This window comes from Malania oleifera, chromosome 2 (assembly GCF_029873635.1).
Source record: "Malania oleifera isolate guangnan ecotype guangnan chromosome 2, ASM2987363v1, whole genome shotgun sequence".
NCBI classification, from domain to species: domain Eukaryota; kingdom Viridiplantae; phylum Streptophyta; class Magnoliopsida; order Santalales; family Ximeniaceae; genus Malania; species Malania oleifera.
The window spans coordinates 22,228,026-22,300,114 of NC_080418.1; the positions used below are offsets into that span (position 1 = coordinate 22,228,026).

A 72,089-nucleotide genomic window follows, 5' to 3' on the forward strand; every position below is an offset into this window, starting at 1 on the left:
TGTCGTTCATCAACCTCATCCCAATATAGAGGAGGCCGAAACCTCCTACCATGCAATGCCTCGAACGGTGTCATCCCGATACTAGCTTGGAAGTTGTTGTTACAAGCAAACTCCACTAATGGTAGAAACTGAATCCAACTACCACTGAAGTATAGTACACAAGCCCGTAACATATCCTCCAAGATCTATATCGTCCTATCTAATTGTCCATCAGTTTGGGGGTGGAGTGCTTCTTGTAAACTCTTCCAGAATCGAGAAGTAAATCTCAGGTCTTGATCTGAAAATATGAACATCGGTACCCTGTGCATTCTGACTATCTCCTGCACGTACAAATCTGCTAACCTACTCAAAGAATAGCTAACCTTCATCGGTATAAAATGAGCAGATTTAGTCAACCAATCCACAATTACCCAGATGACATTCTGCCCGTATAGTGTTGGTGGTAACCTGGTGACAAAGTCCATGGACATGTGCTCCCATTTCCACTCCGAAATACTATATGGATGCAACAGCCCTGCCAGCCTCTGATGTTCAGCCTTTACCTACTAACACGTCAGACATTGTTCCATAAATCGTGCAATCTCCCGTTTCATGCCACTCCACCAGAATGACTCATGCAAATCCCAATACATCTTCATACTACTCAGATTTACCGTATACAAAGAACGATGCGCCTCCTTCAGGATCATCCTCTTTATACCTTCATCATTCAGAACACACAATTTGGTCCCAAACCTCAGCACACCTCCTTTGGAGGTGTTAAAATCTGCAACCAACCCTTGCTGCACTTTCTCTATAACCTCGACTAACTCTGCATCACTAGCCTGCGCGGCTTTAATCCTATCAAATAATGTCGGCTGGATCACCAAGCTAGCAATGAAATCCTGATGATTACCATCCACCAACTCCACGCCAAAACTTTCAAGATCCCTTCTGATATGATGCTGACCTACTACAGTAGATACTGATGCATGATTTGACTTTTGACTCAACGCATCAGCTACCACGATAGTTTTCCCCAGATGATAGCTAATGGTACAATCGTAGTCCTTGATCAGTTCCAGCCACCTTCTTTGCCTCATGTTTAACTCCTTTTGTGTGAACAAGTATTTAAGGCTCTTGTGGTCCGTGAAGATCTCACAATGTTCACTGTACAAGTAGTGTCTCCAAATCTTAAACACATATACTACCGCCGCCAACTCCAAATCGTGTGCGGGGTAATTCTTCTCGTATTCCTCGAGTTGTCGAGAAGCATAAGTAATTACTTTTCCCGGTTGCATTAGCACACACCCCAAACCCTTCAGCGATGCGTCGCTATAAATCACAAAACCACCGTCCCCAAATGGGTTGGTTAAAATCAGAGCAGTGACCAGTCGGTATTTCAACTCCTGGAAACTTTGGTCGCACTCATCATTCCAATCAAATCTTATACCCTTCCTCGTCAACCATGTTAGAGGGCCAGATAACTTAGAGAATCCCTCCACGAACCGCCGGTAATACCCAACCAATACAAGGAAACTCTGAACATCCTGTACACTCTTTGGTTTTACCCAGTCAACCACTACTTCAATTTTACCAAGATCAACTGAGATACCACCATTCGACACTACATGGCCTAGAAATGTAGCCTGATTCAGTTAAAACTCACATTTCTTCAACTTAGCATACAACTTCTTATCCCGCAGAACCTGAAGTACCAACCTCAGATGGTTTCCGTGCTCTTCCGAACTTTTAGAATATACCAGAATATCATCGATGAATACCACTACAAACTGATCCAAGTACTCCTGAAAAACCCTGTTCATTAGGTCCATAAATACTGTCGGCGTGTTAGTCAACTCAAAAGGCATGACCAGAAACTCGTAGTGACGGAAGAGGATGATGCCCCAAGGGTACGGGTGTACAAAAATTACTGAAAAACCAAAAATCGAACTGAAACCAAACTGAAACCATAAACGGTTCGATTTTTCAGTTTTCGGTTTGGTGCGGTTTTCAAAAATAAAAAGGTTCAGTTTTGGTTTTATGTTGGAACCGAACTGAAAAAAACCGAAAAACCAATTTATATCAAAGAGATATATATATATATATATATATATATATATATATATATATATATATATATAGCTAGTAAAAATATAGCATGCAATATAGTCATATAGCCACTATAGAAAAAAAAAATCTTCAATAAATTTTTAAGAACTTTATGAAAAATAAAGGTTATTTTTGTTAAAAGTGTCTAACATATTTTATTCTGTTAAAATTATGATTCCTTATAAAAAATTAAAATGCTCAATAAATTTTCAACAACTTTATGAAAAATAAAAGTGTTTTTTTTGTAAAAAAAAATTGGTTCACAACCAAAAAACCGCAACCGAACGGCCAAATTTTTGGTTTTCAATTAAAGCATAATTTCAGTTCGGTTTCGGTTTCGATTTGAAAATCCCAAAATCGAAAATTTCGGTTCGATTTTCGGTTCTGGCTAAAACCGAACCGAATCGAACCGTGTACACCCCTACCCAAGGGTGGGTTCAGTGAACGCATTGGAAAAGTAGGCAAAAACATCGAAAGTTACACGAGAAAAAGGGTTAATGTTTGTGGACTTGAGGATAAATGGGAAGAGTACTCGCGCTATGGTGGATACAGGAGCTACTCATAATTTTGTTTCGCAGTTGGAAGCAGGGAGACTCAACTTTTCCTTAGAGAAGGATACAGGACACATGAAAGCAGTTAACTCTATAGCCCAGCCTACTCAGGGAGTAGCCAAGCAAGTCATGCGAATTTCATAGCGGTGCCATTGGATGACTTTCTAGTCATTCTAGGAATGGAGTTCCTAAGGGGGACGAGGGCAGTGCTGATGCCTTCGGCTGGTTCCCTGTGTTTGATAGGAAATCACTCGTGCATGGTGTAAGTCGTTGCAATGAAAGGAGACAGCAGGAAGTCCCTTTCAGCCATACAACTCAATGAAGGATTGGGTAAGGGTAAGCAGACACGTCTAGCCACAGTGTTGGTAGACAAAGAAGTAGGCCAAGAGCTGGAGCCTACGACCATCCAAGCGGTGTTGGATGAGTATAAAAAGGTGTTGCCAGATAAGCTGCCTCACAATTTGCCTTCACGACGAACTGTGGAGCATGAGATCGAGTTGTTATCAGGAGTGAAACCACCTGCTAAAGGGCCATGTCAGATTGTGCCTCGAGAGATAGTAGAGTTGGGGAAGCAACTTGATGAATTGGAAGCGAGATTTGTTCGCCCTTCCAAAACACCATTGGGAGTATTGGTGTTGTTTCGGAGAAAACATGAAGAGCATCTACGTTTGACAGACTGAGGGGAAACAATCTGAATGTGAAGAAGGAGAATTTCTCTTTCGCTCGGCGAAGCAACAAATTCCTTGGTCAAGTGGTTGAACAAGGTCATATCTGGAGGGGTATGGAGAAGGTAATGATGATTCAAGAACGGAAGATCCCCCCGACAGTGAAGGAGTTGCGTTCCTTTCTTAGCCTTACTAGATACTACAGGAAGTTCGTTGAGGGGTATTTGTGGAGAATGACTCCAATGACAGGACTACCAAGGAGGTATTATTGGCCACACATGCGGGATGATATGGTTGATTATACCAAAACTTGTCTCATTTGCCAACAAGACAAGGGGGAGCGGAAGAAGTATGGTACTTTCATGGCCGCACCAAAGTACTGTTAGGCAGAGGGGACGACATAATTGTTCCTTGTGACTATTATGAAACGTTGGGGTGTCCCCCAAGTTATTATTTGTGACCAAGATTTAATGTTCACTGACAACTTCTTAACAGAGTTTTTTAGGATATTTAGGCCACACATTAACATCTCTTCGAGTTCTCACCGACAAAAAAATGGATAGATGAAGAGATTCAAAGAGCTGCTAGATGAGTACTTGTGCCATTTTGTCAATGACAACCAGAAGAATGGCGTGCAACTACTTGAAGTGGCTCCGTTCTGTGGCAAAGCCCAAAGGAGCTCAACAGCCAACAAGAGCCCTTTTGAGCTTGTTACAGGCCAGCTACCGTTGTTACCTCACACAGTGGATGAGCCGTACAGACGAAAAAGTCCCTCAAGGTGTGCATCTTCACTAGAAAATGGAAACTGAATGCAGAGTTTTCCCAAGCCTATCTAGAGAAAACTTCTAAGCAGATGAAGAAGTGGGCAAATCATGAGAGAAGACCGCAGTTTCATGTCAACTGCCTCAAGCCATTCAATGCCAACACCAACGACCTGAGCAAAAGTCAGTCAAACAGCGCAGAGTTGAAGACAGTGTAACTTGATAGACATGAAGTTGAAGATCCTTGCAGATAGAAAGTTCATATCCTCAAGGAAGAAGCGGTAGAAGTTCCTAGTGAAGTGGAAGTGCCTTGATGACAAAGAAATCAACTGGATTTCTTCGGAAGATTTGAAACAATTCGTGGACAAAGTCGAAGTGTACCTATCACCAAAAGTCTACGAGGACGTCGACTGCATAAGTGGGGGAGAATATCACGAGCTAAGCTTGTTCAGGGCATTATGCTTGCCTGTGACCGCTTATCTCGTGTGTTTAGGATGGGTTTCCATCATGTAAATACTAGTGTAGGGTTATTTTCTGCTAGTAGAGTCTTTATAAGCCAAATAAGGTAGTATGACTCCTCGGTCACTTTGATGTTTCCTAGTGCCAAGATGATAATTACATAAAAACCTCTTTAGGGGAGGGTGAGTGTTCATCAGTCATTGTAAAACTCTCTAGCAATTGTCAACGTGCTTAGCCTACTTGCCTCCCTCGCTAAGTACAACATGTCAACGGAGGATTTGTTAATGAATTACGTTTGCTTTGATGTTTACTGCTTGCTTGCCATAGCTTTCATGAATTGATTACTATTTCCACTGCTATCTGAATGAATGTTAATGAAAGTGCTTCGTGGATGAATGTTGGTAAACGATAGGCTGACTAGTTAAGTAAGAGTGCTTTAGCTAGTGCCGCACGACCCTTCACAATGGTATGAAAATATTCGGACCGTGACACTCATCGACGAAGTCCACAGTATAAATATTACTAATCTCGGATATTTACGCAGAAAATGGCAAAAATTCTCTCTCTCTCTCTCTCTCTCTCTCTCTCTCTCTCTCTCTCTCTCTCTCTCCTCCCTATGGTTCCTCTCCCTTCTCTCTTCAATTTTGGCCCCACCGTTCACTAGATTGACGATCTGATGCCACCACGACACTCCTGGGAAGGTTCTCCCTAAGTCTGCTGGAGCGGATTGTCGGTGGGACAAAGTTGGATTTCATCTCAGATTTAGGGTAAGACCTTCTTGTTAAAATTAGACTTTTTAGCAGTTGTAGGGAATGTAGTAGACGTAGAAATAATGATATTTTGTTTTGGGATATTTGGTTTTTAGAGTGTTGAGTGGAGAACCCTGCGGGTGCAGGACCCGTCTCTATAGGGGATTTTTAGCAGGAATCAAGTAAGGGAAATATGTTATGCTACACAAACCTATTATAAATCGGTATAAATTATATGTTTTCAGCAAATTATTATTCAGATTATCTAGGCAAGTTCATAGCCTGATAATTTTGATATTTAATTGTGTGGCATGAGTTAGTATTAGCTCAGTACAAGGTTTCTATAATTTTCAGAATACCATGATTTTCAGCATATGCACAAAAACTTGTATTTTGCAGTATTTTCAGAATATTATGATATACCTATTTTAAGACCATAACATTTAGTTCATACAGTAAATCAAATATTTTAGTTATTCAGTGAAGCAGATATCTCAGAAACTCAGTTATTACAGTTTACTCAACAATTTATATGATGTTATGGTTATTTCAGATGTTATAGAATCAAGGTAAAAATAGTATTTTTTTTTTCAGAAATATTAGTTATGTATATAACATCAGACCCTGATGGACCATATTCAGCTGTAGAGCACGGTACCGTAGCTATATTTAGTTTAGAGTGCAACCCCTATTCATATAATAGGTGGTATTTAGAAGTCGATCGTGTCTAGTTGTGGACAGGCTCCCCATCAGATATGGGTTGAGGGGGCTGATTTGACTATCAGAGTTCAGTTGACTTATCCTGGTCAGCCAGCCAGGTTAGGTCCTGTCTTTGGGCCGCACAACCCTGTCATGAGGGGTTAATTCATAACTTCAGTTATCCATCCAGGGAATTTTCATAGTTATTATTTATACATATTATGATCAGATTTACAAACAACAGTTATACTTATAAGTATTATCAGTATTATGAATAAAACATTCTGAATAATCAGTTTATGTTAAGCTACGTAAGCTTGTTTTATGTGATAACAGGTATATGGGTTTTCTCAGTTTTGTTATATATAGTATTTTTGTTTAGATCAGATTTTCCAAGTATATGACTCACTTGCTACACCCTAGTAATAGCATGTTTCTTCTTACTGAGCATCACCTCATCCCATTTAATTGATATTTTTTAGGTGATCTAATTAGGCGAGTAGATCAACCTTGCAGGCAGAGGGGCTACAGTGCTACCTTGCCAGTAGGGTGAGTGTATTTGGGAAAGAAGGGTATTTTTGTGTAGCCCTAGTTCAGTTATGTATGTATATCATTTGGGGGTATTTAACACTCTGGTATTGCATTATATATGTATATGGTTGTAAATACTTGACTTCAGCTTCTCGCTGCTTAGGTTGATGTTTTTTTTTTTTTTTTTTCATCTGGAGTTATCAACGTAGTTTAACTTAATATATAAATATATAGAATTTGAGTAGGTCGTTACACCTACGACGTCCCAACAACGAATCCACTCCAATTAATGTGTTTAGAAGCGAAGTTGGGACCCGGATATGGTGTTCGTTTTTCGATTTGACTTATAGATGGAAAAAAATCTTAGAGAGGAGGAGAGAGACTGACTGGTGAGAGAGAGAGAGAGTGGTATGAGAGGGGGGGCTCTGGAGATTCAATTTCATTTAGCTTCAGGATTCCTTTATATATATATGTGTGTGTGTGTGTGTGTGTGTGTGTGTGTGTGTGGGTGTCTGTGTATAATATTATATTATTTAATTAATAATTATTTATTTATTTATTTATTTATTTATTTTTATTTTTTATAGAATCATACTTACTCACATATTATTTTTGGGATCGTTACATTCTTCCCTCCTTATAAAAATTCCGTCCTTGAAATTTACTAAACATATTTCTGACTCAACAAACAGTCTCATTTATATAAATTTACATAATAAATAGTAAAATGATTTCCTCATTTCATAAGTCATGTTTATGTATCAAACAATATAACGACCTCCTCATTTCCTACCAATGCTATATTGCAATATACAATATAGACAATATAACGACCTCCTCATTTCCTGACAACGTTATATTGCAACCCTTTTCAACACTTCCACGAAACCAGTATATCATCATAATTTTCACAATCTCTACATTATTCACATTATCTCGAGTACCCAATATAAAATCCATACTCAGTATATAATCACATCTCTGATTACAATCATAACTCAATATAAAAATCAGAACTCTGTATGTATATTCATAACTTAGTATAAAATCACAATTTCACTGTAATATCATACAAGAGATTGCAACCGATTTATTTCTACAATCATAACAAATTATTCTCATTTATAGTTTCCCCAAAGATCTAACACCGACATAATCTTACTTTCTCAATAGATAATATATTCTGAGTCTTTCTTTAAAAACAAAAATGGTACCTACAAAGTTTAGTAACCAAATTACAATACGGTTAGGATCCCTAGTAACCACTCCCTTATCATCTTCTAGCTCCAAAATAAAATTCCTTTTGACTAACGAGGTATTTAAGGCTTTAAATGTCATGATCCATAGGCAACCACTTTTTCCTTTTTTATCAATACACATCCCAATCCATTCAGGGAAGCATCTATAAATACAACATAACGATCCTCACTGTCTAGAAGAGTTACGTTGGAACTATTGTTAATTGGTGTTTTAATTACTAAAACTCTCATTCACATTCTTCACTCCGTACAAATTTCTTTCATTTCCTTGTCAAAGAGATCTTCTAGTTGCACCCTAGGTTGCCTTAGTTTAGCTAATGTCATTCTATATGAAGCAACCGACATAGGCTCCGTTCTTAGTACCAAATCAATATTAAATTCAGTCTCCCTTTGGAGGCAGCCCTGGTAAATCATCTAAAAAAATATCTAAAAATTCATCACCTATAGGTAAAGAAGTTTGGGTTTCAGTAACTTGTGTATTTTCTTTCGTTGCTGTTACAAACCTCAGACATGTGCCCAAATTCCATCCTTCCACAAGCATTAAAGATATCAAACATAAGAGCTTGTTAGTTGGAAAGAAACCGTCACTCCATTGGGATCTCTGAGTACTACTTTCTTTTGGAAACAATCAACTAAGTGTATGATAAATAGATAACCACTCCATTTATAAGATTACCTCATAATCCACAATATCCATGTTAATAAATCAACTAGGAAGTCATTTCCACTGATATCTAAAATGCATGTCTGCATATTCTGTCCACATGTATAGTCTTCCCCATGGGTGAAGCAACTCACAAGACAATACTCTAAATGTTCAAATTATAAACAAAACATATTAGCAAGGGATGCAACAATTTAGGAGTGGGTAGAACCAAAATCGAATAAATCTCTTGCCTAAGTGTTGTGTAAAAGAATCATACTTCAATTCCTTAGTGTTGACTAGTTCTTGGCAAAACCGTGATACTTCAACAAATTTGTTTTTATATTATTAGCTAAGAAACAAATTCCTGTGACTCAACTACATTAATTTCTGTAATTTGGCTTCTTGGAGTGCTTTGCAAAAATATTTCCCATTGAAAATGTTGACCTTATGGGTCATTCCCAGTTTTGATAATGACAAATACTAAGATATTTTATGGCTTAAGTGTATGTGCAGGTATATATTAGCAGATACACTAATGACACATTAAGTAAAACTTGAAGACCCTGAAGATCATTTTTATTGTATTTCATTATTATTTAATTTGGGTCTGTAATATTTAAGTAGGAAAGGTCTGTAATATTTAATGCACATCATGCATATAAGAACTACAAAGCTCAAAAACCTTAGAACGACTCTAAGTCCCTACACAAAATCATGACCTTAAAAAGACCTTAGAAAAAACCCTTCAGTCAACCAACGCCGGATTTTTTCGGTGTCCTCAAACGAAAAAGACCTAGAATGACCCTAGGACACTCATTCATGCATAAACATAATGTGTTTATAAGAATAAGGTGATTGCATAAGTAAATAGAACCGAAATGCACTCAAAATGCATGTTCGGTCGACCGTACTTCACAAGTACAAATATGTCGATCAACTGAACCGGTAACCAGGTCAACTATTTGACCACTGCCCAGTCAACCGAGCCATGCCCAGTTCATTCTACCTGGTCGACCGAACTACTTAGTTTAAATTCACTTGGTTGACCGAACCACGCAGAAAGGAAAAATCGCCTTGGAACCCTATTGATCGGTCGACTAAACTTTTAGCTCAAATCTTGCCCGGTTGACCGAACTTGCACACTTGGTCAACCGAACCTTGCCTTCGATCGACCGGTGCTCTCGGGTTGCCCTATTATTTTTACCGCGGTTGAAATATTTAAACAGGGTTAATTGTGTTAAAATGTTTTAAAATAATAATAATAATACCTTATATGTCCCTAACGACTATAATTCTTCCCATTTCTATATATAGCCTTTCATTTGCAAAATTAAGGTGTGATTAGGGTTTTAGACTAGCAAAAAATTCTCTGAACATTTTTATTGGCCAAAATCTTCCCTACTTCCATATTCTTCACACTCAAAGTCATATACTCTTCCATTGATCATTCTGTTGCAAAACCCTTTTGAGAGAGAGTATTTTGAGTTGTTTTATATAATTCCTACATGCTTATACTCTCATATAAGTGCATTGATTTTTGATTTTAGTGAGAGTAAGCCTAGAGGTGTTCCTAGTGATTTAATTCATAAATTCATTTGTGGGAAACCTTCTTAAGCTTGTGAGTCTTTGCATTCTCATTGCAAGACTCAAAAGCTTATTTTGTAATGTGAAGAAAAATATTTTTGACAAAGCTTGTTTTTCAAAAATATCTCTTGTGCTTGAGCTTTTGAAATTCTTGTTTGAGATATTTGATTTTTATAGTGAAGGTTAAGCAAGGATTTCTCTAACGATTTAATTTGATAAATCTTGTGTGGGAAAAAATCCTATAGTTAAGTGGGTCTTTGCATTGTTATTGCAAAACTCATTTAGGCTTGTATTTTGTGTGTGCAAAAATCTTTTTACTAGATTATTTTTAAATATCTCCTTGTGCTTGAATATTGAGAAAGTATTGTTTAGAGATATTTAGAATACCTTTGGTAGTAGTCTTTGAAACCCTAAGCTTGCGATTGAGATATAGCGATACATAGTTTCAAAGATAGTTCTAGAATACACCCTTGTGCTTGATTAGATAAAGTCATTATTCTGAGTGTTGATTGCACACATAAAGAACCAAGCTTGCAGTTCATACATCATTGAGGTGCATTGATAAAATTGCGCTTATTGGTACATATCAGCTTAGTGTAAGAAGCATTTCCTTGTACACAAATTTTTATATACATTGGTTGTATTCCAGGCACAGGCCTGAAGAGGGAGGCTAGACCTGGTAAATAGTCCAAGACTGGCTTATACCCGGTTAGGAAAACTAAGTGCGTCATCCTGGTAAGGTGTGTTAGTTGAGGACAGCCCCTTTAATTGACTTGATTGTAACCGGTGCCGCTCCACCCGTAAAGTGAGCCATTAGTGGAATCCTGAGGCTTGCGAGTTAGAGGCGAAGACGTAGGCACAGTTGGCCGAACCCCAATAACATATCGTGTGTGCATTTTATTTTTCCGTAATTTATTTATTATACATGTATGTTATATTGTGAATGTTGCGCATGATTTAATTTCCGAACGTTATATTTATTTGCGCATTTGAAAATGTATAGACAGACCCTAGGTTGCGAATATACTGCTGTTAGATTAGCTAAATTTAGGAATAAATTTTAAAATTCCAATTCACCCCCCCTCTTGGGAATACCCCAAAGTTAATAGAAAACTATTTTAAAGTCAGTCCTAACTCATAGCTTCAATCCTCAACATCTCTTACCCATTGCATAGATTCCCACCAACGGTCATCCTCTCCTTTAAACAAAAAACTTACAATGATGACTTTATACTCATCAAGCACCATACCTGCTGGGATATCTCAAACTAGGATACGTAATCATTTGTCTGCAGATCAAATGTATAGAAGGCACTTAAAAACTCTCATCATAGCATTGTAATTCGTTTGAGCAAAAATTATATGGGTTTCTAAGCATTCCCTGGAATTTTAATCACCAAATTCCTTTTCAATGCCAAATTGATGCACAGGCTTACACTTTTCAATCAATATTTTTGGAATCTTACTATCGTATAAAGGACAAGCATGAACATGTCCAACAACTTTAGAATACAAAATGTCTTTGTTTTAAATGCCACATAATAGAACAGAATGTCTAAAGAATTTTAGGTGGCACTGCTTCAACACTGTCCCTCGAAAAAGCTACAACAATACACTAGATCAAATTTCAAAGACTTGGCAAAAGGTACTCACAAGACATTTTACAATGTGACTGATCACACCTGCGAACACGTTTCCTAGTTTCTTTTTAACCATTAAACCATGTCATGTAGAGACCCGAAAAATAGAAATGATAATAAAAATAGAAGAAATGAGGAAAATGAGTTGGTGAGGAGAAAACTGACGACAATTTTTTGGAGTACTAAGAAAATCGTTGACGGTTATATACTTACCACAGCTGGGTAAAAGGGTAAACGGTGAAACCGGTAAGGTTAAAGACAAAATCGACGATGATTTTCTAGCAGGCTAAGAAAATCGTCGACGGTTTTTGCCTAGGACATAATGGTATATAAAGGTTGCATGTCATTTTCTTGTTTAAAAATTCAAATACTCCCTCTCTCTCCTCTGGAAGCTGCGAGCTCTCTCTCTCTCTCTCTCTCTCTCTCTCCCTCTCCTCATATTCTCACTCTAAACTCGCCCCATCGACGATCAGACTCCATATTTTAGGCCTAATGGCGATCCTCGTCAATTTGACCGGAGCAGAATTATGTTTTGAGGATCCTAGGCATCGCTCCAAAGTTGAGGTAAGGGTGTTAAATGTTAGTATTTGATTTATTAAATGAAGAATATGAGTTTAGAGATATTTAAATGATTATAATTGTGGTTTTGAATTTGATTGAGTTGGGAAAAATGTAAATTTCAAGATTTTGTTGCGAACGCCGCAGACATGGGTTTAAGGTCCCTGTGGGCGTTACCTGAAGGAATGAGGTAAGAGTAATAAATAGTTGGTTGTTTGATGTTTCATTGATTAAATGGAGTATGTGGGTTTGGGAAAATGTGAATGTGATATTATTTTTGGGAAATACATAATTTCAGGGTTTTTGAATTCTAAACGTCGCGGCCGTGGTTATAGAATTTTAACAGACCTCTCAATAATTAGGTAATGGGAATAAATTAAGCTAGTTAATTTTGGGAATTTTATCAATTAAATTATAACATGTATTTATGGGATTTGAATTTTACATCTAATATATGCTTGTGAAAATTCAAGAATTTGGGTTACAGGAAAGTTTTGCAAATGATCAGATATAGTACAAAAATTTAATACAAAGTTTTATACAACTGTTATCGAACCATGATTATATATAACTTTTACAGAACCATGAGTACATACAACTTATTACAGAACCATGATTATATACAACTTTTTACATAACCATAATATACAGTTATTACAGAGTTATGATTTACAGTTATTATAGAATCATGGTATCACAATTATTATATAGATTCATGGTTATTTCAGTTTATACATAATCATGGTAAAATAGTTATATACATACATAGTATTATAAAGTATCAGAACCCTGATGGACCAGAGCATATCACAGAGCACGATACTGTAGCTATACTGTATAGATAGTGCAACCACACATCTTAAATAGAGCGGGATTATTCAATTGGTTGTGCCTAAAGGAGAGACGAGGGCTCCCTGGCAGTCAGGTCCAGGTTGAGGAGGTCAATCGTACTACAGAGGTTATAATTTGGCTTAGCCTGGTAGGCCAGCTAGAGTTAAGTCCTGCCCATGGGCTACACAACCCGAGCATGCAGGGTTAATTCATGCATACAGTTATCCATCTAGGGAAGCTTTCACAGTTATATAAATAAATGTATATAGTTTTACAGAGAATATGAACTATCTACTATAGTTAAAAGTATGTTCAAATATAAAGTTTATTTTAAAAGGCATAGGCTTGAGTTATGATATGTTTTACAATGGAATGTTATCACAGTTATAGTTGATTTAATAATTATGTTATTCAAGTAAAACTCATTTGCCACACACTGGTTGTAATTTATTTTGTTTTACTAAGAGGTGTCTCACCCCAGAATTCCAAATATTTCAGGTGATCCAAATAGACGTGCAGAGCAAGTTCCGAGATAGAGGGGACTGTAGTACTACCCTAGCTACAGGGTAAGTTTTTGAGTTGGGAGTTGTATTTTTGGGTATGCCCCTAGGGCATTGTGCTTCTTTTGGGAGATGTATATGTCTATTTTGGGAAATACTGAAACTCTGGTATTGTAAATAAGGTTAAAGTGTTTTTATGTTTTTCCGCTGTATAGGTGATATGTTTTGTGAATAGGTATCCTCGGTACCACTTGAGGTCCGAGACATTATAGTGGATATTGTTACAGGTATCAGAGTAATATTATATTGTTGCAACTATATATATACATAAAAGGAAAAAAATGGCAATAGATTTGGGGTCATTACATGTCATGTCTGTCCTAGTAAGCCAACATGCAGTCTTCATATACATTCATTGGAGATAAATTTTCAATCATATTTTAAAAAATAGAAGAACAATATCCCTTTTTGAATATCCACAAAAGTTCGAATGCAACTTTCAACTTGTTCACTTCTCTCACCATGCCTTGGCTAAATAGGCCAAGTCCATAATCAGATGCTTGTGTTGCTAAACATTCCACTAGAAAGCACTAAAAATATCAGTTATGTGAAACATCCAAACACCGTAATGCCTATGTTCCTAGCTGTTATGGATAAGCGATTAGACTTTCTCAGAATATATACATCTTAGTGCTGCTAGGATGGATCATGTATCTAGAACAAAGTGCTTTCAGCATGACTTCCTTTTCCAAATCACGCGGAACACAAAACCTCCCCCAAATCACAAAGTCCCCCCATAAAGATTTTGTCCACCCTTCAAAGTGTGCACCTACTTCAATACCTCTCAACAAAACTAGGGGTCCTACTCTTGTCCTTGGTAATTCACTCTAATAAAGTTGGTTGTACCTTTAAGTTATATATACAAACTTTATCTCCTTTATGGGTCATCTGAAAGTTAAAAGAATCTATTATCTCCAACATTTTCTACCTATTTAATTTAAATTTATTCCATTATCGTTGCCTCATTTTCTTTAACCACTTTAAAAAGATCCTTATTTCAAAATCCCATAAGTTATGTGAAAATCAGCTTAATATCCAAACCTATAGCAGGTCAGGCGACTAACCTCAAAGAGGTCGGTCGACTGCCCTTTGACGATTCTCGATAGTTTGCTTGAAATCTCAGTCAGTTGACTGACCGTGCATTGACACCCCAAAATCCCGAGTTATAATTCATCAGGTGACTGAGAACTCTGTCTCAATCGATTGACAAGCCACTGTCCCTCTGAAATGCTGTTCTTAAGACTCATGGTTGACTTACAAGAATATGAAAGATTTAATACTTTCTTTAAGCACAAGAAATACGAGGGAAAATAACATACACCAAAGAACCATAACTTTTCATAAAACCTTAGGATAATCAATATTCATAAGGACTTCACCATTAACGAACCCCTGTGATTTCTAAGTATCTAAATCCAAGGATAGCTATTAACATTCTTTCAGTTGCTCTCAGATCCACACACACTAAATCATAAGGGAACCATAGAGGGCTAGCAGTGTACTTTAATGTGCAAAGGTGCGCACATTTCAAAAGTGCACAAAATTCTATTTCATATATTCCAGTATTGCAAATGGTAGCTCATTCCTTACAGTGACTATTTACACAAGACCAGATCATAGTGCAACATTCTGGAAGAAAAATGTTAATGGTTTGCAGTGACTTATTTGGAACCATCGATTGTCCCAGAAAAATCATCGTAAAACCTCGATGAATTTCTGCTTTCGGCAGCGAGACAAAACTCCAAAATTCCAATTTGCTTGTTGTACTTTACTCCGCTACGCATCCTATATCCGATCGCTCTTACCACACCTAGCCTACCCATTCCTATCTTTGTCCTACTTCATACTTATACTCTGGTAATAATCATTTCTAAAGTCTATAGAATATATTTTCGAGGCTCTGATACCAACTGCAGCGGCCCGAAAAATTTCATTCAATTTCTCTGATACCACCTGCAATAAACTACTAGAGTACTAAACTATCTCTTTATGACAACAATATTTTCAGATGGCACAATTAATCCACAAAAAATTCAATTTATAAAAATCAATGATACAGACAGTGGAAGATCTTCAATACAAATTACCAGAGTATTAAACTATCTATTTATGACAACAATAATTTCAGACGACACAATTAACATTCCTAAAATTCTAAGCTCATTACAGCATAATCAAATGAATAACAATTCTAAATAAAACCTTTTATCTCACCCGCGCTTCCACTGCGCTACTCTGATTACTGTTATGCTCCTTATGGCATCTGAAAAATATTAGATAATGATGGGGTGAGACACCTTTCAGTAAGACGGGATACATTATTATCAGTGTGTGACATATGAGTTTTATTATACAATCATTTATATATATTTCTTATATTGCCCTTAAATAAATATGTCATCAGTATAAATAATATGATGCAATTCAGATAAATCTGCTAACATAAGTTTTCATCATATCACTGATAATTTAATTTACACTTTTATAACACTTCTATATACACACAATGCCACATGGGTCATCTGCTTCGATTTATATGTCACACAAGCTATTTGCTTCTATTTATATGCAACACAGACTATTTGCTTCTATTTATACTCCACACAGGCTATTTATATGCCACACAGGTTATTTATGTCACATATGCTATTTGCTTCTATTTATATGCCACAATGACTATTTATATTCAGTCACTTCATATTTTTCAATTCGATGCAAGGTCCAACTTAACATAAAAAAAATTAAACTATCATATCATATTTCTGTATAAAATCATCATTCCATAACTAATCATGATATTAAGCTGGTTAAACTATCATATCATAATTCGTAAAATATGTTTTTGTTGAAAACAAGGGTATGCTTAATTTTACCTATTTAATTTAATTTCATTATATTCCACGAAAACCAAATTTAATCAAATCCCTGCAGTTTAATTTAATTCTAAAATATTTCCAAAAATCTAATTTAATCAAATCTCTGTAGTTTAATTTAACTTCAAAATATTCCCAAAAATCTAATTTAATCAAATCCATATAATTTAATCAAATTCTTGCAGTTTAATTTAATTCTGGCATATTTTTAAAATAAAATCTGAACATAGATATAATTAATTTCACATACACAATTTAAATCGGACATATTTTAATTAACATAAAGCTAATTAAATTCACGTACTCAAATTTAATCGAAAATATTTTTTAAATAAACATCACATAATCTATTTCCCTTACCTTAGCATTGGAATGGTGCCTACGACGTCCCAACAATGAATCCACTCTGGTTAATGTGTTTAGGAGCGAAACTAGGACCTGGATATGGTGTTCATTTTTCAATTTATCTTACAAACGGAGAAAAATCTTAGAGAGAGGGAGAGAGAGTTTGAGGAGAGAGAGAGAGAGAGAGAGAGAGAGAGAGTGGCATCAGAGGGGGGCTCTGGAGATTCAATTTCAATTGAATCCTGAAGTTAGAAGCTTATGGATTCCTTTTTATATATATATAGATATATATACATATATATATTATAATATAATATAATATTATTTATTTATTAATTAATTTACTATTATTATTATTATCATTATTATTATTATTATTTAAGATTACACTTACTCAAATATTATTTTTAAGTTCGTTACACTTGGAATATCCAAAAACGAGATCCCTTGGTGTTAATTGTTTGTAAATGATATCATGTTAATTGAAGATGAAAATATCTATTTCCTTTCTTATTATGTTTTGAATGAATAATTAGGAATATACATACATTAACTATTTTCTAAGTTATGTTTAGTTTGCGGAATTCCTATTCAAAGGAATAGATTAGTTTTAATAGATTAGTTGCAATTAATTGCAGAACAAATTATGTTGTTATTATAAAATAAATAATTATGTGAAACTTTTTATCAGTTTATAATTAGAAATAAATAAAAAATAATTATTTTTAAAATTTTATTATGAGGATACCTATTTTTTTATTATATTTTAAATAAAATAATTAAAAATATATAAAAATAACTTTTTTTTGATTTTCAAATTTTAAAATAGCAATGTGCATGCTTACTGATTATTTATTACATACAAATATAATGTAAATAAATAAATAAATAAATATTTTAAAAATAATATATTTTAAAAATGATTAATTTAAATAAAAAAAAATATTATTTTAGAGTAATTAAGGGCAGTTATGAAGTATTTTAAAAATATTTATAAGTAATTATAGGAGTATTTTAAAAACATTTATTCATAGTTATTAGAATTTTAAAAATATATTTACGTGGTGATGGAAATATTTTGATATATTTAAAATCAGGCCAGAAAAAGAGGAAATCCCATTAGACTTCACAGGCACTCAGCTCAGCACTTCTCAAGACTCACGGTGGAGTAGCCTTTGATCCAGCTCACATTGGGGCTATGGATTGAGAAATTCATTCTCAGCAGCAATCCATCGGCAAATCACGGTACACATTCTCTTTTATCTCAATCTCAATCTCAATCTCAATCTTCATTTGGTTTCCTTCTCTACTTGATTTTGTTTTGTTCTATGCGTCGAGCAGTTCTTGGTGATTAACAGAAGGAGCGTTTTACTCTTTCCATATTAGAATTTTTAATGCGAAGGAAAACCTGAGAAATGAAGTTATGCATAGATTGATGTTTTTCGTTGATTTGGTTCTTTAATTTCTTGACATATTAATTTGAAACTCCGTGTGTTTTTAATATTTCTTTTGGATTAGGTTTAGTGTGCGATCTTTTAACATATTTGTGATCGTTAAACTAAGGAAGTTCGTTATCTGTTAGTGCCGATTAATTTCACTATACATAGGTTGCGTGCTTCAAGTTCTCTATGTTGATGCTTCTAATTCCAAAGATAGCGTCAAATTAAAACTCCCATGGTTATGGAATGGGCAAGCAAGAACGGTTAATGGAGAGACGGCTGCTGGATAATAGATATCTTGAAATGTTAACGGCGCAATGTAGCAGGTAGTGTTGTAATAGGCCAGGAGGCTTGGGTAAAAACTTGAAGAAAATCTGTGACGGGGTTTGCAAAGTATTATATTTTTGGCAGTGAAGATGTTTTATAGAATGAAGGTATTAAGTAGATTTTCTACTCAGGAGAGTATGTTATAAAATACCCAACCCTGTAGACAAGGTCATCCATTCGCATGCTATATGTGTTGACATTCTGTAGCAGCTTTTTCCGCATTTTGGCTCGCTGAAGTCATTTATTCTGTGTGTTTTAGGTGGACCCTGAAAAAAACTCAATTACTAGGACACGATTACTGATAAAATTAATAATTGTATGATAGAATTGCTTGAATTTTGATGTCAAGTATATAACCCATTGACATTTTAGCTTTAAATGTTACAAAATAGGATTTGTTGTGGGATAGAGGAATAGAGTGTTCTTTCTCGCTTCTTTTTGGTAGCACTCTTTTGAGATTTTTTTTGGGGAATTTCGCTGCTGATCTTCAAAAATATTGGAGGGCAGCATTATTGTAGTTGTTTTAGTTGAAATGTGGGTAAGCATGAACATTTTGCACGGTTTTTTTAATAACTTTAGTGACAATATACATTGTGAAAACATTGATGATCATATATTATTGGACCATCGCCTTTATCAATAAAATTTTTATTGAGGGAAAAAATGTTAAGGCCATAGAATGTTTTTCATGGTGGTTTGGCGTGTTGTTTGTGGCTTTATGTTGATGACACAAACCTCATGGTCTTGTGAACCATAATGTTGTAGTAAAAAAATTTGCTTATACATTGTGAATGTATCTGAGCATTATATAAACTGGTTATCAAAAGAGGTTCCTTGCCTCGTGCCTTTTGGACATTGGAAAGTTTAGGCAGTTTTAGGATCAAGCATAACATTTACAAGATAAGTGTTGTGCTGGGCACCCACTTGTGCCAAACACCAATACTACAACTATTGCTATTGAATATATAACCAAATTAAAGCATTGTAGAAACTAATAATCAAAGACAACAATAAAGAACAACACAAGAATTTACGAGGTTCGGTAAAGAATTACTTACGTCCTTGGGTGCCGACGATCAATCCAATATTTCCAGAAAATTACAACTTGGGCAAATTTCAAATTACCAATAGTAACTAGAAATACCCTAGAGTACAAATACTATTTGTTACTCTACAAAATGGGAGGTGTATTTACAAATGGTGAGGGAAGCTCCTTATATATCTTCAAATTAAAGGCTTAAGAAAAAACCTTTCATCGATGTGGGACTAAAAAACCAACAAATCTCTACCTTGGCGATAAATTCAACAAATTTTTTAGTCACAAACATTTTCTGGAGTTCCACATCATCGGTGCTTTTTAAAAGTATTCAAACTTGCAGGATATTGATTCAGTCCAAACAATGTTTGAACTTGATTGTTGTCACAACCTTGGTCAACATATTTGCAGAATTCTCAGTTGTAGCAATCTTCTAAAGAAGTATTTTGCCATCATCAATTATGTCCCGCATAAAGTGAAATCGAACGTTGATGTGCTTCGTTCGTGCATGGTAGACTTATTTCTTTGTCAAATGAATAACACTTTAGCTATCAAAGAACACAATAATGTGCTTCTAAACAACTCTCAAATTTCCAAGTAAACCCTACAACCATCTGAAGCTTCTATGTACTCTGCTTCTGTCGTAGACAAAACAATAGTAGACTGTGAGGTAGACCTCCAACTCATTGGACCATTAGCAAATGTAAATACATATCCAGTAGTTGATCGACGTTTATCCATATCACCTACCAAATCAGAATCCACATATCCAACAACATGTTGATCAATAGCAATGTTTTAAAAAGCGAAGGCATAAGGCGAGGCGTTTTACCCTCCGTGAGGCAGGGTGTATGCCTCAAGGTGTTGAGGCGTAAGCATTTTGGGACTGTATTTTTAAAAATAATTAATAAATAAAATTTTTTATATATAGTATAAAAATGAGAAAAAATTTAGAATAATGGAGAAAAAATAAAACATAATTCTTAAGTATCATATAAGCCAATTTTAGCTAACAAACTCAAATAATGTATGTTAAAAATCAGCCATAAGTTTACAAAAAAAAAAATTAAAAGTCAAATTACAGCATCACAATCCAAGATTCTAATTTTTAAGGATCGTCAGAGGCAGAACAAAGCTTGGAAGGGACCCTCGATCCGTCGGACAGAGACGACAAGCTTGAAGGAATTGTCAGAAGCAATCATGGAGTTGTCGGAGATGGACGTGAAGCTTAGACGAATCGTTGGAGGCAGTTGTCGAGTTGTCGAAGAGGAAGAAGAAGCTTCGCCAAGAGAGTAGAAGCTATAATCGAGGAGAAGACTCGCTGGAGCTTCGTCGAGAGCAGAAGCTTCGTTGAGAGAGTAGAAGCTATCGTCGAGGAGAAGACTAGCTAGAGGCTTCGTTGAGAGAAGAAGCTTCACCGAGAGAAGAAGCTTCGTCGAAGAGAGGGAGGAAAGGGTTTTAGATTCATTCTGGGTTCTTTCTTTTTTTAATTTATGTATTAAATCAAACATTCCAACATGCATACGCCTTTACATTTGAGGCATAAAAGGCAAGCATTTAGACCTGAGGCGTACGCCTTCTCCCCTGAGGCGTATGCCTTTCTGGAGTTGCGCATTTCCACTTACGCCTTAGGGCATTTTAGGCCCAAATCGCTTGAGGCGCGCCTTTTAAAACACTGATCAAGAGTATTATTTTTCTCAAATACTATATCAACATCAATAGTATTCATAATGTATTGCAAAATCCATTTCACAGCTTGCCAATGTCCTTTATCCGGATCATGCATATACTTGCTCACTATACTAATAGCTTGTGAAATATCAGGTCTTGTACAAATCATTGCATACATCAAACTACCAATTGCACTGGCATAAGGAACTTGCGACATATACTTACATTCCTCATCTGAATTAGGAGATAAAAATGCACTAAGTTTGAAGTGAGGAGCAAGTGGAGTGCTAACTGGTTTTGACTGCTCAAACATGCCAAAACTTTGTACTACCTTCTTCAAATATTGTTTTTGAGTTAAACTAACTCTTCCTCTCACTCCGTCTCTGCATATCTCCATGCCAAGTATCTTCTTTGCTTCACCAAGATCTTTCATCTCGAACTCTTGATTTAATTGACCTTTCAGTTTGTTGATTTCTTCCCTACTCTTTGAAGCTATTAACATATCATTAGCATACAAGAGTAAATATATAAAAGATCCATTTTGTAGTCTACTAAAATAAACACAATGATCATGTTTATTTCTAATGTACTTATGACCAATCATAAACTGATGAAATCGTTTGTACCACTGTCTTGAAGACTGTTTTAAACCATACAACAATTTTCCCAGTTTGCATACCCAATTTTCTTTTCCAGCAACCTTAAATCCATTTGGCCGAGTCATATAGATTTTCTCTTCCAAATTATCATATAAAAATGTAGTTTTTACATTGAGCTGAACTAGTTCAAGATCAAATTGTGCAACCAAAGCCAACAAAATTCAAATGGAAGAATGTTTAACAACTGGAAAAAATACCTCATTATAATTAATACCTTCTTTCTGTGCGTAGCCCTTAGCTATCATTCTAGCTTTGAAGTGAACATTATTTGCATAAGAAAATCCTTCTTTTTTTGTATAATCCCATTTGCAACAATTACTTTCTTACCTTTGGGCAGTTGGGTTAGCTCCCAAGTTTGATTCTGATGAAGAGTCGGCATTTCTTCATTCATCGCTCTTTCCCATTTTTCTGATTTAGAGTTCCTCACCGCTTCCTTGAAAGTGCAAGGAACATCATTATTTAGAACTGAAAGCAATTGATTCTTGTTGCTGTGGAGATTCTTGGATTGAAATCTCCTCTTCTTGTACACTGTTCCCCACTGTAACTGAAAAGTTACATTGTGTAGCCTCATTTCTCACTGGGTCTTCCAAAATTGTCTCAACTTCCATCTGTTGTTGAGTATCACTGGTCTTTTCTTCAATTGGTGACTCCTTACATATTGTTTTCTTTATCATTGCAAGTTCATCAAAAGTCACGTCCTTGCTTAGAATCATTCTTTTCATCCCTAGACACCAAAGAAGGTATCCTTTGACTCCTGCACTAATCCCCAAGAATATTGCTTTCTTGACTCTTGGATCCAACTTAGATTCTTTAACATAATAATAAGCAACAACACCAAATACATATAAAGAATCATAATCATTAGCAGGATTTTCAGACCATACCTCATAGGGTGTTTTTCCCCCAATCGCAGATGACGGTAGATGGTTGATGAGATGACACGCATATCTAACAGCCTCAGCCCAAAACCTTTCGTCCAACCCAGCATTAGACAACATACATCGAACTTTTTCTAGCAAAGTCTGATTCATGCGCTTTGCTACCCCATTTTGTTGTGGTGTATTTCTAACTGTAAAGTGTCGAGTAATACCTTCATCTTTACATACCTTCATAAACGTATTACTTGTGTATTTACCACCATTATTTGATTTGAGCGTTTGATCTCTTTTGGAAAAATCATCAACAAAAGTGACAAAATAATGCATACCACCCAATGAAGCAGTTTTGTTAGGCCCCCATACATCTGTGTGGATGTAGTGTAAAATACCTTCAGTCTAGTGGGTTGCAATGCTAAATTTCACTTTTGTTTGTTTTCCTAGAATACAATGTTCACAAAATTCAAGCTAACATACCTTTGCACCCTTAAACAAGCCCTGCTTAACCATTTGTTGCAAAGATTTTTCACTTGCATGTACCAATTGCATATGTCATAACCTGATTATATTTGAACCAGCATCTTTCTCCGAAACAACAGCTACTGAGCCAATAACTGTATTACCTTGAAAATAATACAAATTGTTTTTCCTAATACCTTTCATCACCACAAGCACACCTAATTTAACCTTTAAGGTTCCATCTTTCAAAGTAACAGTGAACCTTTTAGATTCTAAGACACCCAATGAGATCAGATTTTTCTTTAGTCTTGGAACAAATCTAACATCAGTCAAGGTTTTAACAGTTTCATCTTGACATTTCAACTATATTGAACCTATTCTGGTTGTTTTATAGATATTTTCATTTCCTATAAAAATAACCCACCATCTAATTTTTCAAAATTAGAAAACCATTCCTTATTGGGATACATGTGATAGGAACAACCAGAATCCAAAATCCACTCATCACAGTAATGTGTTGAAGATATTCCAATAAGAGAAAAATCTGACTCACTTCCATCACATTTGGCTTTATAGGCATTAGAAGGTGCTTTGCCCTTATTTTTTTGCTGCAATTTAGGACAATCTTTCTTCCAATGTCCTTTCTCATGACAAAAGGCACATTCATCTTTAACAGGTCTCCCTCAAGATTTACTGCTCCTTCCAGGTTTACGACTCTGAAGACTTCCCCTTATTGTCTATGCTTTTGCTACTGTTTCCTTATGGACCCTCTGATCCTTCTTTCTGCAGTCCGTTTAAATCAGTGCAGTACATAACATCAAAAGTACTTTTATCCTTCCTATACAATAAATTGCTGGTGAGATGTTCATAATCATTAGGGAGAAATTATCACTAAGAGCAACATCTAATTCCTGATGGTATTGGATGTCCATCACCTCACATTGCCACATACCAAAATTATTGGTACCATCAAATTTCTCCACCTCAAACCAAGCATTAGCTATTTCGTTTGAAGATGACGATGAAGCTATTGGGGTTTGAGTTCGTGTGGATAGAGTTTATTCTACTGCAGCAGGCGTAATTTTTGCCATCTTTCAAAACTATATATCCAATAGCAAACCAACATAACAGAAGACTTAGGATGAATAGTACTGCACTTATCCCAATCGTGTCTACTCTAAATATCCTATGAAATTCCACTTTGACCAGGCCGACCTCTAGGGAGTGATTGAGCCGCAATGGTCTTTAAGCACTCACTTAGATGAGGTCTTTCTAGGCATCAAAAATTGGAATCAAGGATCTTAACAGAGAAACACTTTCGTATCGACACTATTCAACCTGGCTCTAATACCAATTGTTGTGCTGGACACCCCTCTTGTGCCAAACACCAATACTACAATTATTGTTATTGAATATATAACCAAACTAAAGCAATGCAGAAACTAATAATCAAAGACGGCAATGAAAAACAACACAAGAATTTACGAGGTTTGGTAAAGAATAACCTATGTCCTCGGGTGTCAACAATCAATCCATTATTTTCCGAAAATTACAACTTGGACAAATTTCTAGTTGCCAATAGTAATTGGAAATAACCTAGAGTACAAATACTATTTGTAACTCTACAAAATGGGAGGAATATTTACAAATGGCGAGGGAAGCGCCTTATATACCTTCAAACTAAAGGCTTAAAAAAAAGCCTTCCCATTAATGTGGGACTAAAAAACCAGCAAGAAGGTCTTAGAATATTCAAGTAGACAAGCTTTTGATTGTAATTGATTAGTGTGCCTACTTCCATCATTGTTTGAAGTTATGTGTTTTGAAGAGAATGTTATTGAAATAGTTACAAAATACGAATAGTGCATGTTTGATTACTAGGCTTGATATTGCATACAATGACTATGGTGGACCTTGGTAAGTGAATATTCTCTTCAAAACACATAACTTCAAACAATGATGGAAGTAGGCACACTCATCAATTACAATCAAAAGCTTGTCTACTTGAATATCCTATGACCTTCTTGTTGGTTTTTTAGTCCCACATCGGTGGGAAGGCTTTTTTTTTTAAGCCTTTAGTTTGAAGGTATGTAAAGAGCTTCCCTCACCATTTGTAAATACACCTCCCATTTTGTAGAGTTACAAATAGTATTTGTACTCTAAGGTATTTCTAAATACTATTGGTAATTTGAAATTTGCCCAAGTTGTAATTTTTTGGAAATAGTGGATTGATCATTGGCGTCCGACGACGTAGTTTGGTTATATATTCAATAGCAATAATTGTAGTATTGATGTTTGACACAAGTGGGGTGCCCAACACAACAATTGATATCAGAGTTAGGTTGAATAGTGCCGATACAAAGGTGTTTCTCTGTTAGGATCCTTGATTCCAATTTTTAATACCTAGAAAGACCTTATCTAAGCGAGTGCTCATAGACTATTGCGGCTCAGTCACTCCCTGGAGGTCGGCTTGGTCAAAGTGAAATTTCATAGGATATATAGAGTAGACACGGTTGGGATAAGTGCAGTACTATTCATCTTAGGCCTTTTGTTATGTTGGTTTGCTTATTGGATATATAGTTTTGAAAGATGACAGAAATTACGCCAGCAGCAGTAAAATAGACTCTGTCTGCACGAACTCCAACCCCAACAGTTTCGTCGTCATCTTCAAAGGCGATAGCTAATGCTCGGTTTGAGGTGGAGAAATTTGATGGTACCAATAATTTTGGTATGTGGCAATGTGAGATGATGGACATCCAATACCAGCAGGAATTAGATGTTGCACTTAGTGATAAACCTGAGGACATGGGCGACAAATATTGGGAAAAGATCAATCGTCAGGCATGTGGTACAATTCGTTTGCATCTCGCTTAAAATTAGAAATATTGTGTTATGAGGGAGATATCTGCGGAGAAATTGTGGAAGACATTGGAAGGTACATTTATGATCAAGAGTTTGGAAAATCGGTTCTATTTGAAAACGAAATTGTTTCGCTTCCAGTATCAACTAGGTATTTCTATAAATGATCACATAAATGATTTCAATAAAATTTTAACTGATTTGTTGAATTTGGATGAAAAGGTCAAAGATGAGGATAAGGCCTTGTTGTTACTGAATTCTCTCCCTGATGATTATGAACATCTTACCACCACTTTATTGTATGGGAAACATAAAATTACTTTTGATGTTGTTTGTACTGCATTAATTAATATTGAATGCTTGAGGGTCCATAAGGAAACAGTAGCAGAAGCACTGATAATAAGGGGACGTCCTCAGAGTCGTAAACCTGGAAGGAGCAGTAAAACTCAAGGGAGACTTGCTAAAGATGAATGCGCCTTTTGTCATGATAAAAGACATTGAAAGAAAGATTGTCCTAAATTGCAGCAAAAGAATAAGGGCAAAGCACCTTCTAATGCTTATATAGCCAAGCGTGATGTAAGTGAGTCATATTTTTCTCTTATTGGAACATCTTCGACACATTACTGTGATGAGCGGATTTTGGATTTTGGTTGTTCCTATCACATGTGTCCCAATAGGGAATGATTTTCTAATTTTGAAAAATTAGATGGTGGGATTATTTTTATAGGAAATGATAATACGTGTAAAACAACTGGAATAGGTTCAATACAGCTAAAATGTCAAGATGGAACTGTTAAAACCTTGACTGATGTTAGATATGTTCTAAGACTAAAGAAAAATCAGATCTTATTGGGTGCCTTAGAATCTAAAGGGTTCACTATTACTTGGAAAGATGGAACCTTAAAGGTTAAATTAAGTGCGCTTGTGGTGATGAAAGGTATTAGGAAAAATAATTTGTATTATTTTCAAGGTAGTACAGTTATTGGCTCAGCAACTGTTGTTTCTGAGAAAGATGCAGGTTCAGATATAACTAGGTAATGGCATATGCGATTGGCACATGCTGGTGAAAAATCTTTGCAACAATTGGTTAAGCGAGGTTTATTGAAGGGTGCAAAGGTATGTAAGCTTGAATTTTGTGAACATTGTATTCTAGGAAAACAAACAAGAGTGAATTTGACACTACAACCCATTGGACTGAAGGTATTTTAGACTACATCCACACAAATGTATGGGGCTTACCAAAACTGCTTCATTGGGTGGTATGCATTATTTTCTCACTTTTGTTGATGATTTTTCCAGAAGAGTTTGGGTGTATGCTATGAAAAATAAAAATGAAGTGTGTGATATTTTCCTTAAGTGGAAAAAATTAGTTGAAACTCAAACTAGCAGAAAGATCAAACGACTTAGATCAGATAATGGTGGTGAATATACGAGTGATCCGTTTATGAAGGTATGTCAAGATGAAGGTATTGCTCGAAACTTTACAGTTAGAACTACACCACAACAGAATGGGGTGGTAGAGCGCATAAATCAGACTTTGCTGGAGAAAGTTCGATGTATGTTGTCTAATGCTGGGTTGGACAAAAGTTTTTGGGCTGAGGCTGTTAGATATGCATGTCATCTCATCAATCATCTATCGTCATCTGCGATTGGGGCAAAAACACCCTATGAGGTATGGTATGAAAATCCTGCTAATGATTATGATTTTTTACATGTATTTGGTGTTGTTGCTTATTATTATGTTAAGGAATCTAAGTTAGATCCAAGAGCCGAGAAAAAAATGTTCTTGGGAATTAGTGTAGGAGTTAAAGGATACCGTCTTAGGTGTCTAGAGGCAAAAAGATTGATTTTAAGCAGGGATATGACTTTTAATGAACTTGCGATGATAAAGAAAACAATACATAAGGAGTCACCAACTAAAGAAAGGACCAGTGGTACTCAACAACAGGTGGAGGTTCAGACAATTTTGGGAGACCCATTGAGAAATGAGGCTACACGATGTAACCCTGCAGTTTCAGTGAAGAATAATATACAAGAAGAGGAGATTTCAATCCAAGAATTTCCACAGCAACAAAAATCAATTGCTTCTCAGAGGCCAAGAAGAGAAGTTCAAAAACCTGCTCGGTATGCTGACATGGTGGCCTATGCACTTCCATTTGTAGATGATGATGTTCCTTGCACTTTCAAGGAAGCAGTGTGAGGAATTCTGAATTAGAAAAATGAAAAAGAGCGATGAATGAAAAAATGCAGTCTTTTCATCAGAATCAAACTTGGGAGCTAGCCCAGCTGCCCAAAGGTAAGAAAACAATTGGTTGCAAATGGATTTATGCAAATAAAGAAGGATTTTAAGATGTAAATAATGTTCACTTCAAAGTTAGATTGGTAGCTAAGGGCTACACACAGAAGGAAGGTATTGTGATTATAATGAGATATTTTCTCTAGTTGTTGAACATTTTTTCATTCGAATTTTGTTGGCTTTGGTAGTACAATTTGATCTTGAACTAGTTCAGTTCGATGTAAAAACTGCATTTTTACATGGTAATTTGGAAGATAAAATCTATATGACTCAGCCAGATGGATTTAAGGTTGTTGGAAAAGAAAATTGGGTATGCAAATTGGGAAAATCGTTGTATGGTTTAAAACCTTCTCCAAGACAGTGATACAAATGATTTCATCAGTTAATGATTGGTCACAAGTACATTAGAAATAAATATGATCATTGTGTTTATTTTCGCAGACTACAAAATGGATCTTTTATATATTTAGTCTCGTATGTTAATGATATGTTGATAGCTTCAAAGAACAGGGAAGAAATCAACAAACTGAAAGGTCAATTAAATCAAGAGTTCGAGATGAAAGATCTTAGTGAAGCAAATAAGATACTTGACATGGAGATATGCAGAGACAGAGTGAGAGGGAGAGTTAGTTTGTCTTAGAAATAGTATTTGAAGAAGGTAGTACAAAGTTTTGGCATGTCTGAGCAGTCAAAACCAATTAGCAGTCCGCTTGCTCCTCACTTCAAACTTAGTGCATCTTTATCTCCTAATTCAGATGAGGAACATAAGTATATGTCGCAAGTTCCTTATGCAAGTGCAATTAGTAGTTTGATGTATGCAATGGTTTGTACAAGACTTGATATTTCACTAGTTGTTAATACGATGAGCACGTATATACATGATCTGGGTAAAGGACATTGACAAGCTATGAAATAGATTTTGCAATACATTATGAATACTATTGATGTTGGTATAGTATTTGAGAAAAAAATAGTATTGATCAACATGTTGTTGGATATGTGGATTCTTATTTTGTAGGTGATATGGATAAACGTCGATCGATTACTAGATATGTATTTACATTTGCTAATGGTCCAGTGAGTTAGAGGTCTACCTTACAGCCCACTATTGTAGTCTACGATAGAAGCAGAGTACATGGGAGCTTCATAGGTTGTTAAGGAAGCTATTTGGTTGCAGGGTTTACTTGAAAATTTGTGAGTTGTTTAGAAGCACATTACTGTGTTCTGTGATTGCTAGAGTGCTATTAATTTGGCAAAGAACCAAGTTTACCATGCACGAACAAAGCACATCGACGTTTGATTTCACTTTATGCGGGAAATAATTGATGAAGACAAAATACTTCTTCAAAAGATTGCTAAATATGTTGACTAAGGTTGTGACAAAAATCAAGTTCAAACATTATTTCGACTTAATCAATATCGTACTAGTCTGAATACTTTTGGAAGGCACCGATGAGGTGGAACTCTAGAGAATGTTTGTGACTGAAAAATTTGTTGAATTTATCGTCAAGGTGGAGATTTGTTGGTTTTTTAGTCCCACATTGGTGGGAAAATTTTTTTTAAGCCTTTAGTTTGTAGTTATATAAGGAGCTTCCCTCATCATTTGTAAATACACCTCCCATTTTGTAGTGTTACAAATATAATTTGTACTTTAGGGTATTTCTAGTTACTATTAGTAATTTGAAATTGGCCAAGTTGTAATTATCTAGAAATAGTGGATTGATCGTTGGCGCTCGAGGACATAGTTTAGTATGTATTCAATAGCAATAGTTGTAGTATTGGCGCTTGGCACAAGTGGGGTGCCCAGCACAACATTTGTCTCTTTGCTTATTGGAGATCATTGATGCTGCCGTACTGTTGTAGCATGTGATCTTATTTCTTGTGTTTTTGTCTCCTTTGTTATCCAAAGAGCAAAAAGGGTATGTGATTCTGACATCTTGCTACTTGATATGAATATATGAAAGAAATGGGTTTATGTACCCATAGGGCTGCAAACGAGCCGAGCCGACCTTCAGTATGCTCAGGCTTGGCTTGGTAGCGCCAAAGCTTGGCTCAAGCTTGAGCTAGGCTCAGTTTGAGCTCAGAACGTTGGACTCGAGCTCGGCTTGAGATTAAAATATTGGCTTGGGTTCGAGCTTAGGCTCAGCTCATTTGTAGGTTTGGTTTGAGTTCGGGCTCAAGGTCGAGCTGAAATTTTATAATTGACCTAATAATAATAGTTTCATCCACCTATTTTGTTTGGACTAAAATTTGTGTCTTTCTCCTTGGGCCATTGGACTAGTATTGGACTCTTGGGATTGGGCCAACTTAACGAGCCTATTAATGAGTTCATTACAGAGCTCTTTAACGAGTATAATGAACAAACCCATTCGTGCCAGTTATTGAGCCGCTCACGATCCGAAATGAGCCGAGCCCGGTTGTACTCACGCTCAGCTCATTTATAGATCGAGCCTAAAAATTGGATTGAGACATGCTTATTTAGATAATAAACAAGCCTGAACGAGCTTTTATCGAGCCGAGATCTCGAGCCACTTGTGAGTGGCTTGGTTCCTTTGCTGCCCTATGTACCTATAATCCAAATGGGTGGAGATGAGACCGTGTGAACTAAATGGTTTTCTCTCATTTGAGTGAATAATAATATTCAAAGGTTTGAAATTGCTTGAAAGTAAAGTTAGAATGCAATACTATATAGTTGTAATTTGTGGGTGATGTTCTGTAAAATGTGAGTATATTATGTTCAAGTTTATTCACAAAGGTTATTGGAGGTGTTCTCAACTACAATAGGTAGGCAGTCTGAAGATGATCAATGGCATAATTGAACATAAATGGGGCAGAATGTGTTTCTTGCACAAAGTAATAATGAAGCTGCTCTATTGTAAAATAAGAATGAGAATTTGGAAATCTATATTCATCTACCTGAGTGGTTTGGCGCATGGAACAGTGATCATATTAGGTTTTTGTTAGTGATGCATGGTAGCAACTATATAGATGGTAGGGGGTAAAAATGAATATAAGAATGGTAATGAGGTTTTTGAGTGTGTTATATCACTTCATTGTTGAAGCACTAAATGGTTAGATGTGGCACTATAATCTGAGCAACATCATTCTTAATAAAATTATTTTTCAATCTAAAAAAGCTATAACTTGAACAAGAATAGAAATAATTATTACTGTATGTTCCATTGGCTGGACCTATTTCGTAGTTATCAAATCAATAACGGAAGGACCAAAGCTTTGAGTTCGTGAGTCTGTCTATTGTAGCATGAGAGACATGGCTGCCAGCTCAATTTCAAGATATTTGTAATTTTTGACATTTTTAGTTATTATTGTAATTTTTTTCTATTTTTGTGACATTTTAGTATTTATTGGGTCAGAATTATGCTAAGGGGGATGAATGGTTTAACACTAAATGACTATTAAGAAATGAACATGTTTAAGAGTGATAAACATGGTTTGGGCACTTGTAATGAGGCCAAACAACACACCAGGGTGGGGTAGATGATAGACCTAGAATAACTCAGATTGAGATTTAAGTATTTAATCCAACTTTTGGAGGATATTGCTTTAGATTGTGTGGACTGGTGGAATAGGATTCATGTAGCTTGATTGACCAAGTGGGACTTGTTGAAATCCCGAATATCCTTGGGTATATTGAGTAAATTAGGAAAGTAGTAAATGTAGAAGATTGTATATTATTCTGTAGGGAGATTATTTACTTATTTAGAATCCTTGATTGTATTATATATTGTAAGATTGGGATGTACAAAATATTCAATCGAAGAAATACAGAAATTCATTCTGTTTTCATGGTATTAGAGCTAGGGTGTCTAAACCTTACTTAGCAATGGCCGACGGCGCTGTCAACAACAGAGGGTCATGCTCCTCTGAAACTCTCGACGGTGACTCTGACGCCACCTCCATCGTGGGGTCTCTTGGATCGGGTCCAATAGTGGCTTCGCGGCGACTCGTAGAACTCCAATCGCAGCCGGTGAACAAGATCTGCGTTGATTGCTCGCAGAAGAACCCACAATGGGTGTCGGTATCGTACAGCTTCTTCATGTGTCTCGAGTGCTTTGGCAAGCACTGTGGCCTCGTTGCTCACAACAGCTTCGTCCAATCGGTGACAATGGACTCCTGGTCGGAGATCCATCTCAATAAGATGGGCACGAACAGCAAAGCCGAAGCGGCAAGAGCTCGAAAGAGCGCCACTGAGACCGACTGCAAGAACCGCGAGGCTCGCGAGAAGAAAGAGCAGTATTGGCGCGACGCTGAGGGCACCAAGTCTTGCGCCACCAAGAAACGCAAGGAGGATGTCGAGAAGCGCGCTGAGGCTGCCGTACGCAAGGCCAAGGCTCTCCACCTGGCCAGGTAGGAAGAGAAAAGTCTCGAGAAGTCGTTGAAGAAGCTAGATAAGAAGGCTAGCCGCATCTCCATCCCCGTTCCCAAAGTCACCAAGGCAGAGCCTTTTATTGATTGGAAAATGTTGAGGCAGGGCCTACCTAGTTTGGTGGACCAAATCTCATTTAGTTATTATACTACTTCGTCTTCCACAAACATTTTTTTGGGTTCTTTTGCCCAAAGAGGTAATTTTTTGCAAGCCTTGAATATAACCTCTAAATCCAAAACTCCTTGGATTATTGATTATGGTGCTTTTGACCACATTACCGATGCCTATCATCTTTTCTCATCATATTCACCCTGTGCTGGAAATTTGAAAGTTAAAATTGCAGATGGATCACTCTCGTCTGTCGCAGGCAAAGGGAATATCCGACTCTCTGACTCCATCACACTAGAGTTCGTTCTTCATGTTCCTAATTTATCTTGCAACTTACTATCCATTAGCTAGTTAACTGAAAACTCCAATTATTCTGTTAAATTTCTTCCATCTCATTGTGTTTTTTAGGACCTATCATCGGGAAAGATGATTGACAGTGCTAAGGAATGTGAGGGACTCTAATACTTTGAGGAGGCAAATGTGAGTGAACAATGTAAAACTGCTATTTGTGATTCTGCATCTACTTCTAGGGATAGTGAAATTTTGTTATGGCATTCTAGTATGGGTCATCCAAATTTTCAATATCTAAGACATTTATTTCCTTCCTTTTTTTTCAAATAAAACATATTCTGAACTTCAGTGTGAGATTTGTGAACTTGCAAAACACCAATGTAATTCCTTCCCAAAATCCACATACAAACCATCCAAACCCTTTACTATGATTCACAGTGATTTATGGGGCCCTCACGCTCTCTTAATCGTACTCACACGAGATGGTTTGTTGCTTTTATTGATGATCATACTCGTATTCGTTGGGTTTACTTGTTGAAAGATAAAACTGAAGTTCGTTCTATTTTCGTCAGTTTCCACTCCATGATCCAAACACAATTCCAAACTCACATTCAAATTTTACGTACTGATAATGGTACGGAATATTTCAATGATATCTTGGGACATTATCTTCAAGAAAATGGAATTGTTCATCAAAGTTCCTGTGTGGATACCCCTCAACAAAATGGGGTTGCTGAACGTAAAAATAGGCATATTCTTGACGAAATTTGGGCATTGATGTTCACTACAAATATGACAAAATATTTTTGGGGCGATGCCATTTTAACAGCTACACATCTCATTAATCGAATGCCTAGTCGAGTTCTTTCTTCTGCCACTCCTCTCCGGGAACTCCAGGAATGGTTTCCCAACACTTGGCTCCACTCCAATCTTTTTCTGAAAATCTTTGGATGTACTGCTTTTGTTCATGTTCATGCTCACAATCGGGATAAATTAGAACTCGTGCTATTAAGTGCGTTTTCATTGGTTACTCTCCTACTCAGAAAGGCTACAAATGTTATGATCCTATCACAAAAAAATTGTTTGTTAGCCTTGATGTTACGTTCTTTGAAACCACTCCTTACTTCCTAAAGCCCTCTCTTCAGGGGGAGAAATGGAGTGAAGATCGGTTCTTTGATTTCTCTGTTGATGAATCCATGCCATACACCGAGTCTACCATTGCATCATTTCCTGAGTCTACCATTGCATCATTTCTTGACTTGCCATGTACAAAAGATCACTTAACCTCAAGGGGAGATGTAGAAAAGCAAAACAACACAGAAATACTTGTTACTCCAGAAAGCCAAGCACAAAGAACAGGGAGAATCTCATACCTGAGGCACCAAAAGAGTTGGAACTAGTGATAGCTCTGAGCAACCATGAGTCCATGCCCAATCCCAATCAAGTAATAGATGGTCATGAGCTCCCTTTTGATAAGCCTGTACCTGATGACATCAATTCACCCATTGCAGTCAGAAAACAAACCAGGTCATGTACTCAATATCCCTGGTCAAAATACATGTCTTACAAAAGCCTGTCTACGGAATATCGTGCTTTTACTTCTAACCTTGACCGGATAAAAATTCCAAAGAATATCCAGGATGCCTTGGAGATTCCTACATGGAGGGAAGCTGTCATGGAGGAAATGTGGGCTCTGGAAAAGAATGGAACTTGGGACGTTATGAAATTGCTGAGAGGGAAGAAGCCAGTTGGTTGTAAATGGATCTTTACAGTGAAATATAGAGCTGATGGGACAGTTGAACGATATAAAGCCAGACTCGTTGCAAAAGGGTTTACACAAACTTATGACATTGACTACACGGAGACATTTGCACCAGTGGCAAAATTGAACACAGTTCAGGTACTCTTGTCCTTGGCAGCGAACTTAGATTGGCCACTACAGCAACTCGACATTAAGAATGCATTTCTAAATGGTGAGCTAGAAGAAGTCTACATGACTATACCACCAGGATTCAGTAAGAAAGGTGAAGAAAACAGAGTATGCAAACTCAAGAAGTCCTCGTATGGACTCAAATAATCTCCTTTAGCATGGTTCAATAGGTTCGCAAAAGTGATTAAAAATCAGGGATATCGACAAAGGCAATCAGATCACACTATGTTCTTCCAATAGTTTGAAAGTGGCAAGAAAACAATTCTGATAGTATATGTTGATGATATAATGCTAACTGGAGATGATAGAGTGGAGATGGAAAGATTAACAAAAGCCCTAGCTACTGAGTTTGAAGTTAAAGACCTAGGACAAATGCGGTACTTCTTGGGAATGGAGATTGCTAGATCAAAAAAAGGTATCGGTGTCTCTCAGCGAAAGTATATTGGTGATCTCCTAACTGAAACTGGCATGCTTGGTTGCAAACCTATTGAAACTCCGATTGAAGCTGTGAAGAGGGTCGAAGAATGTGGAATAACAATTGAAAAAGAAAGGTATCAGAGATTGGTTGATAAACTAATTTACCTATCGCATACCAGACCCGACATTGCAGTTGCGGTAAGTGTGGTAAGCCAACACATGCATTCACCGAAAAAGACTCACCTAGATGCTGTGTATAAGATCCTCAGGTACCTCAAGGGTTCTCCAAGAAAATGACTTTTCTTCAAAAAATGTGAAAGCAAGGAAGTAGAAATCTTCACAGATGCGGATTGGGTAGGATCAGCGGAAGACAAAAGTTTTACCACTGGATATTACAAATTTGCACCTTTGTATGGGGAAATTTGGTAACTTGGAGGAGCAAAAAACAAAATGTAGTGGCCCGAAGCAGCGCTGAAGCCAAATTCAGAGCAGTTGCACAAGGAATATGTGAAGGACTGTGGTTACGGAAACTCTTGGAAGAGTTACAAATTCCGGTGAAATTCCCTATCAAACTCTATTGTGACAACAAAACAGTAATCAATATCTCTCTTAATCTAGTTCAACATGACAGGACTAAATATGTGGAAGTGGACTGACATTTTATCAAAGAGAAGGTTGAAGAAGGAACCATCTGTATGACTTATGCACCTACCAAGGAACAAACTGCAGACATATTTACTAAAGGATTAGCACAACAAAACTTTGATGATTTCATTGGCAAGTTGGATATGATTAATATCTATGATCCAACTTGAGGGGGAGTGTTGAAATCCCGAGTATCCTTGGGTATATTGAGTAAATTAGGAAAGTAGTAAATGTAGAAGATTGTATATTATTCTGTAGGGAGATTATTTACTTATTTAGAATCCTTGATTGTATTATATATTGTAAGATTGGGATGTACAAAATATTCAATCGAAGAAATACAGAAATTCCATTATGTTTTCAGGACTTAAGCTGAGTTATTGAAGAATTTTCTAGTTCATTTTTTTGTAACTTTATTCTTCAATTTCCTCTTTATTGACTGGAATCAAATTGGTGTTAGAGGACCATTGCTTCCTTGCTATTCACTCATCATAGCACCCTTAATGTAGTAGAGTATTCTATTTTTTTTTTTTTTTTGACAGAAAAAATGTAGTAGATTAATTGCCTCTCAAAATTTGAGATGCAATTAAGACCAGAGGCCCTATGGAGGTCAAAGTCAAAAAGTCTAGCAAGCATCCATGGTTTGTGTGCCATCATCGTCACTAGTGGCACTCATCACCCGATATTCACCCTCTTGATAGTTCACGCCCAACCAACAATGCAACAACTTTCAAGTAGGGGTGGACTCGGTTTTAGGCCTAAACCGACAACCGAGCTGAATTACTCATTTTATAAAATTTTCAAACCCAAATCGAGCCGTTAATCGTCAGTTCGAGAAAAACCTAAACCACCGTTTAAGAAGTTTGGTTTGGTTATTTTCAGTTTTTGAAATTGTTAATTACAAAAATTAACTCCACAAAGGCCTAGACTTGCTATATCTTTAACCTTGACCAATGTCAGTCTAGGCACAACTTGGTAGAAGGTCTGTGATTTTAGGATGCGGGACAAGCACTGCAGGGACATTTATAGGAAGCGGAAGAAGATCCCTTCTTCTAAACGGCTGATGTTGAACGAAAAAAAATGGAAAATAAAGGAGAAGCAAAGAACAGAGAGCTGAGGTTGAGCAGTTACCAGCTGCTGTTGGCATCAAATGAGATTAATTACAATATACAAGGACCTCTACCCATCTCTCTCTCTCTCTAAGAGGAAAATATGGAGGATGGACCTCCGACTACAAGAGTCGGAGCTGATGACGCGATGATCAGACTGCAACAAAGGTTGAAATTGTTTCATTTTTTTTTTTTTCATTTATGTTAATAAAAATGAGACCAAGTACAAAGATAAAAAGATGGAAAAGGGATTTACTGGATACTATGTAATATATACAAAATATTATATTTTATTGATGATTTCAGTTTTTCAGTTATTCCTTTCGGTTTTGTCTTCAAAACCAAAACTGAAACCTAAACCGAAAATTTCTGTTTTTGAGAACCGAAACCAAAATGGAAGATTGAAATACCTAACCAAAATTGATTTCAGTCTGGTTTTGGTTTGGTTTTCGGTCTTTCAGTAAATTTTGTACATCCCTACTTTCAAGAAATTTACTTGAGAATTTGTTAGGCCATTGCCTCTTGATTTCCATTGTAGACCTGACTATAATTGAAGTTCCACCGCTGGAGACGATTTACCACCTATGCAGGCCTAATGATGCCATTTGCTTCAACCACTAACAATTCTTTTTGTTTTGGTGCGTTGTGAGTGTGGAGAGGGAGGAGATAGAAAAGGAAAGATAAGAAAGCCTCCTATAATAAAGAAAAAGGCAGAAGAATAAAAAAAAAAAAAAAAACGAATTAGGTCCTCCCATCTTATTGAACATCTGAAAAACAAAGCAAAAGCCCATAGAGACTCTATATAATGTATCCTGTCTTATTTTTTTTTTTTGATAACAAAAGAAGATTTCATTAATAGATAAAGATTTGCAAGAGGGATAATGAGACATCTCTGAGAAAAACTGGGACAAACCAGAAAAACAATTAAAAACTATGAAGAGAGAAGAGATCAACATGTCAGCATGTTCCTCCAATCTCTTTGAAACTCCTGAAAACTTGCCCCAATGTAATGTATCCTGTTTCAAATCAAAGATACATTCACCTCCCTTTCCAGTAAAAATATTCTGTTTTAACCCAATCCTCCAAAAAATAGCAAACTTCACACAACACCATAACTGAGAAGCATCTTTACTCCTAGCAAACCTCTAAAAGACATTTTGCCCAAAGATCTTCCGTAATCTTTAGACGAACCCAGTCTTCTCAAGAAAGTCTGAACAACTTGCTCCTCATGTCGTAGATAAACAAATGTTGTAAGAATAGATGAGATCCAGTCTCCAAACTATTAAAGAACAACATACAAACATTTAGGTACAACGCCTTTGAAAGCCTTCTACTCTAGAACAGATTGTTGGTGTTCACTCTATTAAGAATCACCAACCCAAATGAATGATTTTAATCTTAGAAGGAACTTCAAAAATGGACCGGAAAAAAAACATTAGATTTACTCTAATGATCAAAGAAATATTCTTAACCGTTCAAAAAAAAAAAAAAGAAAGAAAGAAAGAAAGAAAGAAAGATTGTTATGAGAGAAAATACTCGAATCCAAATTCCAAACCTGAATATCCCTTGCTTGTTAGAAGGGTGAACAATCCTCCTAGAGAGAAAGCAAAGAAGAGAGCTCCCCTACCCAGTGGCAGATCCAGAAATCACGGTTTTGGGTGGGGGCCAAAATATATGTATAAAAATGTTTTAAGATGTTTATAATTATTAAAACTTTCATCAAATTTTGACTTAATTATCTACTCTATAACACAAGGATTAAAAAGGAAAGTTTTGCTTAATTAGAACCGTAAGTAAATATATCCAAGCAAAGGTTAAAAGGTTTTTGTTTTTTGTTTTGTTTTGTTTTTTGTTTTTTTTTGTTTTTAAAAAGAGAATGGAAGAGAAAATATTAGGTGTATCAGGTGTATACACCGGATTTAATATGATTTCACCATGTGTACAAAAAACAATTATAACTGCTTAATTTAGTTAAAAGTACAGATTCATGGTGAAATGATATTGAATCTGGTGTACACACCTGACATACCTAAGATTTTCTCCGCATGGAGAGTGACCGACGTTGTTGTGGCGTGCCATAAGATGGGGCAGAGGGTAGTAGGAAAACTAGTGGATGGGGTGAAAGAGGGAGATGGAGTCGTGACAGTTGGGAGATAAACTAAAACTAGGACAGCCACAAAAGATGATCAATCAAATATTGCAAGGAGATATGCCCAGCCATTTGGCTTATAAGAAAATGGAGATAATTTATTTTTTCTTCTGTTTTCTTGTTAAATTTCAAATATTAACTATGTAAAATTCAATGGTAGCTTCATGCCTTGTTGAGAAAAATTATTTGCTTTATGGTTTCATAAACAATGAAAAACTTAAAAATTTGAAATTTTGAATAACCAAATTCAACACAGGTAGATACATAAGAGGAAATTATAAAAAAAAAGCATGGGAACATGTGCAAGTTGCAATCCCTCAGTTGCTGATGCAATTAAAAAAAAGTACGGGAATATATGCAAGTTGCAATCCCTCAGTTATGCAGTAAAATAACAATTTAACCCCCATCTAAAAAGGATGGAGGGTGTTAGCTGGAACTGGAAAGGAAAAAAATAGAGGCTGGGCCTACAGAGTGGCAAAAATAATAGATAAGGCAGATCCCCCAACTAGATATCCTCCCAAAAATGAAGATGAGACTCCTTAGCCAATTTACATTTAGTGCAAGGAATGAATAGAGGGTAAACTTGCCAAATAAAGCTTCAAATATTTTTAGAGGAACATCAAATACCTTAGGCCCCCAAAACCACCACCCGTCCCTCCCGGGGGGAGCGCGCGCTTGTTTTGTGGAATGAAATTGAAGTCGGAAAGGAATTCAGGGAATGAAATCAAGGAAGGAATGTATCACTTTTGGAATGCAATATTGCATTTAGTTAGTAACATGGAATGACTGCAAGAATCATAGTTTCGATTATTTTCTAATGTTTGATATTCTTCAATGACTACTATAATAGAATGAAAAATAAGCTATTTTTTATAGGTACCCAATACTTAATTATTTAATGTTGTAATTATTATTTTTTATTATTATTATTATTATTATTATTATTATTTTTATAGTAGTGATTATTAATAGTGTAAAAAAAAGGACAACCCGGTGCACAAAGCTCCTGTGTATGCGGGGTTTAAGGAGCGGATATGTGTCTAATTAATAGTGTAATTATTATTTTTTATTGTTTTCATTATTTTTATTATTTTATAATAATCATTATCCTTAAAATAGTAATTATTATTTTTGTCATGTATTATTATTATTGTTCTTGTTGTTATTTATTGTTTCATAATAATGGATATTATTGTCATTGTGATTATTATTAGTTATTATTTTTTATTATTTTTATAATAATTATTATCCTTATAATAATAATAATTTTTTTTTTTTAATTATTATTATCATCAATCTTCTTGTTATTATTATTTTTATAATAATAAATATTATTGTCATTGTAATTGTTATTGGTTGTTTTATTTTTTTATTATAATAATAATAATAATAACAATAATAATAATAATAATAATAATAATTTGTAACTAAGAAAATGCTAGACAAATGGAGGAAAAACACATTAATACTTATATACAAAAATAAAGGAGATACTCAAAATTGTAATAACTATTGTAGAGTTAAACTTCTAAGTCATATAATGAAACTCTCAGGAAAGGTAGTTGAATAACAATTAAGGTTAGAAACAAGTCTCAAAAAATTAATTTGATTTTATGCCGAGGAGATCTACTACAAAAGTTATATATCTTTTAAGAAGATTAATGGAAAAAATTAGGGAAAAGAAGAGGGACTTGCATATAGTTTTTATTGACTTAGTGAAAACATATAATAGGATACCTAGGAAAGTTTAAAGGTGGGTTTTATTAAAAAAAGGCGTATGTAGTAGGTATAGTAATGTCATTAGGGATATGTATGATAGGGTAATGACTAGCGTTAGGACTACAGGTGGAGAGACTAGGGAATTTTCAATCACAGTAGGTGTACATCAAGGATTTGCTTTGAGCAGTTATCTTTTTTGCTTTAGTGATGGATGGACTTGTTAGGAATATCCAAAATAATGTTCCATAGTGTATGTTGTGCGAAGATGATATTTTCTTGATTGATGGGACTAGACGTGGTGAAGAATCTAAGTTAGAATTATGGAGAGAAGCTTTAGAATCTAAAGGTTTTAGTATAAGTAGAAATAAGACATAACATACAAAATGTAATTTTAGTCATGGTAGGAGAAATATTGAGAAAAGGTTAAACTTGATGGTGAAAAAATCAATAACAATAGTAGTGATCAACTATACGAGCTGAAGGAGTGACTGAAGAAGATGTAATGAATAGAGTTAAAGAAGGTTGGGTAAAATGGAGAAGTGCTTTGAGTGTGCTGCATGATTGTAGAACACCCTTAAAATTAAAAGGGAAGTTCTATAGGACGACTATAAGACCAGTTATGCTATATGAATCAGAAAGTTGGGCAACTAAGGAACAACATATCCAAAAAGTAAAAATTTATGAGATGAGAATGTTGAGATGGATGAGTGGTATAACATTAAAAGATAAACTAAGGAATGAACATATTCACTTTAACTTGGCATAGCTCATGTAGAAGATAAGATAAGGCAGGGACGACTCAGATGGTTTAAGCATTTGCAATGTAGGCAAAATAGTGTACTAGTGAAGAGTGAGCTAGTTACTATAAGGGCAATATAAGGGGTAGGAGTAGACCTAAAATAACTTGAAATGAAATAGTAAGGATTTAGTAGCCCTGAAGTTGTCAAAGGAAATTGCCTATCATCGTGTACATTGGCGGAAAATGTTTCATGTGGCCGACCCCACCTAGTGGGACTCAAGGCTTTGTTTGTTGTTGTTGTTTTTATAATATATATATAACTCATTTTATAATGTTTTTATATATATTTTATAAAATGAGTTTGGTTCTATGGAATTAAGATTATTGCAGCTCATCTGGACCGGTATCACGATTCTGCCGCTTATAGGAATTGTATTTTAGTCGAAATATGATTTTGCCTTGATTTTGCAAACCAAGCACAAAAATACGATTCCAGTCCTATAATTTAATTCCATTCTAGGTCCAATTTCGCAAACCAAATGGGGGTAGTTATTATTCCAACTGTTCATATAGCCGATATCACCTTAAAGGGTAACCACCACATCCATTTGCCCAAAAGAGCTGTGGTTTAAACACCAACTTTACAAGACCCAAGTCCCCCTCCTTAGATCGACAAGCCACTCCCAACTAAATGATCCCTCCTCTCTTTCCCCTAACCAAAGAAAATCCTTCACAATCTTCTTAATTTTATCAGCCACACCAACAAGAATTGTAAATAAAGATAAATAGAATGGAGGGATAGCAAAGAGATGCCTTAATAAGGGTGATATGATCATGCAAATAGAATAAAGTACCTTTCCATCCATCCAAGCGCACATCCACCTTAGTCACCAAGGATCCCAAAAGCTTAAAGATATAGGATTACCATCCAAAGGAAATCCTAAATAAGTTAAAGGCCACTCTATGCCCAGCTAATGACAGCTCCAAAACCCTATCAATTCTTAACCCATAAAACGTGCTAAAAAATCTAAAGAATAGCAAGGATATTCAAAAAGGACTATTTGGAAGATAATAAGATTGTAGATAAGGCACAATCACCCCCTCAATCCCCTCACTAATACCTCTCTCAGGTCCCCTATGTGCTGCCCCATCTATTAATCTACGCAAAGCATCCACAACAAGAATGAGTAGGAAAAGAGATACTGGATCCCCTTTTTGATAAAGACTTTATCCAGAAAATTCCAACTAACATGATCATACATATGCCATTTCAAAATCCAACTTGAATATAACTCCATCCCTTTCTTATGACTAGTATCCTGCACCACCTCACTAGCTGCTAAAATAGCATCCAAAGTCTATCTACCTCCATGAAAGCACTTTGAGACTCTGAAATAGTGTATCTTGAAACCAAACTCAACTTATCCGCAAGAACCTTAGCGATAATCTTATAGACACTGCTTACTAAGCTAAGATAAAAATTTGAGATGTTAACAGACACTCTTCTTAGGGACCAAAGTGATATATGTATAATTAATATGTTCCCCAATAACCCCATTCCCAAAAATCTTTTCAAAACTTCAACAAATCCACCCTTTTCACATCGTAATAATCATGAAGAAGCAATTGTACCTAGAGCTTTGCCTCTCTCCAAACCAAACACAACCACACTCACTTCCTCCTCTATGGGCTTTTTTTCCAACCAAGATATTCTCATTAGACATGGGTCTCCATTCTACCCTCGATCATAGGCTAGAAATAATCTTCCTTTGAATAAAGCATATGAAAAACAGACAGTAATATTTTCCTCAATCAACCTAGCATCTCTAATGATCTCCCCTTCCATAAATTCAAATTCTCTAAGAAAAAACATGATACTGCAAACTAAACCCTCAGTCGTAGGCTGAAAGTAATCCTCCTCCAAATAAATTATAGTAAAAAAACAAGTGTTCTCTTCCTCAATCAACCTAGCATCTCTAACATAAGCAATGCAATTAATATAAATCAATAAGCCCTTACATACATAAGCCTATAGTTATAGGAAACAATGAAACCGTGAAGATGAAATAATCAAAAGCAGAATAACCTTAAAAAATTGTTAAATATCAAAATAACTTCAAAGTAATTCAATATCAAAATAAAATCTCAAATGTTAAAAATTTCTAAAATTAGCTAGTGTCTCATAAATTTGTAACTTTCCAAACTTATGCCAATATAAAATTGTTAAAAGGTGGCACAAGAAATCCTTTGTCATACTCCTTCAATTGAAAACAACTCAAATCTTGAGGATTTGACTACAAGCACCGCTCTAATTGCTTAGGATCTAGCACATGAAATTCATCTCAGGGAATCTTAGTAGAGTCTGACTAAACATTCCTTTTTTTAGTTGTGCTTATGAAGATTGTTGTGTAGTTGAGTATCTTTTAATAATATGCATATAACTAGTGAAAAATTTTCTAACCCTTTAATTGGTATTAGTAATGAGTTTTCTAATCACAAGGTACCCTTAAACTTGTCAGGCCAGATACAGACCTTGGCTTCTTACCAGATTAGTCATTGAGAATTGCAGCAAGATGAGTTGCCCACTGCAGTGACTGAAACACTTGTTAATGTTCTAATATTCATTTTTCTTATAGGTAGATGATATCATAAATCCGCTTCCAATCCATTCTTAGTTGTTGATAATTAGCTTTGGATGAAAAGCTGTAAATTTGAAAATGATTTTTTTTTTGAATTTTTTTTTAAAATTAGTACTGACATAAAGTAGCAATCTTCTCTGCTTCACCCAATTATACAATTTATTTTTCCTAGTTTGTCTTCTGAACATATTCTTAAGTCAAGATAATTAGTTTTGTAAAATAGCAACAAATTGAGTAAATGAAAGTTTTGAACTTAAATAGTTGCTTGTTGCATCTTTTGTAGTTTTCACATGTTACTTATGTATGTTGTTCTTGATCTGATATATAATGTTGTAATGTTTGTCATTGTATTCTTACCTTGTACATGCTTTTCTTGCCATGCTTCTAATTTGTTTGTATCAGAGAGAAATAACTATTCGATGCTTACAAATCTAAAGTCAAAAAGAGGAAGTGTTGCGTCAAAAATGCATTGAGGAAACATAAGGTAGCATTAAAAGTAGCAGCACAAATTATTCATAAATTGATTTTCAATCTTTTCATAGGAAGAACTCTTAAAAAGCGTGAATATGGGCAAGATTATTATGCTAAAGATAAGAATAGTGATTATTTATTTGCAAACTTATCTCTTGTATTTTTCAGATGAAAAAAATTGTAAACATCATCAAAGAGAGCCAGATTATTATGCTAGACTAAATACTGAAAAGAAAGGAAAATATGATATTTGAAAAATCTAGAAAACAGGAGAAGACGAAAACAATCAGACAGTCATAAACCAGGTAAAAATTAACCTTTGACATAAGATTTTTTTTTAGGTTGTTTGATATATGAGTGGCATATGTGACAATACTGTGGTGCTTTAGATCCCATAGTAAAATATTATTGAAAATTTTCCAGAGCACAGGCCAAAAAGCAATTAAATTTAAGAAAAGGAATATCTTTCATCAATTTTATCTGTAAATGCCTAGAGTAAGTGAAAACAAAAGCCATTATGGACAATGCTTATGAAGAAAATAAAAGAACTACATCTTTTGTATATTTGAACTTCAAATTCTCTTATCCAAAATCTTTCTTTCTTTTCTCTATTCAGGTTTAGGGTTTGGAATCAAGGGAAAAAAATATTTGAGGGTTTGGAATATTAAGTATATAAGTGGTATCTGAAAATCTGTTTGAAGGCATTGGAAACTAAAAACATAAAAATAAGTATTTGTGGTCCTATTAATACTCGATGGTTATTTATGGAACTATATCCCAGATTTGCACCCCAAATAAATATGTAATGCTACAATTGCAAAAAATCTGGATGTAAAAAGTAAACATTACAAGGGTTCTGTTTTGGTTGCATGGATGTGTAAATGTTTTTAAATATTTTGAACCATGATAGGGAGTTCTTTTGTAATGACTCAAGAACTATAAGATATTATAGTAGTGGATGAGATTTTCTGTGATGGCATGAACATATGGAAAACGTGATAGGACCATATTTGGAAGAACATTGATGGCCTTTGTTCCTTATTGTAATGAAAGTTTATTTGAAACCCCACTATATTATGTTGAAGTCCATAACAAGGAGTTTCTTGAAGATATGTTATGGTTATCCAAATGGTTGGCTACCAAAGGATGCACACTAAATCATTTTAGGTTTTGCAAATTTCAAACATGAAATGAGGAATAGCTTCCCAAGAGGGGGGGGGGGGGGGGGTGAATTGGATTCTTTTTCTATTTTAATGATTTTTAGACTTTTGCTTTTAATAACCTAGAAAATAAGATATATGAACGATAACCAAACTTAAGAATACTGAAATTTAAATTTACAAGTCAATCAATGAACTCATGATAATTCAATCACTTAATCAAAATATAAAAGCTTTTGTTGATTTCCCTGTAAATTCTTAGTGTATACTTTACTTGATCAAGATTTCCACAGATTAACCAACATACTCCCTTTTTGGGTTTCCGCAAACGATTAATCAAAACGTACTTTCTAAATATCAAGTACCTTTATATCTTTCTTAATTTAGAACCTGCAACCTGCACTTATAAATCATATAACAATAGCAAGTAAAGAATGTAAAGTAAAGCAGAGAGAGAGACAAGAATTTTTACGAGGTTCGGCTTCAACACAGCCTACGTCCTCGCCTTTGGCAAATCACCAAAGGATTCCACTATATCAGTTCTTTTACCTGGTGGAACAACACCAAAACAACACACTCCTTCTATTAGGCTAGAGCCCGCCTCTCCAAACAATAACCCCTTGTTTGGTCCAACGATTCAACAGCTCTGAATCGTTTAAGAATGATGACAAAGAAAATTGTGTACAAAAGAGAACTCTCACAACAGAGTAAATTAGTATAATGATCACCTCACTTATACTCCAAGGTAATTCAAATATAAAAAATTTGAAGCTCAATACTTAGTATGAGTTACCAAATAATTTTTCAAAGAAAAATGAAAGGTTTTGATTTTTGAAAGCGTTGCTTCAAAAATATAAATCAATATCAGATCAGAAATTTAAGCTCGAAAGAGTTTTAGATCCTTTGAGTATGTCGAATACTTGAAGATCGGTTGATCTAAAAACCTTTGAAAATTTGCGTTGATCTAAAAACCTTTGAATGTTGCTGGATCTGAAAACTTTTGAAGATTGCTAGATCTGAAAATCACCAATGTTCTCTCTTAAAAAAAACTTTGGAGATTAGAACTATTTATAGAGGCTTTAGAAGCCATCCATTACTCCCAAAGATTCCTAAAAATCATTTCTAGGTATTTTGAAATAAATGTCCAAAAATGTGATTTAAAAAATCTTCCCGTTGAGAGATTTATTGCCAACGTTCGAGTGGCAGTCGCCTGTTACAGAGCAACTCTCAACACAGTATGTTGGCAGTCGCCTGCCAGAACCAAGGCAGTCGCTTGGCTTGTTCACGCAGGCGCCTGGCTGGTTAGGCAGTTGCCTGTCTAACTATTGACTTTTTGAAAAAAACATTTTCTTAATGTGGCAGTCGCCTGACCTTTCATCATTTCAAAAAGTTTTCTTTTCTTAAACCCTTTCTTTTCATTTATTTAAAAAAAAAATGTTCTTTAGAGTATATACATAACAACATATTTTTGAATTCCTATGAGCTTCAAATCACTTTATACTTAAGATTAACTTTGAAGTACTTACATTTAGAATACCCTTAAGAATATAATTTTTTTAATCTTCAAACTTATTCTTCCATCAACTTTGTGGTTACAATCTTTCCTTTGAGCTTTTCACAGTATACCTTTGTTTTTCATGCTCTTTATAACCCATAAGCTTTACTTTGTATTCTTCAAGGATTCTTTGTAATTCTTAAACTTCCTTTTGCACTTGAGCTTTATTGTTTTCCTAAAAACTTTTGCTTGAAACATATTAAACATATCATTTGATTTGTTATCATCAAAATAAGAATTGTAAGCCTTATTAGGCCAACAAAACATGTTACCCAATAATTTTTTCCTTTCAAAAAAAATTAAATTTAACATTATTGTTCTTGTCAAAAGCTTATTGAAAAGCAGGCTAATTCAAATTCATTTGTACATACTACTTTTCTTATTCACTTGGGAATTGTACCATCCTTCCAAAACATCTGTTTTTGTTAATACCCGAGAAAATTGATTCTTAAATAACAAAATCTAGTTGTGTCAATTTTCCCCTAGTCAATATCATCAAAGGAGAAACTGTTCATTGAATTTAATTCGATCAGTTTAAGAAATTTTGCCACCTCATGGAAAATTGATGGTCTCCAAATCTCCACAATTGGCTCTACTTTGTTCTCGAATGGGTATAGTCAATGTTAGGCTTGCTAAGCTCACATAGGAGTGCTGAAGGGTTAATTACAACAATGGTCACTCAACTTATCAATTAAAATCAATTTGATCACTGAACTTTAATTTGTGCAATTAGTCATTTAAGTTTTGGAATTGGTACAATGCCATTTGAAACCCAATGAATGTTAAAAAATTTAGAAGGAATCTCCGCTAGTGTCCCAGTCAGCTTCTGGCAACACCTACTCATCAGTTCAGTCATCTAAGCCCTCGGAAGGAAGAAAACATCCAGCTGGGAGTGATCAAGTCCTCTGGCAGCTAGCATGGGTAGGTCAGCCCAGAGCCAAGACACAAACAAGGACAACTGTGAGCCACTGTTGACGCCGCTGTTTGAGCCAACTGAGCTATCGTGGAGGAGGAGATAGAAGATGGGAGAGAGAGTTCTCACTTTGGTCACTTTGTCCGTCATACATATTAGCAAGCAACATGTGGTAGCCAACTTCATTTAGGTCTAGATCAAACAGTTTGTTTGCTGCCTTCTCCCCGAACTCAAACATTTTTGTGAATATATCTTTTGGGCGCTCAACATGGCACCATAGATACTTAACCCTGGTTTTATGGGCATTCTTTAAATGAAATCTCAAGCCTCGTTGATCTGACCAACTCGGCCCTATATCCTTCCTCTGCAACTGTATAAGCAAATTCAATGCTATATTTGCCAGCCCATTTTGTGCATACCCCGCAATGATTCTATTCCAAAAAACCAAACCCCTCCCAGGCTTTTTGTGTGCTTCATCAATCTGCCCTCACTTCACATACATATTAACAATGCCAGTCATTGTGTTCAAATTCGACACAAACCCATTACTAATCAGCTGCTCATGATCTCCCTACTCTTTTGAAGGTCTATTATTCGCGGCAGAAGTTCAGAAAATAAGTAAAATTATATGTTCATTTGACAAAAGACAAGGAATTTTCAATGACCCATGCTTAGCATACCCTTGCAGCATCGTATGATATAGCTCATCAAGATTATCATCAATTGGATCAGCCGCTTCGTGCAAGCTGCCGAAATTGCAGAACGAACTAAGCAGCTTGGTTTGGAACAAGTGCTGGTTGAAGAAGTCGCTCTTGACTATGAGAGGCATGAAGTGGTGGTGCTCTTTGATGGAGGAGCAGAGTTTTAGGAGTATAGCTGAAGGGTGCTTGTAGACATGGGAATGGATGTGGGCTATCTGAGTCTCTGAGAGAGTGGGAGAATGGTGCGCGGGGATGATGAGGGGCATGTTGTAGAGGAAGGTGGTGATGGAATGCTGGCGATGGGGAGGGGTGTGAACGACAGTAGCTTTGAGTGTGAGCTCATTTCTAGGTTCTGCTGTGGAGGAGGAGGTGGTGGTACGGAATTGTAGTGGCGAGAGTTGCAAGTGTTGGTTGCTGTGGTAGGGGTGGCAAGGTCACCCATGGTGCTGGTAGCGATGGGAGTGAACTTAGAGTGAATATAAGGTGTTAAGGGCCGAGACTAAGAGAGAAAGAGCAGAAGTGGGCACTTCAAAATTGGTCAAAGCTAAGTAAACTGATGAGTAGGCATTGTAGGTGGCTAATTGGGATGCCAGCACAACATTCCGTCCAATCTCCTTAATGGGGGTTGGATTTCGGATGACGTTGTACCAATTCCAGAACTTGGATGACTTTTATTGCAGAAATTAAAGTTTGGTGATTAAGTGATAAGTTGAGCGACCATTCTTGTAATTAACCTGACTGCTGAACCTTTGCTTTGAACAAAATCTTTTACAACAGCATCAGACACGCGGCTTTTTGGAGGTTCTATGGTTCTATCATTTGATTGTCATTCTCTATAAGTAACTTTGTTTGCGGAATGGATCAGTTTTAGTCAATCAACCCTAACATCATGTTTGGTTTGCAGAGCAGAATGAGTTAGGAAGGAAATAGGATGAAAAATTGAATGGGGAGCATGACAAAATTATGTGATAAATTTGATTCCATTCCCCCCAATTCCATTCCATTCCTTTGTACAAAATGTGCAGTAAAAAAAATTCACAATTAATTTTTATGATTCCCAGTATAGGTGTTATAGGATGTCACGGACTTACTGTCTTACTGTATAATCAAGTCCCCACGAATGACCTTACCACTGAACTCTTGACCCAAGACTGCAGGCCAAAACTTATCTTTCTTAGCAAATTTTTTGTTGGATTAAAACTGGTAGAACGATCATCTTGGGAAAAAAATGTTAGTGGCAAATATTTTTTTCTCCAAAAGAAAAATAATTTTTTAATCAGGTAACACATGTAGAGACAATCCAAACACACAGCGAAGTTTGTGGAACAATTTTTCTTGGAAAAAGTAGGGTGAATAAATATTTCTCAGATAGTATTTCAAACATTTGAGGGTGGATAACAAATCACTCAGTTGCCAAATTCACATACTCTGATGTGATTATTATCATCTTGTACATGCAGATTATTTATGTTCTAATTTTTCTTATAGTTAGATGATATCATAAATATGCTTCCAATCCATTCTTAATTGTTGATAATTAGCTTTAGATGAAATGTTGTACATTTAAAATTGATTTTTTTTTTCATTTTAAAAAAAATTGTAGATTGACATAAAGTAGTGATCTTCTCTACTTCACTCGAATTATACAATTTACTTTTCCTAGTTTGTATTTTGAACATATTCTTATGTCATGATAATTAGTTTTGTAAAACAGCAACAAATTGAGTAAATGAAAGTTTTGAACTCAAATAGTTGCTTGTTGCATCTTTTGTAGCTTTTGGATGTTACTTATGTTGTTCTTGATGTGATGTATAATGTTGTAATGTTTGTCTTAATATTCTTACTTTGTACATGTTTTTTTTTTTCCTTAAATTTTTGAAGGCCCTTGCACATGCTTTTCTTGCCATACTTGTAAATTTGTTCATATTAGAGAGGAACATAACTGTTCTATGCTTACAAATCTTAAGTCAAAAAGAGGAAGTGTTTGCGTAAAAAATGCATAGAGGAAAGGAAACAGAAGTTAGTGCTAAAAAGTAGCAGTTACAAATTATTCATAAATTGATTTTCTATCTTTTATAGGAAGAACTCTTGTAAATTGTGAATATGAGCAAGATTATTATGCTAAGATAAGAATAGTGATTATATATTTGCACACTTTTCTCTTTTATTTTTCAGATGAAAAAAATTGTAAATGTTGTCAAAGAGAGCCAGATTATTATGCTAGACTAAGTACTGAAAGAAAGAAAGGAAGAAGGATATTTGAAAAATCTAGAATACAGGAGAAGACGAAAACAATCAGACTGTTATAAACCAGGTAAACATTAACATTTGACATAAGATTTCTTGTCAGGTTATTTGATATAGGTGTGGCATATGTGTGCGAAACTATGGTGCTTTAGATCCTATATTAAAGTATTTTCAATATTAACTTAAAATTTTCCAGAGCGCAGGCCAGAAAGCAATTAAATTTAAGGGAAAGAAATATCTCTCACCAATTTTATCTGTAAATACCTAGAATAAGTGAAAACAAAAGCCATCATGGACAATGCTTGTGAAGAAAATAAAAGAATTATCCTTTTTGTATGTTTGAATTTCAGATTCTCTTATCCAAAATCTATTAGCCTTTTGTCTATTTGGATTTAGGTTTCGGAATCAAGGGAAAAAAAATATTTGATGGTTTGGAATATTAAATATGTTAAGTGGCATCTGAAAATCAGTTTGGAGGCCTTGGAAACCAAAGACAGAAAAATAAGTATTTGTGGTACTATTAATACTTGATGGTTATTTATGGAACAATATCCCAGATTTGCACCCAAATAAATATGTAATGTTACAATTGCAAAATAATCTGCGATGTAGAAGGTAAACATTACAAGGGGTGTTTTGGTTGCATGGATGTGTAAGTGTTTTTAAATATTTTGAACCATGACAGGGAATTCTTCCATAATGGCTCAAGACCTATCATATATCGTAAGTGGATGAAATCTTCTGGGATGACATGAACATATGGATAGCGTGATAGGACCATCTTTGGATGAACATAGATGGCCATTGTTACTTCTTGTAATGAAAGTTTATTGAAACCCTGCTATATGAATATGAAGTCCATAACAAGGAGTGGTATGAAGAAATGTTATGTTTATCCAAATGGCTGGCTATCCAAGGACAGACTCTAATTCCTTTATAATTTCCAGTTTTTATTGTTGCTGTTAAATCTCTGTTAGTTTTCCTGCATTAACCTTACAAGTTAATAGTAATCATGAAGATCACATTCAATCTTCTTTTTATATGATGCTGATTGGATTATAGGCAGTCTTCAGATTTTTATAGCACTTAATAATCTTCAGAATTTGTATTCCATACTTATTATTTTATGTCTTGCCAACTTGGAGTTTTCTGACAGTGTTTCAAGGACTTTTTCCTTATTGTCTTTCTTCTGTTTTGTGTTTGTAGTATAATCTGCTGTGAACATAATTTGATCAGGAATCAATAGTGCAGTTTGTGACATGGGAAAGTCCAGTGCTGATGAAAAGATTCTCAGTTACAATGATGTTGTACTCAGGCGATCTGATTTGGACATCCTCAGTGGCCCATATTTTCTGAACGATCGTATTATTGAGTTTTACTTCAGCCATCTTACTTTTTGCCATTCTTCTGATGATATCCTCTTTGTTCCACCCTCAATCTCTTTCTGGATAATGAACTGTCCAGATAGTGGGAGCCTCAAAGATTTTCTTGCGCCTCTCAATCTATCCAGCAAGAAATTGGTAATTTTTCCTGTCAATGATAATGATGACGTGACTGAAGCAGAAGGGGGAACTCACTGGAGCTTGCTTGCATTTGGGAGAGATGCCAGCAAATTTGTGCATCATGACAGCTACAGAGGATGCAACAATAGGCATGCCAGAAAGCTTTATGAAACCGTTGCTCGATTCATGGGCACCTCTAATTCAGCATCCTATGATGGTTACCTAGACTGCCCTGAATCTCCGCAGCAAGTGAATAGTTATGATTGTGGTTTGTATGTCACGGCCATTGCACGAGTCATATGCTGCTGGTACAGAAGTGATGAATCAAAAGATGCCAGTGGTTTGTGGTTTTCAGTGATGAAGGAGCAGGTCACTCCATCTACTGTTGCTGAGATGCGAAGAGAGATTCTTGGGCTGATTAAGGGTTTGATGTCCTCGCAGGGATCTTCCGTTTACATAAATGAGTGAGTTTTAAAATGAATGCAAAGTTGAAGGGGCGAGCAGAATTCTCTCTTTCAACGAGATGAACACCACGCATTTTGGGTTGACAACAATCTATTGAGTTTTGAAGCTTCAGAAGACATGGCATGGAAAAAAACAAAAACAAGCACGAGAACATCTTTGACAGTCCCATCTTGTACATAAAAGCTTTGCTCTATATTGTACTGCGCGACTTGTATAAGAGATGGCATAGATCTTGAAAAGCTCAAGTGAAGAGATTACCCAGATGGGTAGGCGTAGGTCTAGTTTGGATCATCCACAATTGTTGAAAAGCATCTAAAAGTTTATGGTTCAAAAAGCATCTAGATTGGAGTGACCAAAACCAGGTTTTTGGCTTGAAACTACCTTTAACATGAAATTTTTTATTGTAATAATTGAGATGCTTCCAAGAAAAAAATTGTAGTTTGCTTGTGAGTTGGGCTTGTATACCCCAAAATGAAGAATCCATCCAAGGGAGTGCCAGTAGGGTTACAAATGAGCTGAGCTCGAGCAGGTCACTTGAAAGAAAATTAAGAGCTTAAAGTCTGATGATTTGAGTTCAGCTTCTTTAGCATGTATAACTTGAGTTTGGCTCAAGATCAATTGACTTGATTGGAGCTCTTTTCACATTAATAAACAAGTCAAACTTGAGTGTAGCTTGAAAGCTCAAGCTCGATCTTGATTCCAACTAAAGTTGGTATCAAATTAATAAATGAGTTGGAGTTACTAAATTAAATTTTATCGATAATTAATGAAGTAATTAGAGAAAAATATGTTTAAAGTTAAAATAAGATATTGAATGAGGCTAATATCGAGTTTACGAGATTGATATTAAGTTAGTTCATGAGTTAATAATGAACTAGTAAATGAGCCAGTAAATAGATCGGTGAACTAACCAATTCATGAGCTAGTTTGTTCACGAGTTTAATAAGTTGAATATATCTCAACTCATTCACTCCATGAAACTAGAATTAAAGTCAAATTGACTCATTTAATTCAATTAATAAATTCGAACGTATCGTGAGTAGCTCAACTTGTTTGTTTGCATATGCAAGTGCCAGACTCACAGGAATGCAGGATATTGCTTAGTGTTAAATTTGAATAAAGACATTTTCTCTCATATTATTCAACATTACAAGGATGTATATATATACATGAGTCAAGTATTCAACATTACAAGGATGTATATATATACATGAGTCAAGGAACAAAATACCAAATTACTGCTAAATATCTGCTCTATAATAATTATACAATAATTGAAAAATGTAAAGTGTAGATATTTCTCTAATACTCCTCATTAAGTTGGAGCATGGAGATTCGTAATGCTCAGCTTGTGTGATAAGTTTTGGAAATGTTCACGACTCAAAACTTGGGTGAATATATCGGCAAACTGACTGTGGGTAGGAATATGCTTAGTGAAGAAGAGGCTAGCTTGTAACTTTTCACAAACAATATGACAATCGATTTCTATATGTTTTGTACGTTCGTGGAAAACAGGATTTTGGGTAATGTGAAAAGCCGCTGGGTTGTCACAATATAAGAGCATAGGCTGGGAATGTGATACATTAAGATCATTTAAAAGAGTTTTGAGCCATGTAAGTTCATAGGTAAGCAAGTGCCTGGTACTTAGTTTCGGCCGAGGAGCGAGAAACTGTAGTTTGTTTCTTAATGCGCCAGGAAATCGGACTAGTGCCTAACTGTATGAAAAAACCAGTGGTGGAGCAGCGAGTGAGGGGACAACTAGCCTAATTTGAATCAGAATAGGCTGAGACTGGAAGAGTGTTGGCAGTAGGAAAAAATAAGCCTTGGTCTGGAGATGTCTTAATGTATCAAAAAACACGTACAACAACATTATAATGTGTTTGTCTGAGCTGGTGCATAAATTGACTGAAAATGTTGATTGGAAATGTCGGGACGAGTGATGGTGAGATATATCAAACGTCCAACGAGTCATCGAAACGAGCTTGGATCGGAGAGAAGATCACCATCAGTATTATTGAGCTTGAGATTTTGTTCCATGGGAAAGTAGGCAGGACGAGCACCAAGATGACCGCTATCAGTGAGGATGTCAAGAACATATTTTCGTTGATTAAGAAATATGCCAGTGGGAGAGTGAGCGACTTCGAGGCCAAGGAAATATTTCAGTTTGCCAAGATCCTTTAGTTTGAATTTTTGAGCAAGCATGACTTTAAAGGTGCTAATATTGGAGAGATCATTGCTTGCCATGAGACTGTCATCAACATAAACAAGTATGAGAGTAAAAGACTGATCCCGAGAGCAGGTGAAGAGAAAGTGATCGGCCTGAGATTGGGTGAAATCTTCAGCAAGTAAAATCGAAGATAATTTAGAGAATCAATTGCGAGAGGCTTGCTTAAGGTCATAAAGTGATTTCTGAAGATGACAAACATGAGTCTCCCCCTGTTTGCAATAACCCGATGGAGGGGTCACATAAACTTCCTTATCGAGGTCACCATGGAGAAAAGTGTTGTTGATGTCCAATCGAAGGAGATGCCCATTCCGAGCTGCAGCCAGTACAAGAACACACCTAACAGTAACAAGTTTAGCAACAAGAGCAAAAGTGTCATGATAATCCAAACCTTCTACTTGAGTGTAGCCCTTGGCCTTCAAGCGAGCTTTGTATTGCTCTATGGATCCATTGGCCCAAATTTTTGTTTTGAACACCCATTTACAGCTAATTGGTGATTTTTTTTTTTTTTAGGTGGAAGATGTTGAAGAACCCATGTATAATTGACTTCTAAGGCTTGAATTTCAGAAGTCATGACATCACGCCAATGTGGGTGTAGCATAGCTTGAGAATATGAGGTGGGTTTGGGATGGTGGGACATAACGAAAAGAAAAGTCAAATGTTGATTAGAAAAACAATGATAAGATAAAAAAAAGAAAAGAGATAATGAACCGTACCTGAGGAAGATCATGAAACTTGTGAAGTCGTGGAAGACTTTGGTAAAAGAGGGCAGATATAATCGTCCAAGTAAGAGGGATGTGTGACAACTCGTTTTGGCCTTGAAGAGATGGGTGGAGGGGGTGGTGGGGAAGGGGGTGAGGGTGAGGGTATCGGTGAAGATACCAAGGGAGAAGGAGAGAGAGATGAGGGGCTAGGGGTAGGGTTGTTTGGTTAGGTAGGTAAAATGTAGGAAGGGAGGATATCGGGAATAGGGAGTGGAAGGACTGGAGAAGATGTAGGATTTGGAGGAATAAGATGATAGGGAAAAACATTTTCTTCAAAAGTGACATCACGGGAGATGAAAAAGTTTTTGTTTTCAAGATCGTATACACGATAAGCCTTATGATGAGCAGGATAGCGTAAGAAAACACATTGAAGAGCATGAGGAGAGAATTTATCGCAATGTTGGTGAGCGGTTTGGGCATAGCACAAGCACCCAAACACTCGCAAGTGTGTATACGATGGTGGTTTCTGAAAAAGAAGTTCATAGGGGGAATTATGATTAAGGCTGGGTGAAGGAGTGTGGTTAATTAAATAAATGATTGTGAGAATGCATTCATCCCAAAAGGAGAGGGGAATATTGACTTGAAAACGTAAACACTGAACCACATTAAGAAGATGACGATATTTACGCTCGACAACACCATTCAGTTAAGGTGTATCCACACAAGTGCGCTCATGAAAAATGTCGTGATCATGAAAAAAGGTTTGAAGTGGATTGGATAGAAATTCTTTATCATTATCAGTGCGCACGTGCTTAATAGTGCAATTGAATTGATTTTTAATCATGATGCAAAATTTTTTAAGGCAAGTAAAAGTATAAGATTTCATGTGCATAAGATAGACTCGTGTAGCACGTGCGTAGTCATCTACGATTGTTAAAAAATAATATGCACCAGAAAGTGAAGTTGTAGGATAACCACCCTATATGTCACAATAAATCCGATTAAAACAAAAAGTGCTCTTATTTGTATTCAAAGAAAAAGGTAAACGAGTGTGCTTTACTCTAGCACAAACATCACAAGCCAAATGAGAACAAGAAATATTTAAAGTTTTTGAAATACATGAAATAGAAGGGTGACCAAGACGTTGATGCCAAAGAGTAGTGTTAGAAACACGCTGAGAGTGGAAAACTGAGGCGAAGAGAGGTTTATAGAGGTAAAGTTCATCCCGTACTTTACCCGTTCCAATCAGCCTCCTCGTTGATAGGTCCTGAAAAATACAAAAGGTAGGAAAAAAAATAACAGCACAATTGAGATCAGTGGTGAGTTTGCTGATGGATAATAAATTAAATTTAAATGAAAGCACATAAAGAACATTAGAAAGAGAGAGATTAGGAGAAAAACGCATAGTGCCGGTATGAGTTATAGGAACAGTGTCACCATTTGGAAGCTTAATGGGGCATGACTGATTAAGGAGTTGAATATTATCGAGAGAAGACAAATTGGAAGTCATATGATCTGAGGCACCTGAATCAATAATCCATTCAGTATTAGAAAAAGAAACAGAATGACAAAAGGCAAGGTTACCAGTAAAATTGGCAGAATTGGTGTTCGAGGGCAATAAGAGATCCAAGAGTTGACGGTATTGTTCACTGGTGAGACCAGGGACAATAATCTTAGAAGAAGTTGAAGAACCTGTGACAATATTTGCAGCCATTGAAGAACTAAATTTTTTATCGGGTGTTCCACAAGATTGAAACTTGTTGCTGTGATAACCATACAACTTATAACATTGTACTTTCCAATGATCATCACGACCACAGTGGTTGACTCAGTCGAAAAATGAGCAACTCGGAAGCTATCTCAAGTATAAGAGTTCATTTGTGTAATAATTAGTCCAAGGGATAGATCGTCTTCTCAGGGAATGCACTTTAATCTGAAACTTAGTGTAATTCCAATAGAAAATAAGAAACAAAAGGTTTACTAAACATAAGTTAGATTCGGTTTCCTAGGATGTTGAGATTTGTGTGACGAAATTAAACTCTAACTAAAATAATTAAATACACATAAAATAACTGAATGAACGCCAAATTCAATACCAGAATAACTAAATAATTAAACCGTGCAATCATCCAACTAACTAAAGACCGACTAAGATAAACAATAGATAAAAGTCACTAAATAAAAATACCAAATTCCAGAGTGGGATAGGCGAGATAAGCGGAATAAAAACACTAACTTTATTAATAAAACTCCTAAGAAAATTGTTAATCCTAGAACGATATTTAAAGAAGAAAAAAAAAAAAAAAACAAATTAGCAATCCCCAAAAAACTTAACCATCTCAACTATTTTAATGCAAGAAGTTCAAGATTAAATAAACTTAAATAGTAAAGTTTTACAATCTGGAATTAGTAATATTCAGAAAAAAAAATTTAAATTTTTGCAATAACTTAAAGTAGAAAAGAGAGATAAAAGAGAGGGAGAGAGAAGTAAACAGTTGGCCGTGTTCTTTGGTGTGGGAGACGGCTGCCACAGTAGCAACAAGAGGAGTAGTTGAAGGCAGCAACAACAATGGTTCGGGTTCTCCTCCAAACAGTAGCAGCAAGGCTCGAGTTCTCCTCTTTCAGCAGCAGCAGAGAGTAGCAAAGGGAGAAGGCTCTCGGGTCCTTCCTTCAGCACACATCAGGGGAGTGACATGACAGTAGGCAGTAGCATGAGGGGACAACTTCTCGGGTTGGTAGAAAATAGTAGAGTAGGAGGGATAGAGAGCAAGACGGAGAGGGAGAGAAAGAAAGAGAAGAGAGATACAAGAGGGTTGAGAGAAGACAAAGAGGAAAGTGAGCTGAGGCCGAGAGGGAGGGACGAGAGAAATAGAGAGAGACAAAGAGGAGAAGGAGAGAGACATAGAGGAAAGAGGACTGAGAGATGGGAGAGAATGAGGGGGCAAGAATTGGAGAATCCATGGCGAGTGGCTTGCTGAAAATAAAAGGACCCAGCCACTAGAAGCCCTACACGGCCCAGCATACACATGCACACAGTGCATGGCCGGGTCACATCAACCTGGCCCAGCTCACTCACACACACACACACACAGAGGCCCAAAAAGGTGTATATATATATATATATATATATATATATTTCTTTGTTTCCTTTTTTTTGTTCCCAACACACAAGCCCGATTTTGATCTTCCTACGGCTTGTAGCTCTCAAAACTTAAAACACAAAAGTTGTAGAGCATTTTCTCGGCTTTCTACAACATTTTGAATCATCTTGATTAGAGCTCGAATGGGAGAATTATGCCCAGATTACGAAGTAATGTCGGCTTTAATATCCATAAATTACCCTGCAATAATAAAATACCAAAAATTCATAAATTATTGAATAAAACCCAAATATTATAAAAAGAGCGCAGTGTTAAAATATTGAGTATAATTAGACATTTAATTAAAATTATAATCCTTAATGCATGAATTTAAACACCTAATTACGTAACTTTGACGCGTAATCACACCCCCCAACTAACGTTTTGCTAGTCTCTATCAAATAACGTGAATAAAATTTAGGACGGTACCAACAAACACTAATTCCAACAAATATGAAATGAATGCACGTGCGATACAACCATACCATTTCACATACAGGAATATAACCAGACTATACACAAACTTATTCATATACAATTCACGCAACTCTGAAGCAAGTCATTCATGCAAGTTTAATCATTATATAGTCATTAAGAACAATATACTCACATAAAGTTAACTAGTAATTACAATTCAGAGTTAATAAAGCCATATAAATTTGAGTATAAATAGGTGAAATCTCGAGGTATGTATAATGTGTATGACTCGTTACACCCAGGATACTAGTGGACAACTATAGAACGGTTGTTTTGACTCGGCCTAATTGGTATACCCTAAAAAACATTAAAAAAGAATGGGTTCACTTGTCATATGTGAGAAGGAGTGTCGCAATCAAACATCCCACATTTTGCAAGGAACAAATGCTAAATATATGGAGTGGACTAGTCTGAAAAGGATCCAGCTTATTTGTGAGATGTCGGGTCCTCCACCCTAGTATCTTCTCACCTACTTGCCATATCCAACTAAGACCACCTTAAATCAATTTATTCACAAACCAGACATGAATGCATCTGAAGCATTAGGCGATTGAAGAGTCTTCACATATGGAGAACATGTGTCGTGTCCTTGACTTTTGTATTGTAGTTGTGTGGAGCAGTTATTAATCTTTCACCCCATTCTGGTGCATTTCTATTTCTATTATTCTTTCTTTTGCTCATTTTTCAATTTCTGTCTTTTTATGGTCAATTAGGACAATCATTACACTTCTTTTGTTGTCTTTATACCACCCATGGAAATTAAGCTCAAACAGGAGTTTGTGAACTAAGTCTATCTCTAGGGGTGATTTAGTCTTCACATCTTAAGTAGGCTACAAGATATAGATTTTTATCTTCTCACTAGATGTCACCTCCAGGTTAACAAGTCAAAAATAGAGACTAGTGTACAAAGAATCGTTTAGAAGAAAAGAGAACTGAATTTCATGAACTTTGATTTTATGTTAACACTAAAAAGGACGATAAATAGCTTAAGAATACCTCACAAGGTGTCATAGTCACCACGGATGTTCTCTCAGTGCTCACAAGGAATCTTAAGTGCTATGAATCACGTGAATGTGTATATTCAGCCTCATGAGATACCATGTAAATACAAGAGTTTATATAGCCAGATTAACACGAATGAACTACCAATCAACCTTCATGGAGTTACAAAGCCATATAAAGAGAAACTACACATAAATAACTCGAGTGTGTAATTCTTAGGTTATATGCAAGTATGTGAAGGATATAAGTCAGTATTAATCATGACATAATCATCCATCTTCAATACTTTTTTTTTTTAAACAAAACTCAGCAAGTGGACGTGCACAGTGTTACATGCAAATTCTCACCCCCCAACTAATGTGGAACATTGTCCTCAATGTGAAAGCTTAGGGGAATTAGAAAAACTATGCACAGGTGAATAAACTAATAGAAAAAAAATATAGAAAATCACTGCCAACTAATGCAATAGAAAAAGAAAAGAGAAATGCAAATAAAGAAAACAAATAAAATAAAATAAAAAGAAAAAGAAAAGCAATGAGAGAGATAGGTAAGAAAACTCCCCTAGGGTATTGCAGAAGCAAGACCTCTTCATTTGGATCGAAGGGAGTCCGCTGTCCATTGACCATGAAGCTGTTACCATTTGTTGGATCCATAATTTCTACTGCATCGTGGGAATGAGCGAGTTCAACGATGTATGAACCACCCCATCGTGACTTCAGTTTCCTAGGAAACAGATGTAATCTAGAGTCCTAAAGAAGATCTTGTTGATTCGGGAAAAGTTGTTTATCCATGATTTTATTATCATGCAGCAACTTCATCCATTTCTTCGCTAAGCGAGCCTTGTCATAAACTTCCCTCCTGGATTCTTCAAGCTCACATGCCTGCAACTTTCTCAAACCTTTGGCATCATCAAGTGAAAAGTTAATATGTTTTATAACCCATAATGCATGATGCTAAATCTTAAAAGGTAAATGACATGCCTTACCGTAAACCAACCTGTAGGTGGACATCCCTAAATTTGTCTTGAATGCAGTTTGGTAGGCCTAAAGTGCATTAACCAGTTTCTCTGAATAGTCTTTTCGATTAGAACAACATCATAATCTTTGCAAAGAACTTATGCTTATCCTGCGTTACCCCATGTTCTGGCGTTCAATTGGTGACAAGGTAGTTCATAATATCATTAATCCAAGGGGCGCATGACATGGAGGTGATAGGATAGATGATGTTATCATCTAACATCTTCAACACTTCTTTCTTTACCACCTCTGTCATGGTTGGGTTTAGTCTCCATTGCGCATCACGAACTGGTATTGCATCTATCTCTGTGAACTGCCCCTCTGATTTTGGAAACTCTCTAATCAAGGGAACTTTTTCATCAAATACCTCAGGCTGCTAATAAGATTCACTCTCAAATGCACCATCAGATTCAAATGTCGACAACAACTTTGAAATATCCAAGTCATCTACCACATCAACTGCATGTACCTCTAAATCATCACACCCAATCTGCGTCTTGTGAGCATTAAACACGTTCATCTCCAATGCTATATTTTCTAATGTGAGCTTCAGTACTCCACTTCAACAATTGATCAATGCATTGGAGGTAGCAAGGAATAACCGCCCAAGAATAATAGGTGCCTGGTAGATGTTGGAGACAGGCTACTATATATCCAAAACTACAAAGTCTACTGGGTATTAAAATTTGTCAACTTGTACTAATACATCTTCAATAACGTCTCGTGGAGCTTTTAATGATCTATCTGCCAACTGCAGCATCATGGATGTTTTCTTCAGCTCTCCTAACCCCAACTGCTCATATATTGAAAATGGGAGCAAGTTCACACTACTCCCCAAATCAAGTAAGGCTCTCTCGATATGAGATTTACCAATCATAATAGAAATAGTGGGAGAACCAGGATCTTTGAGCTTCTTAGGAGTTTGAATTAATATCAACGCACTAACTTGTTTGGTCAAGAAAGCTTTCTTCTTTACATTCAATTTCCTTTTTACTGTGCATAGATCCTTCAAAAATTTTGCATACGCAGGAACTTGCTGTATGGCTTCCAAAAGTGGAATGTTGATCTTCACTTGCTTGAAGATTTCTTGAATTTCATTGTGGTATTTGTTCTTCTGACCAACTGCCAACCTCTGAGGATAGGGTACAATAGGTCAGTACTCCTTACTAGTCTCGTCCTCCACATTAACTGACTTCTTTGAATCTGAGCTTGCTTCATTTGATTTTTATTTTGCTTCATCTGTCTTAGTTTTAACGTCAAGTGTTGGGGCAACTATTTGTTGATCAATGGGTATCTTAGTACGAGAAACTTCTTTTTTGCTCCTCAAGGTAATAACAGCCTTTTCCATTTCAATAGAATCCCCTGAAACAGTATGCACTGGTTGTTGTTGCCGTTTCAATAGAATCCCCTGTGCTAGAAATTTCCCTTTTTCTAAGGTATTCAACTGTGTACTTATCTTATTAATAGTTTCTCTCAATTCATTGATGACTTGAGTATTTTGATTGTTGGCTGTGACGTGAATTTGCATGAACTGCTAAAATATATTCACTATTTGCGTCATGCTATCATTAGAATATTTCTTTAATGGAATAGGAGCTAAATTAGAGGTGCATAGCTCTAAGAGATCTATTGCAGCTGATACTGTTGTTGAGGAGTTGCAACTGGATGATATGGTGGCTGCGGAGGTAGTGCATAAAATTGAGGAAATTTCTGAAACTGTGAGGGAATATGGACCAGACTGATCATTCCTCCATGAGAAGTTCGGGTGATTCCTCCATCCCAGATTATAAGTGTGTTTGAGAATGACTGGTTTTGAGATTTGTTGACCCAATTTGTTGATTGCATCAAATTAGATCCACTCTCCTGCTATACTGGTAGAAGCGGATAATCCTCCACCGAATTCGCAACTTTCATTTTCTCTAACTCCATAGCCTCTATTTTCTTAGAAAAAGCAACAACAAGAGCCTGTAGATGAGTCTCCTCTTTAACCTCGTATCTACCTCCACCACCAATTACTCTAAGAGGTTGTGTTGCCATTGGTTCCCGATCATATCGTGTGTTTCATTTGTTGGGCACTTTCAGTTAAGTAATCAAAGAATGATAGAACCTTATCTAGTTCCTTGTTGAAGAACTCTCCGTTGCACATAGTCTGGACAAATTATATACATTCAGGGGTAAGAGCAGTATAGAAATAATTTACTAACCTCCAAGATTTGAATCCGTGATGTGGATATATATTCATTAGGTCCTTGAATCTCTCCCAACAAGCTTGGAAGATCTCATCACCTTTCTGTATGAACTGACTGATCTGCTCCTGCAGGTATTGGGTTCTCTAAAAACGAAAGAACTTATGTAAGAACTCGCTTTGCATTTTAACTTAACTAGTAATAGAGTTAGGTCTCAGAGAGTTAAACCAGATTTTTGCCTTATCTTTTAAAGAAAAAGGAAACAAACGAAGTTTGACATACTCATCAGTTCTAGTCCTATTAATGAAAGTGGTACAGACCAACTCAAAATCTGTCAAATGCTGATATGGACTCTCAGAGTCCATCCTGTGAAACTAGGGTATCATAGATAACATACCATGCTTAATTGTGAAGTTCGATGCATCTTGTGGTAAAACAAGGCAGGGAGGTGTAGAAGTGCATGTAGGTTGTAGAAAATCCTGAAGTATACGTGGTGCAGGCGCAACCATAACTCCCTTAAAAATTTCTTCAAGCAAATCACTCAAATCAATTTCAGAATCACTCGTAAAAGTAACAGGAGAACAATTAGATTTTGTGCTCTATTTGTCAATACTGGGGTTAAGCGAGATTTTAGACAGTCTATTCGAAAGATCTCAAACCCAAGGTATCAAACATCAATTCAAACAACAGAAATTAACCAACACAACAGCAAACAAGCATGATCAAATTTTTCAAAATTTTTAATTTTTAATTTTTTTTAATTTTTTTAGTTTTTAGTTTTTATTATTTATTATTATTTTTCTCTTTTTAACTAAAAATAAAAAATAGTTGGAAAAACACAAATTTTGAAATTAAATCTAGCACTTCTCTGCAACGGCGCCAAAAACTTGACTCATTCGAAAAATGAGCAGCTCGGAAGCTATTCAAAGTATATGAGTTCAGTTGTATAATAATTAGCCCAAGGGTCAGATAGTTTTCTCAGGAAATGCAATTTAATCTTAAACTTAGTGTAATTCTAACAGAAAATAAGAAATAAAAGGTTTACTAAACACAATTCAGATTTGGTTTCTTGGGATGTTGAGATTTGTGTGACGAAATTAAACTCTAACTAAAAATTAAATACGCATAAAATAACTAAATGAACGCCAAATTCAATACCAGAATAACTAAATAATTAAATTGTGCAATCATCCAACTAACTAAAGACCAACTAAGCTAAACGATAGATAAAAGCCACTAAATAAAAATACCAAATTTCAAACTAGGATAGACGAGATAAGCGGAATAAAAACACCAACTTTATTAATAAAACTCCCAAGAAAATTGTTAATCCTAGAACAATATTTAAAGAAGAAAAAAAAAAAAACAACTTAGTAGTTCCTAACAAACTAAAGCATCTCAACTATTTTAATGCAAGAAAAAAAAAAACTGAAATAGCACAAGTTCATGATTAAGTAAACTTAATAAGTAAAGTTTAGCAAACTGGAATTAATGATATTCAGAAAAAAATTTAAACTTTTGCTATAACTTAAAGTAGAGAAGAGAGATAAAAGAGAGGGAGAGAGAAGTAAGCAGCTGGCCATGTTCTTTGGTGTGGGAGACGGTTGCCACAGCAGCAACAAGAGGAGCAGCTGAAGGCAACAACAACAATGGTTCGGGTTCTCCTCCAAACAGCAGCAGCAAGGCTCAGGTTCTCCTCCTTCAGCAGCAGCAGAGAGCAGCAAAGGGAGAAGAGTCACGGGTCCTTCCTTCAGCACACAGTAAGGGAGTAACACGGCAGCAGGCAGCAGCAAGAGGGGACAACTTCTCGGGTTGGCAGCAAACAACAAAGCAGGAGGGGCATAGAGCAAGATGGAGAGGGAGAGAAAGGAAGAGAAGAGAGAGACAAGAGGGTTGAGAGAAGACAGAGAGGAAAGAGAGCTGAGGCCGAGAGGGAGGGACAAGAGAAACAGAGAGAGACAAAGAGGAGAAGGAGAGAGACAGAGAGGAAAGAGGACTGAGAGAAGGGAGATGACGAGGGGGCAAGAACTGGAGAATCCATGGGGAGAGGCTTGCTGAAAATAAAAGGACCCAGCCACTAGAAGCCATACATGGCCCAACACACACGCACACCGCATGGCTGGGTCATATCAACCTGGCCCAGCTCACTCGCACACACACGAAGGCCCAAAAAGGTATATATATATATATATATATATATATATATATATATATATATATATATATATATATATATTCTTGGTTTCTTTTTTTTTTTTCTTTCCCAACTCACAATCTCAATTTTGACCTTCCTACGGCAGTAGCTCTCAAAACTCAAAACATGAAAGTTATATAACATTTTCTCAGCTTTCCACAGCATTTTGAATCATCTCAATCGGAACTCGAATGGGAGAATTATGCCTATATTACGAAGTAATGTTGACTTTAATATCCATAAATTACCCTGCAATAATAAAATACCAAAAATTCATAAATTATCGAATAAAACCTAAATATTATAAATAGAGTGCAATGTTAAAATATTGAGCATAATTAGGCATTTAAGTAAAATTATAATCTTTAATGCATGAATTTAAACGTCTAATTACGTAACTTTGACGTGTAATCAGTGGTCATATTTTGGACGACCAATCCCTCGCCCCTTGCTATCAGAAGAATGAGAAAAAATACGAGGAACCACCATAGTAGCAGATTCCGTCGGAACACTAGAGATATGAAGAAGGCGCTGCTTCTCTTCTTGATGCAAAATTGAATAGACTTTGGTGACAGAATGTAAAGGATCCATGGCTAAAATTTGGCCACGGATGGAAGCATATGAGTCATGTAACCCCAACAAAAACTAAAAAAACTCATTCAGTGTCTTGCATTCAGATTAATTCTTTTAAGATGCTACAAGTGCACTGTGGTGTGGAGGCAAGCATGATGAGTTCATCCCAATAACCTTTAAGCATTGTAAAATACACAGAGATGGTCATGGATCCTTGGGTAAGAGTAGTAATGTCACACTTCAACTTGAGAATTCTAGGATTATTGCTTTGAGAGAAACGATTCTCAAGATCTAGCCATACATCACGGGGACATTCATGATAGATCAGACTGTGAATAATAGATTTATCAATGGAGTTGAGGATCCACGATAAGACCATATCACTGCAACGTTCCCACAATTGAGTTTTTGCTGAGGAGGACGTTGTATTGGAAAGGGTACCATTAACAAAATCAAAATTATTTTTGGCATTCAAGGCCATTTTCATAGCCCTCTTCCAGGTAGGATAATTGTCATCATTGAGAAGAGTGGAGATGAGGATGACACTTGGGTGATCAGCAGAATGGAGAAAATATGGAGATGACACATCTAGAATTTATAAGGATGTTGGATTGGAGGAGAAGACCTCCGTTGATGTCATGTTGGACATAATATTATATCAGTTCAGATGAACCAAACTGTCGAATTGGGTTAGATCCAATCTCTATGATGGACGGTTGCTACTGCTCTCGTTGGAGAAGACAACTGGAGACGACGAGCATTGCGAAGGCGACAATCAGAAGGGGATAGAGACGGCATTGGAAAAATGTCGCCGAAAAATCAAGAACCTACTGAAATGACGCCGGAGACTGAACGGTGCACTGAGATAAGGCCGGAGAAGGCAAGTCTGGCCAGAGACTACCCAGAGGTCACTGGAGAGACAGAGAGCACGCCGGAGAGGATAACAGAGCTCCGGAGAAATTGTTGCGAGCACCGGCGATACTAGAGAAAAGCTAGCCGAGAGAGACGGACGCTGGAGAAGATGAAACTGGGATGACAAGAGAGACCTACAACCCAAGATGACAAAAGATACCAACCGAGACGATGGGAAAAACTGAGAACCATATGAGTAGTGATCCCAGAAAGGAGAGAGACCACGAGAGACAGCTGGAGAGGATGGAAGAGCTTCGAATGATTCGGAAGAAACCACTGTGTGACGCCGGAGAGGCAAATGAAATTGAGGAAAGGTTGGAGGGCTACCGGAGAGAAGAGCAGAGAGACGATGACGAGACGATGTCGGCAATAGATAGCGTCAAAGATGTCATCGGGGTTGGATGACGAGAACTGACGACGATGGAGTTAGGGGGTGGTGACGGTCGTCGGGAGGTAGAGAGGTCACTGATGGGAATAGAGGTTCAGGGTCATTGATGATGAAGACAATGACGGGTTGTAGACAAGAGACCCAACAGGATGGTATGGTAGGGTTGGAGTCGTGGGAGGCAGGGATGGATTAGCGACAGTGCAATCAGCAAGGGTTGTAGGAGATTAGGGTTGTGGTAGCGGGGCGGTTAGGTTCTGATACCATGTTAAATTTGAATAAAGATATTTTCTCATATTATTCAATATCACAAGGGGGTGTATATATATACATGAGTCAAGGAACAAGATCCCAAATTATTCCTAAATATCTACTCTATAATAATTATGTAATAATTAAAAAATGAAAAGTATAGATATTTCTCTAATACTTAGAGAAGCAAAGGGTTTCTTATAGGCAGCATTAGGTTGGAGTCGCCAAAGTAGGCCTTTGTGTTTATCTGCCAAAGGAATTGATTGTGGACGGACTAGAGCCTCATCCGAGGTCCGGCCCAGTTTGGAGTTTCAAATTTTAATTTCATTTAATATTATATTGAATCCCTGTCTAGGCTGTACCTTCAAAATCATATGTTCAAACTACAAAAAAAGAAAAAGAAAATCCCTCTTCAGATTTGAACTTAAAATTTTGACTTTTGAGTCATTACGCTAACGATGCTTATAATTATTTATTCAAACCTCTTTAAGAAGATTTTAATTATCTTTTTTTTTATTCAATTATTTTACTAAAATGTAAGTTATCCTATAGTTGTAGCACTTAAAAATAATAGATATATGATTAATTTAATAGATTATTTTTACTTTGAAATTTAAACAAAATTTTATAACTGTAAATTATCATTTTTTTAAAATATAAAATTTTGATATTAAGGAAACAAAATTTGGGAAGGGGGTAGTTGAAACAGGAAAGAACATGCATGAACAGTAGTAGAGTAGTTTTGTGATCATATTAAGAAACGACAGATTGTTTTTAGTGAAAGGGAGTTTTGAGGGGGACAGGGATTTGACCACCCACTTGACAAATTTTGAATTTGGAAATGACTTCAGATAGTGTGAATTGTGATGATGGGATGGTAACAAACATATTGTTAGTTTATTTTAATATTATAATTATTAATAATATTTAATATTAATATTTTATTTTTTATCTTAAAAAAGAGTATATACCTTGAATTAGGTTATGTATCTACATTTAATTAGGTCATTCATTCATATATTTTATAAATGCATAAGATTAATTATATGAATTTACTTTAAATTTTTTATGTTTATAAATAGACACTTGAGACATTAACACAACACATCAATCTCTTCTAGAGAGTTTGACAAGTAAAGAAGGGTGTTTTTAGTGGAGCCTTGGACTATTCCGTTTTTTGCAGAATTAAAGAAAATCAAACGATTCAAATTGGTCTGTTGTAACAAGTCTTGAGAAGTTATGCTGTACTGGTTGGTAGGATAAGCCAAAAATCACGGAGGGTATGAACACTAAAATTCGCGGTGTTAAAAATGTGCATAAAGATAATATATATTTTTTGACAGCTAGGGAGTGGCGGGTCCCTACCCATTGGCACAAGCTGTCCGGCCAAGCTGAACTCCGTCCCTCTGTACAAACAAAGAAAAAGCTAGCAAATGGTCACCAACACGAGCAGTACAGAAGAGAGGCGCATTGAAAAATGTTTAGGTATGTCTCATGCTCTTTCAACTAACCTCCAAGACTCCAATTTGACCCATCTACACTTTCTTTTTATTATCCTATATTTGAAATTATATTAAACTTAAATAAAATATAATATAAGATATGTTAAAATTTATCCAAATTCAAATCTAAAATTTGAAATCATATCCAAATGGATCAGGCGAAAAATTAACTTTTCATTCAAACTAATACCTTGATATTTAAGTGGAAAAAAGTAAAGGGACGAACCCACTGTTGGGATGGATTTGTGAAGCGTTCAAGGGGTCTTTGGACATCATCTTTTAACTATCTACAAATATCCCAAAATACTAGTATGACTATGTCAAATTTATCCCTATGACTACTCGTAGTTATCTCAAAAAACTTTTAACTCTTTAACAACTATCCCAAAATGTCGTTATATTATTTAAATTTTTTTATTTTTTAAATAATTTTTAAAAATATAAAATTGTAAAATATACTCATAGTGCGCGTCAAAAACTAGTTGTTTCATAATTTTGTTATATATCTAAGCAACAAATTAAGACGAGCATGGGCAAAATTTGAGCTTAAAATGGTAAGGCAAATTCTTAAACTACAACTAGTAGTATGTGAGGAGAATTAGACATATTTTATATTGTGGAATTGTACGGGCGTGACGTCACAAATAAACACAAACTAGATAAGGCGGATCACGTGAAACACAATCGCTCGCATCATGCGATCCCAAGCCATTCCACTTCCATGATTTTCCTCTCTCTTTTTTCGGCTTTTACTTTGGCAGATGCGCGTCATCAATTCCCACACCCAAACACCCCCCCGTGACGTGTCGCTCAAGCCGCTGCCACGCGGCGCGCCACCTCATCATTTCCCCTCACGTGTCAATCTCTCTCTCCGCGTGTCGGTTAAATGTAAAAACAAAAAACGAAGCAGAAGGAAGCGGAGGGTGGAATTATAATTATACTTTGCTTGCGAGGGGAGGAGAAGGGGAGGGGCGGTGGGGCCCACGGAGCCGACTCCTCCACTCACGCAGCTCAGGCCGGGCGCACTGATGTGACAGCAGTGAGCCGTGTCTGTCTCCATTCGAATATATTGTCCTAGGCTTCAATATTCGTCTCTCCTAGCCCTAGCCGCATTCTCCTGCCACGTGGTCCGTCCGACATCTCGCACTATTTGCGGGCCCCACCCCCGCGCCGACCAACCACGTCCCTCCCGTCCCATCTGTTCCCACCCCACCCTCTATTTTTTTTGGCCGGAGCTGTCCCTCGCTGTCTAAGCTACTGTGTTAGATGTCTATGTTCTTTTCTTATTTGGCAATTTATAAAAATTAACTAAAGCCTAAAGTATGTAATATCGGTCTTAATTGACCATTTATAAAAATTAACTAAAGCCTAAAGTATGTAATTTCAAATTTTGTGCACAATAATCGTGAATGATTAACTGTTTAGTGTCGTACTAAAAGATCCGAATGATTTATTGATGGTTGAAGTTTTTATATAATAAAATAATAATAATAATAATAATAAGTCTTAAATTTTATTACATAATTTTTTTTTTCATCATTATGGGGAAGATGCAAATGCAAGTGACATTCTTTAGATACGTAGAAGTTGATAAGTGGGGGCGAGGGGCAGTGGAAACATAGCTAGCTAGGCTGTCAGTCGCACCCACCATATTCCAGATGGTGCGTGTGTTGCAGGAACATTGGGAGGGTGGTCCATAAATAGCTTAATCCATTCCATGGAATTTTGATTTGCATTAATTATATAAATGTAGGTAAAATATATATATATATATATATATATATATATATATCCTAAGTATAGTGAACAGTAGGGTGAACGTGATCAATTAAATCATTCCATCTTTCAATTTTGTCAAAACACTTTTTACTAACCCAAATTACTTGATCACATGATTTGACTAAATGGATAAGTGCTCCATTGCTCTTTATCTTTTTCTAAAATTGTATAATTTT

The 72,089-nt window shown here is 36.0% G+C and overlaps 1 protein-coding gene and 1 non-coding gene across 13 annotated transcripts; both read left to right on the top strand.

Annotated features, from left to right (window-relative positions):
- The first annotated feature begins 17,882 nt into the window (after positions 1-17,882).
- On the top strand, positions 17,883-54,017 carry LOC131149577 (NEDD8-specific protease 1). 12 transcript variants are annotated; one of them, XM_058100149.1, is made up of 4 exons: positions 17,896-18,047; positions 45,193-45,329; positions 51,529-51,667; positions 52,807-54,017. In XM_058100149.1, the coding sequence occupies exon 4, from the start codon at positions 52,860-52,862 to the stop codon at positions 53,568-53,570; it is 711 nt and encodes a 236-aa protein (XP_057956132.1). In that variant the 5' UTR covers positions 17,896-18,047; positions 45,193-45,329; positions 51,529-51,667; positions 52,807-52,859; the 3' UTR covers positions 53,571-54,017. The 12 variants fall into 12 exon arrangements, with proteins under 12 accessions (XP_057956129.1, XP_057956134.1, XP_057956135.1 ...); XM_058100147.1 differs by lacking the exon at positions 45,193-45,329 and adding an exon at positions 44,434-44,550 and having other exon boundaries at positions 17,912-18,047; XM_058100155.1 differs by lacking the exon at positions 45,193-45,329 and adding an exon at positions 44,434-44,550 and having other exon boundaries at positions 17,912-18,047; positions 52,852-54,017.
- A 10,329-nt stretch (positions 54,018-64,346) lies between these two features.
- On the top strand, positions 64,347-64,454 carry LOC131149992 (small nucleolar RNA R71). Its single transcript, XR_009135380.1, has one exon. It is a non-coding gene; the product is annotated as a small nucleolar RNA R71 (small nucleolar RNA).
- Positions 64,455-72,089: the final 7,635 nt, after the last annotated feature.

Coding starts and splice junctions, on each gene's coding strand:
- LOC131149577 (XM_058100146.1), top strand. CDS start 52,860: ATGGGAAAGTCCAGTGCTGATGAAAAGATTCTCAGTTACAATGATGTT.